General features: G+C 39.1%; 1 protein-coding gene across 1 annotated transcript; it reads right to left on the reverse strand.

The window, feature by feature from the left end:
* Positions 1 to 18,504: 18,504 nt before the first annotated feature.
* MTPN (myotrophin) lies at positions 18,505 to 49,584 on the reverse strand. Its single transcript, XM_066549844.1, has 4 exons — positions 49,441 to 49,584; positions 27,288 to 27,401; positions 26,261 to 26,344; positions 18,505 to 21,748 (listed from the first exon to the last, which is right to left on the reverse strand). The coding sequence occupies exons 1-4, from the start codon at positions 49,510 to 49,512 to the stop codon at positions 21,662 to 21,664; spliced, it is 357 nt and encodes a 118-aa protein (XP_066405941.1). The 5' UTR covers positions 49,513 to 49,584; the 3' UTR covers positions 18,505 to 21,661.
* Positions 49,585 to 72,089: the final 22,505 nt, after the last annotated feature.

Raw genomic sequence — 72,089 nt, forward strand, 5'->3', positions numbered from 1 at the left:
CCGCCGGGGAGCCGCTCAATCCATTTTGTAGGAAAACAAAGGGAGAGGTAGTTGCACAATATGCAAAGGCTTTTGTAATTTTCATTAAAGGCTGGAGAGAATCCCCAGGGTTTTATTTAAGCAGAGAAGCAGTGGGCAAAGTTATTTCAAATGCACACCAGTACCAGTGCAGAATGGGAAATGAACTAACAGTAGCTATAGGTCAGTGAAGGTTGCAAGGTAAAAATAAATAAAATTAAAAAAAAAAAGGAAGACCAGATAATTATCCTTTCTTTCCTAATTGACCCTTGTTTTCAGTTTCTGCCTAGCTTTCCAGCCCTGAGGGAGAATGTGTTTGCAAGACAGGTGCCAGGTGATCCAGTTCAAGGTGTCCCATCACTTCTGAAGCAGAAGCAAATTACCTGAACTTGAGAATAAGCTGGCAGCTACAACAAAACCTGCTGTCACTTGTTATTTTTAGATCAAGAAAACGAGATATGTGGCCACAAAGGAAACCCCACCTGCATGCTTCGAGTGTAAGGCTGAGGACACTTTTTTTTCCTCTTAAAGGGCACCACTCCCCTATGTGAGGCAATTTTGACAGGCTTTCAGAAAGTCAGACTGCCCTCTGCAAACCTCTGCAAACTCTAGTGAGTAATACTGAAACAAATTTAGAAGCAGCTCTCTCTGGTCCTTATAAAAGAACCTGTAGAACTGTGCTTTTCTATGCTTTCTAATGGCTCTGGATTTTTCCTCTTTCCTATAAGAAAATAGGTCATATCTAGCAAGGTCATGTTTGTTTGGTTTGTTTTTTTTTTAATTACATGGAAAAGAAATTCCTGCTTGGCATTCTCTAGAAAAAAAAAAAATTCTGGAGGAAAAGTAACAAGCTAATGTGACTCATAATCTTCCAAATCTATATTAGGGAGAAACCACCTATCCTGCAGGAAGAGGGGTAGTCATAGGTTGATCGAATCCCCACTAATTCCAGACAGGGCATAAAATCTTCCAGCACCACCAGAGGTAGATTCAGAATCAGGAGAAAGAGGGGTTTACATGTTGCACCCAGCCCCTGACTTCAAAGCATGGAAATAATTCTTCCATGTCACAGAAGATCATAAAGAATAGCTTGAACAGGACATGAAGCAATTACTGCTACGAGCTCTTCACAGCTCTCTGCTTCTCAATCACTCCCCCCAGCCACAGCCTCCTGGAAAAATTTACATTTCTTTCCCATAGCTCAGGCACATATTCTACAGAGCAGGAAGAATGATGGGAAAATTAAATCCACACATTAGACTAAAGTGCTTCCCTGCTCGAGTAAGATGTGCTACATCCACAGGAGAAGAAGAACAAGCAATTGATCACTGTGTCACAGGACAGGATGGAGCTGCTGAATTAGTATTGAGCTGGAGTGTTCCTTCTCTTAGGAAGCCAAGCTGCATTTCACAGATGTCATTTATAATGAAAGATAAGGTTTATATTCATCTGCAGGTTAGGTCTATAAGGAGATTCACTTCCCTGGCCTCTGAGTCACAGCACTGGAGTGACTCCAGCTCTCCAGCAGGCAGTGTCTTAGCCCCAGCCATGGACCTGCCAAACATCAAACACAAAATGCTCAGCAAAGCACCCTCTTGGTGTCCCTTATCATCACATATTCACCTGGGGTATGGCACCTCCTGTCACCACAGAGCCATGGATAGTGTGACACTGGAGCGTGACCAAAAGGAGCTGCTGCCTCAGGGTCTGTGTCCTTGAAAAGTGCCTAATTCACCTGAAACCTCCCCTAGAGAAATAAATGGTGCTGCTAAAAGTACTGCCCAAGGGAAGGACTTTTATAAGAGAGGCCTTTCTTTGCAAATAAGAGTTTGTTACAAAATAAAACGAGTTAAAAAAAAAAGGGGCAAAACCCCCAACCCTGAACTAAAACATGTGTCTGTCATTTGTGACCTAATCTAGGACTGTGTGTTAGAGAGATGTTAGTTTTTCTAGTGCTCCAGATGCAGAATTTTAGGCAGCACTTCAAATTAATGCAATAGGAAGCTTAATCCAAGGTGCACTTTCTCTTTCCTATTTTTTAGCAATTTGACAGTGTTCCTGAACGCTGTGTTTAGGGCCTCTGATTGAGTGTCTGGATGTGGTGCCTGTTTGATGAATCCAAGCACTGTTTCTAACCCACACTTAGCTTGCCACCACTTTAATAGCAGCACTTGAATAATTCATTGTGCACCTGCACAGAGGCTTCACACGATCTGCTTTGGAGGTGTCACCAGAGCCACACAGCACAGCCCTCTCCTTTGCAACAACCCTGGTGCTGGCCATCAGGAGCCAGCAGAGCTGCTTGGCATCACCCTCAAAAGGTCAGAAGTTTTCACAGGCTGAGATGCTCAGCAGCTTTACAGTCTTCTCCTCAATCTGTCATACAAGCACCAAAGAAGGGAGCAGGGCCAGACAGCATGGGGCAGGAGAAGAAGGAGAATTATTGGAAGCCCTAAAGAAGACTATTTTGAGGCTGGTCCTTATAAAAGAACCTGTAGAACTTTGCTTTTCTATGCTTTCTAATGGCTCTGTATTTTTCCTCTTTCCTATAATAAAATAGGTCATATCTAGCAAGATCATGTTCAAAATCTCTGTCTCTTTCAGTCTTTTGTGATGCATCCCAAAGCTCCTAGGTGTGACTTACAGATAAGGACAGGCAGGTTACCCAGAATGGTTTGAAGCTGGCTTTAAGTCATTCTCAAATATTTCATATTGCAGCTGATGACAATGGCTGCCCTCCAAGGGAATTTGATCCCCTAATCCAAAATGCAAAGGAAGGAGACAGCAAAATGAAACTGGCCACTTTTTAATTTTTTTTTCCATAGCTCTTTGCGTCACTGCTGCTTATTGCTAGAATTGGCTGAAATAGGGAGTGCTGAAATATATACAAAATAAACTACACTATTTCTAGCCACGCCAAAAATACTTGGAAACCAAAGCTTAGCATGCAACACTGTTCTCACTAAATTCAGATGAAGATTAAAGTCAGATTCAGCTTTTGGGAACACTTACTAGTTCCCAAATGAAATTTCTAAACTTAATAAGGTTTGCTCATTGTCAGATATTCTACTCCAGCCATGGCAGTGGTGAAACTTCATGAAAAGGGAACCCAGGATTCACCTGGCATGGAATACATGGCTCTGCAAATAATACAAAAATAATACAAAATCCAGATCTAAACATGAGTTGCTTTAAATGTGAGATCACATTGTGAGATACTTGTGGCTGTCCCATGCAGGGCCAGAGTTGGACTTTGATGGTCCTTGTGTGTCCCTTCCAACTCAGAGTATTCTGAGTTATAATTCTGAAAGTTATTAACAGAGCCCACATGTTTTTTCACCAGTCTGTTATGTAACAGACTTGTAGAAATAAAGTAAGCTCTTGAAGCCAGCTTTTGTTATACTTATTTTGCTGATGTTGGGTATGAGAACACTCAGGCATTTTGGAAAGAAACCAAGAATTCTTTCATATACAGAAATAAAAAAAATAAAATAATAAATTAATTCCCTAATAGTTAGGAAAAAAATAACAAAACCATCATCTTTTCTCAATATTGCACCTTTCTCAAAGCAAGTAATCCTAAAGCTGTGAGGTTTCCTAAGGTTTCCTCTAGTCTTCCCCTCCTCCCCACTTGCTTCTTTTTATCTTACTTTTATCAAAAATGTCCATTTTAGCATGCAGGAAAGTTTACCTTTCCCTAAACCCTATTAACCAAGTGAACTTTTTATCCTTGAGATATAGGAGGTCCCTTCTTCAGTTTCAGTGTATCTGATGTCTTCTAGTGCCCCCTCAAAGGCCTTCTGCAAAGGCAAACTAAATGTGTCCAAGTCAACAGGAAGCAAAAAACCTGGGATAAAAAGGTGCCTGTAGCACCTTTGAACTTTTCTCTGTGTATTTTTAAAAGAGCTCTCTAAAAATGAAAAGGGCAGATCTCATAATAGCTGAAACAAGGCTTCAGAGCTTGAAGACATTTAATATCTCAGCATTAACTATTCATTATGAGGCCATATGGATCGGTTCAATAAATGATGAAATAAGTTATTGAGAAGCCAAACCTGGAAAGAAACATTCTCTTACCCAGCTCAGCCACAGACTTACACATTTGTTGTTGAAGACCAAAATGCTCTTAACTCACTGAAGACTCTATGTGTATATCTGGAGTCTCATAACCATTTTTCCCAGCTTGTGGGAAACAGGTTTCCCATTTTTCTCTTTTTCATTCATTTTTTTGGCCCTTGCTCTGATGATTGATCCTCCTCTCCTTTCTCATCTTCAGCATGACAAAATCTATACTAAAAATGACACTGAGAGCTGGATGATTGAGATTGTTCACTGATGATTCAGACCAAACCATGTGTGGCATGGAACTTGTACACGAAAAACCTGCATTTTGTCACATCAAGAAATTATAGCTGTCCCAGGTGAGTATAGCACAGCAGATCATTTTTCCAGGAAGGAATATGTTATAGCAGCCATGCTGTTAGGTGCTGAAACAAGTGTTTTATGTGTTATCAGCTGACAAGCAAGGTGAGAACATCCTTAAAATTAGGTACAGTTAAAGGGCCTGCAGAGTCAAAGCTTTATCCCACTTCCAGATATTCTTAGAGCTGTAATTATTTCTATTTGTCTCTTGTAACTTAATAAAAACCTAGTAACTAGAGAAGAAAAAGTGTGGATTTGCTTGCAGCACAATAAAATTTAGAATTAGATGATATTTCATTGCAAGTACAGTTGAAATCACCCTCCTGATTATTTACAGCTCCTCGTTTTCTCCCTAATAATGTAGGTCTGGCTCAGAGGCCACTTTTATGATTGAAATGCTTTTGTGTCTTGGAGTCCTTTGAGGTTATGATATTTCTTTGTAAGCAGGGTTGCTTTTCAGGTTTTTATACTGCCTCAAATGTGTTTGCTGCAGACACTGGTGTTGTTGAAGGACAATGGTTTATTCAGTTATTATTTTGCACTGAGTGATTGAAATTTTGCACTGAGTAGTTTTCCTATTGCACTAAGTGGTTTGTTTGTATCACATGGTTTGTTCAGTTCTCCCCTGTCACCATAATATTTTCTGAAAAATCCTCTTTGCCCAGGATTCTTCTCCTGGGAAGCTGAGAAGCCTGAGGGAGAAATGAAGACAATAATTATGTGATTGCTTCTCCCTGTTTTGCTGCTTTGGAATGTGGTTCCAAAAAGATTGTTTACCAACTGGTCATTGTTTGATTGTTTTCATGTGAATTGTTTTGACTTAACGACCAGTCATGGACAGCTGTGTCAAGGCCATGACAGGACAAGGTGGGAGATGAGAATTGACTCCACGTTCTCAGAAGGTTGATTTATCATATTATATTATATTATATTATATTATATTATATTATATTATATTATATTATATTATATTATATTATATTATATTATATTATATGTTATTATATTATATGTTATTATATTATATGTTATTATATTATATGTTATTATATTATATGTTATTATATTATATTATACTATACTATACTATATTATATTATATGTTATTATATTATATACTAAAACTGTACTAAAGAAAGAGAAAGGAGACATCAGAAGGCTAAACAAGAATAAATAATAAAAACTCATGACTGACCAGAGTCCCGACACAGCTGGACTGGGATTGGTCATTAAGTTAAAACAATTCACATGGAACCAATCAAAGATGTTGGTAAGCAACCTCCAAACCACATTCCAAGCAATCAGATAATTATGGTTTACATTTCTTTTCTGAGGCTTCTCAGCTTATCAGGAGAAAAATCCTGAGAAAAGGGATTTTTCAGAAAATATCATGGTGTTATACTATAGGTCATATTTGCCTCAACCCTCACCATTGGATAATTTCCAAAACCCCTGTACCCTATAAAAATCCCTACTTCTGCCCAGTTTGGGAGAAGAAGCTGTCACTGGGAATCTTTGCAGAAGCTGCCAAAAAACGACATCTCTGTGGAACCTCACACAGCCTTCTCCTCTCTCTCCCTGCATCTGCCAAAGGCACTTAGCAAGCAAAGAGCTGAAATCACAAGTGAGCTGATAACCCCTAAAGAGCTGATATCACCTAAAAGCTGAGCTTGCTAAGGTTGCCTGTGTCTCTGGAGCCTGCCTGAGGGGCCCAGACAGGTCGTGCTTATCTGGACTTCTCTGTTTGGGACACCCACTGCAGCCATTTTCAGGGAGACCCCAAAACACCAGAGCCACCTCACCAGACGTTCCTGGACTGGTTCCACAATGTTATAAACGAATGCTCTGATTTAATAATCAAAGAACTTTATGAAATGATCAAAAGTATAAATTTGGAAAAGGCCACAAGCAATTTGACCCTGAGGCAGGCGGTCAGTGCCAGGGAGACTCAGGACTTGGTCTCTCTCTCACCAGAGTCCCCGTGGGTCTTCAAGGGTCAGTTCTAAGGGGTCCATTTTTATACAGTCTCTCAGGCTTTGGAAGGGGGTCTTCTTTAGCATATCATCACGTTTCCCAGAATGGGTGAAAAATTGCTGGAATCCTATCAGGTGAAAAATTTCTGGGAATATCTCCTGCTGGGGTTTAGTCAGATGAGTGAAATCCCCAGAAATGAGTATACATTTCTGGAGACAGCATCTTCTTGGTGTTTGAATCTTTGTCACTTAGTCTGTTGCTGTTGCTAAAGCCTATCAAAAATGCCTCCTGCTGGGGTCTTGTCAGATGAGACATCCTTGGGAATATGCATCTCTGGTGGCAGTATCTTCCTGGTGGTTTGAATTTCTATCACTTAGCTTGCTTGTTGCCCGACTTTCATTTGCACATCATATGCTACTAATAAAAAGACAATAATAACACCAGATTTGTACCTTAAGCACAAATGAATAATAGAAAATAAATTATCCTGAAATATTTTTCAAAACTCAGGGAATAGTAGCATCATAGCAGAAAAGAAAAAGGCTTTTACAATCCCAAATGTTTCTATTAAAGGGTAAAACAATACCCCAGGCCATTTCAAATTAATGGAGCCTTTTAACACACATTTCTTGATATATCTTATTTGTATCTGTTGAAGTAATATAGAGCAGTGAAGCATGACCAGAAGTGGTACTCTGCAGAGAAATCTCTGCTGGAGAAGCTGCAGAATTTTTATAATTTCAATTGACTAAAATGAATGGGGGAAATCTCCAAAGCAAGTTGGCAAAAGGTTTGTTTTTTATAAATCCCATTTTCCTGGAAATAAAGATCCATTAATCAGCAATGATGATTAGTTTCATGAAGGAAACTAAAACCTATTAAAAACAAACAAAGAAACAAACAAACAAAACTAAACTAGAGAAGCATGACCTTAGCACTGTAGATGCAGCTAAGCATGGCATGAGTGAAGAGAGGCCAGTGATGGCAGAAATCATATCTGAGTGGGAATGGAAATAGACTTTACTGCTAGAAGCTGTTTTCACACTAGAGTACAGACACACAGCCAGTGTGTAAGATAAAGTATTACACTTTGAAATTAATTAATTATACCAGCACATAGCCTGTGCCTGAGTAAGGCATCAGAACTGAATCCAATGAACAGCTTTGTGTTTTTAACACTGTTCAACATCCAATATGGCTCTCAGAGCCATTTTTGAAATATTTTTCAGGTGGTTTGCAATCTGTTTTTCACAGACAGAGCTGTCACAGTGACTCAGTGGGATTCTGCAGAGTAGTCAGTGTTAGAATCAATACAAACAGCTGCAGCAGGTGCATCCTTGGAAGAAAGAAGAAAAAAAACAACCCCATCTTCAAGATTTATAATTTTCTTTTAAAAATTCCAAGACTTTGTCACTTTTCTTTTTCCATAAGGTCTACACAGAGATTGCCTTCAACAAGCACAGTATCCGAAAACATCTGAAAATATCTGTAAAGTACACTGAATTACTCAGTTTCAGAGGGTACCAAATCCAAAGCCAACCTTTAAAAAGCCCAGAAAGGCAGCTGAGCTTCTGATTCTCAGTATGACTTTAAAATATGATAATCCATATAAATTGCATAAATATGCCTCCCCTGTTTACATTTTTTGTCAGGCATGTATTTTAATGCCTTTTTAAAAAGTATGTTTAGCTCTATTTAATATATATACACCCCCCAAACAGATGAAACTTCACAAAATTGCTGGCCTAGGAGGAGTTTGGAAAAAGCACATTGTTGAAAAGGTTTACATGATTAACTCCTTAAAAAAAAAAAAAAAAGAAAAGAAAAAAAGAAAAAAAAATGTTTTTAAGAGCATTTAGTGATGGAGACTCCTTAGGCTTTCTCAGAAATGCTTCAGAAATTCCCTATTTCTTGATACCAGTTTCCTCATTGTAGTTTATACCCATTTTTACCTCATCCTCCACAGCCATGGAGAAATACAGCTTCCCTTCCTCTTTGCAGGAGTGTTTTACATATCAGAAGGGCTGTTATTGCCTGTTTTCAGGACCTTTGATCATTCTTGCTGCTTTCCTCTGTGTTCAGAGCATTCAGAGTTTATCCTACTGGAACTGAGGACTTTTGATCTCTCAGAACTATTTGAAGTGGCAGCTGATGTCAAACATTAGCCTGCTATAAGCTGTTTACCTGTGTGCATTGTATCACAGAACAGAGACACCAGTGTTTGGCCAGCACCTCTGGACACCACTATAAGGCCCTAAATACATTTGGTACCAGCAAGCCCCAGAGGAACTTGACTGAGAATTTGGAGACTGTGAATTTTCCTTCTATTTCTGTCCTTGACCATGGTGCTTTTATCTCCAAGTATCTGCTTCCTCTCTCAAACCTCCCACATGCAAATGGTGCAAAAAAACCAGGCATTACTAATTTTATTTTTCAGCTCTTTGCCCATGTTATCATTGTGTTGGGGAACTCTAGCAAAGTTGATACATTTCCATTCAAAGCATTTCTTCAAATTCCAAAGGACTGTCTACTGTATTCACAGACTGAAAAGTAATTGAAACACAAGACACTCTGATGGCTTGTCACAGGCTGTTTGAGATGTCAGCCTGCTGGAAACCTTGGATTTTCAGTTGCAATGCATTTCTGGAACATATTGCAGAGATACAAGCTCACTCCATTCCAGGGCCTGCCAAAGTTAATGATCTGTCCCAACTTAGTTTAGATGGAGATGAAGTCGTGCATTGAAGCTGCCTGAACAGCCACTGGTAATTTGTTGTTTGCTACAAGAGGCAGGGGCAGGGAATCAATTCATTCATTCAGGAAAGGAATCGATTGCTCCCCTAAGCATATGTTTACCCTTGTAAAGAGCAGTTTATAGAGTAGGATGCTTCACAAGGACTTTGGGGAAAACGAGAACTTTTAATTGCCTGACCATTTACACGTTTGGGACGCTTGCATTCTCTTAATTCCTTTCAAGTCAGAGTCCAGAGCCCCCAAGGATTGTAAAGTTACAGGGTAATTACTGATTGTTAAGGAATTATGCTTTGTAAAATAATTGCCCCTATAGTTTCTTCTCTATTGCCCCTCACACCTGGTAGCCAATTGATTTTAAAGAAAAGAAACTTCAAGATAGAAAGTGTTTAAGTTTTCCAAAGACTTTTGACAAAAAAAAAAAAAAATCCCTTCAGAAGAAGCTATTAAAGAAATCTGGCAATCAGCACGGATAAAAGTTGTGGCACAGTTTAAAACTGGAGACAGAAAGAATTGGACATCAGGAGCCATTTCTCACTGCTGACAGAGGTTAATACTGGAGTGACCTAGGGACCAGCCTCAGGACTGGGCTGAGCACATTCAACCCATGAATTAATGAATTGAAAGGGAAGGTGAGCACCAAGGTGACTATGTCCCCTTGATTATTCTGGATTCTTGTGGCCACTAGCATTTACAATAAACTTTGGAAAGACCGAGCAAAGACCTGGGGAATGTGCCAGATGTGATGAACCCACAGACAGCTACAATTTTTGTCAGTACTGTCAATTAAGAAAGAAAATTTTGCTTCTTCTCCCTAACAGAAGTTAAAATATTGTCTCAGGGTTATCATAGCTTTGCTGTTGTTGTTAGGCTGCATTTTCTGCTACTTCAGCTCTCTTTAGGACCAGGTGAGAAGTAGTGCTAACGCAGGAAAAGAGGCTGGGGCTCAAACCACAATGAGGAGAGGAGGGGAATTCTGCTTTTTCAGCAGCATTTGTTATTTTAACTGTTTCACCAAACCACAGCACAAATGATTTGTCTGAAGATCAAACAAAATAACAAGGAAATCAGCTCTCCTGAATCCAGAGATGGCCACACCATTCTTCTCAGCAGAGGAAAGCACTGAACAGCAATATTCTCCTGGCTCTGTCTCCACAGTGCCTTTTTGTGGGTATCTGTAACTTTCCCACCACTGCTGCAATTTGTAGAAGCCAGGACAGCTCATGTCCCACCAGTGGCATAAGGATCCTTCACACCAGACCCCAATATGCCACCCTTTGAATGGATTTTCCTCTCCCTCCAGAATGGCTCGTGGAAGCTCATCAAGCAAGGCGTGCAAGACCATACAGTAAAAAAGGTGTTCAGCAGAGCTTAAAGCAGTCCTGGAGGTGACAGCTGTGAAAAATGAAGTCATTTGCAGCCACCCTCCACAGGCACTCCTGCCACTGAGAGGCAGGAAGGCAGGGAGCTGCCTCAAGGACAGGAGAACCCAGATAGATTCAGCCAGATAGATTTGTACTTCCCAGCCTCCGCTGGGATCGCTGGCTCCAGAGTGGAGAGAGCTTAGTGCTTGTTTATTGCATTGAAATAGGCATTTATCTTTGTTATTTCTGTATTCAGGATTACTGCCTTGGGTGAGTGGCTCTCAAAGTTTTCTGTGTTATTTCTGTATTCAGGATTACTGCCTTGGGTGAGTGGCTCTCAAAGTTTTCTCTGTAATCGAACCAGAAGGAAGTTTCACAACCTCAAGCCAGCTGTATGTAAATTAAGAGAATGTGGTCATTCTCAAAAAAGGACAGAGTCTGAAAGTGTAGAAAGCCTGTGGAAAGTAGCTCTTGGTAATTATTGTTCATGTATATACTGCTAATTTTAAATAGGCTTTTGCATTTTAGAAGGCCTGCTGTGCTTGCCTGTTTCAGGAAGAAACATTACAACTGCTTTCCTGTGCATTTTGTAATACTATATTTCACAATGCTCTTTCAACTCAGCAGAATATAGTGGTTTTACAGTTCAAGGTTAAATAATAGCACCATTTGGAAAGCAAATATTGAGCCAAAGAACTTCAAAGCTGCAACATCCACTAATTCAGCTTCCATGTATTTAAAACTATTTAAAACTACAATAAAATAAAAAAGCTAAATGAAAAAGCAAAACTAATTAATTTGAAAATATTATAATTAATATCTCAAGTTTGGACTCATTTCTTTTGGTCTCTCCCAAATTACAGCACAAAAAGTCCCCTGAACTTTATCAACTTTTGCCTTACTATACTGAGTCAAAGCTGTCTGCAGCAGAAACTACTGGACTGTGTAAACGTGAAATTTATTAGCAAATGCATTGCACTGCTTTCCCTTCCTGTAGGGTTAAAACTCTTTCTCTTGCCCCAGCCACAAAGAAGGCTTTGCTGCAAGAATAATTTTGCCATTTGCATTTTTTTACCAAGCTTTTTTGCAATGCACACTGTGCATTATTTTCCTTTTATTGTGTTACCTGGTAATTTTCTGGTTTCCCTAATAACACTGAAAATATCCTGTTTTCCCCTTCTTATGTATTACCTCTAGAGATGTTTTCTGTAGCATCACCTTCCAATGCAATTTCCTCCAAAACTCATCAATTCAAAATCAAAAAGAGAGCAATGGTTTGGACCCAGCTGCTTTGACAGTACAGCCACATGAATTGCACATGACCCTGCAGACTTCAGCTTTTTGTGTTTATTAAAAAGTCCTCTCCACCACTGGCTCCACTTTTTAACCACATTTTATTTTCCAGGCAAGTGTTATTTCTTGACATGCAAGCAGGACAAATTCAGAGTTGTTCAACTTGGCAGTAATACCCTGGGCAATTGCATTGTACAGGTTATCAGAGCTTAAACTCACGAGCATTTCCTCCTTCTGATCATACCTTCCCAGAGGGAAATCATAACTGGCAAGGTCAAACCAAATCTTGTCAAGGAGGGACTTGCTAAATAACTCTGAAACTGAGGGAGGCACAGATTTTCTGGGGCCTGAGTTTATTTATATGTTGGAGAACCAGAAATCAACAAAATTCTCTTTTTTCCTCTCCCTACATACTTCTTGTATGAGTCTGAATTCCTTTGCTGCAAAAATAACTTCTTGTAGGAACAATGCTCAAAGTTCAGCTTTATCTTTGCAAGAGCTAAACGCCACAGATTAAAACAGTGAAACTATTTAACACCCTCCCTAGTATTTTCTCCTGGTATTTCTCAAGTGAGGGAAGCACTACATCTCACAGGAGTAGAAAAGACGAAAGTTTTTGAGAAGAGCTGGCCTCCTGTAGACACTTGGCCTGGATATCGATGAAAACAACACCCCACAGAACATTTGCCTCCTGACATGGTGGCAAACAGAGCAGATACATTTTGCTTATACACAAGCCTTTGAGGCTGAGTATCTCCTATTTCTCTGATGTAGTCACACAGCCTTGGGGAAACCAGTTATAAGATGCTACCAGTACTGGCACAGGTATCAAAACACCAATAAGAACTTAAGTAAGTGGCAATTTCTCAGGCAGAAACACAAAGTCATTTTTCTGTTTGTTTTTGTTCATTGGTTGGTTTTCTTTCTTTTTTTTTTTCTTTCTTTTTCTCTTTTTTGTAGTTAGTTGTTTTTTCGGGGTTTTTTTTTGAGAGGGGAGGGTAGGAGGTTGTTTATTTGTTTTGCATTTGGAAAGGAAGTGGCAGAATACCAAGGTTATTTTCAAACCAGCTTTTCATGTTTCTTACCAGCTGCCTCTCAAACCCAAGAACAACCATTAAATTCCTCATCACAAAGAAAGTGGATTAAACAGCCCTAAATTCTTCAGTTCTCAAGAGGAAATTCTTACATGTTAGGTACCAATTGTGATAACAATGATGTCTGATGTGATCCATTTATGTAGCATTCAGATTTTACAAAAACTTCATCAGTTCTTATTCTTATCTAACCCTGCCAAAGATATAAAGTATCAATTTTTAACCACAAAATTTTATCGAAGTCCAGGAAAATCAGGGAATTTCCTGCCTCTTATTACCTCCTAATCAATGGTCCATGAGTAAGATGAATTACCCTCTCTCTTTCTTCCTAAAATGAAAGAACAGTAATTAAAGCGAAAAAAAATCTAGTTCTGTGCTAGGTATTTCTCTGACTGTTTACACATACAGAAGTTTCCCTCAGGCAACAAGGGATTATTCTATTTTAATCAAAGAACATACACAACATGACTCCTAGCTTTAAAAGACCCAAAAGACACAGACTAATGAATTAATCTACCATTACAGATAGATGAATTTTTGAACACAAAGGAAAAACCTGACTGAATTCCTCATTATGACAAAAGAAACCCTGAAAAATAACCCCAACTGCTGATAATATATTATAAAGTGACATTTCTTACTATTAATCTGTCAAAAAATAGATCTAGTATAATTTCAAAGCCTCTGCAAGACAAGCTTTGTATTTGTTCTTAGTCAAATACTTTACAAAGTTGAATCCCTGACTAGATATCTGCCTTCATCACTGCTGAACTTACACCACATAAAACTTAAAAAGAAACTTGCTACCCTCTCAGTGTGCATCCACAGTGATTCTTTAATGAGACTGCTGGCAAGAGTTACAAAATTTCACACTGGGGTTTTGGCCACAGGCTTTTTAACAGTGGGACACAGAACCTTTGAAGAAACATTCCAAAACCTCAGAAAATCACTGAGGCCTGACCCATCCATGGGTATGCCCTAGCACATGTACCTACTACCTGGAAAAGATTTGAGCATTTCCTTGGGAGAGATTCCATTAGGATGTGGTTTTTTATCTGCAGGAAGTTTTTCCCCAGGCAGGTCAAACTCACGTAAGCTCTTTCAAATCAGCGTTTCCTCACTTTGGTATTTTATCACTAGATAAAAAGAACAACAATCTGGTTGAAACCTTTTTTTAAAAGGTAACAGCTTTCTGCCTAGATAGCCATGAGACCATACTATTGATGGGTATTCCCAGTCACCAGTGCATTTGGAGGCCCAAAGAGTGTCACAGCTCCTCTCCAGAGTGGAAAAGCTTGTGTGTGCAGCAGGCAGCTCTGCACTGACATGGGCCTCTGCTTCACAGCCAAACTGCAGTGCAATAAAACCAGCATTTTCCAGCCCAAATGGCTGAGGAGCAAGAGACACCTAAAATCTTCTAAAAAAAAAAAAAAAACAACCTAAAAATTAATAAAACCCAATTCACAGAGAACATGTTTCATCTCTCATTTTGAAGCAGGAAGGCAATAAAAAAATATGTTCAGCATGAACACACACAAGTATTACCAAACACTTAAACTCAAAATATAACAAAAGCCAACAATTTTAATCAGATTATATCTCACAGATGCACAAAAAAAAAAATCTTATTCATTAAATTTCCAGGTGCTCAGATTTGTCAAACACAAAACTTGAATGCAATACACTTTCATTGCCTTACCTCAACATGTACTGCCCTCCCCCTAGTCTACAGCTCAGATTTTTATAAACTTGGCTTATAATTGTTACTGAAAAGCATTTAGTCTCCAATAGAAACTGAAGAAATCAGCCTAAAATAGAAACTGGTCTGTGAAAAACTACTCAGTCGCTATGGGATCTTACTTTTTATCCTTCACTTGCCTGCCTCGTTCATTGGTGCAATATTTTAAAATCCTGCAAAGCCCAACTCCAGCTCCTCTTGGGCTCCAATTTTTTTAAAGAAAGGATGGCCAATATATATTCAGCTTTTTATAGTGAGCACACAGCCTCAGAAGCACCTCCTTATTAAGTGTACAGGTTATGCAGCCTCATTGCTGTAGGCTGGATCTATTTTCTTTCAAGTTACTGTTTAATATGGCTCTGTAAATATTTAAATGTATAGCTACCTTCAGCAATTTCATTAATTTATAATTTTAGGTCTTGTTCTTATGTTTGCAGCCTCTGACACTAGAAACTTGTGTGTGCTTCCTCCATCTGTCTCATCTCTAAACGTGCTCTTCTGTGCTTCTGAGAACATTATTGATATTGACTGCAAATTGCACTAAAAAACCCTTTTAGGTGTATCAAGACCTGAGAGATAATCCTCCCATCAGCTTACATCTTAAGTGACCAAAAGAGAAGGAAAGAAGTTGGTAACTGAAATACAGAGAAGTTTGTGTGATGCCTAGAGAGGCTACCTAGAACAGAAGTTGGACAGTGTTAAAGGAATAAATAAATAATAGGTAATTATTAAAAGGCCTTCGAAGGATACACCTTGGGTGGACAAGATCCCCAAGATGGACTCGTGGTCACAAGTTTTGACACTTTTATAAGTTTTGGTCCCTTTACATATTGGGGTTAAGTATCCAATTACAGCTTCAGGTTGTGCAGTCCCATCCTCCCAGATTGCTCTCCTCAGTTTGCTGCTGTTCACACTCTTTGGGCCCAAAGCTGCAATGGTGTCCTTGGTTCTCAGGCTGGAAAAGGATTGTTTGGTCTGACTAAACTGTGAAGAGAACTGGCTAACACTTGATATGAAGTTCAGAGTTACACACTAATGCAATACAGAACCTGGAAAATATGAAAGCTAAAACTTCTTTAAGTTTTATCTGACTATGCATCATGTGCATAGTCACAAAAAAAAAAAAAAGAAAAATCTGCCGCTGTTTTATTGATCCCAGTTCTAGTGGAGGCTCACCAGTATCTCAAAAACTGTTCCAGATTTATCTAAGGTAGGAGGTGCAGCACTAACTTCTAATAGCAATCTATCAAAAGCATAGATGTGAGGTATCCTTCAGCACAAATGTTTTTGTGTAACAGATAGACACAAATACAGGCTAATTTTTTTTTTTTGGCCAAAATATTGTAAGATAAATTTTTGCTGTAGAAAGTGAAATTATTGCTTCAAAAAGAGCGATGAAAAAAACTCTTCAAAATAGTGTTGCAACAAAAAGCCCACCAAAATATTTTTAAGTAACGAGAATAAACTTTGAGAAAGACTTCAGGAATGTAAAACCCAAATTTATTTGCCATAGATCTGGTTTGGTGGCTGCACTGAGATGTTGGCAATAACCAACCAACCAACAAGATATTTTGTGTCAATCAAACAGATCTGTTGGTTTTCCACTGAAAATAATACAATAAATAAAAAGAACAATAAAAGAAAAGAAAAAAGGTAGCTGGACATGGTCACAAGATGCTGCTACTCAAATAAAAGGCTACATATCTTAATTAAAAGTGTAAAAGGAAAGAGGAAGCATAATTTAACTTCCATGAAGAGTTGCATACTTTTCAAGACTTCCCACCTACAAATATTTTTCAGACAAAAGAGTTAAAACATTAATCCAAACTAGATCTTGTTTATTTTACTTTGAGACAAAAGCTTTAGTTGAACAAACTGAATGTTCTTTCAAATGCAATGAGGAATTACTTTCACTTAGAGGAAAAATAATATGAAACACACAAAAAGAAATGTTTCAGAGGTGAATTATTTAATATATGCACCAAAATTGAGCTCGCCAGCCAAGAACCTATTTTTGAGACTGAGTTTTGGACCCTCCAAATTTATGTTCAGTTTGAGACAATTGAAATAAATTTTCGTTTAATTAATTTCGATAACTGGATTGAGACATGCAGTCTGTTGTGGTTTTGGCACACTGTCCTGCCTCTTAACTTGAATGGCCACGAGATGAACCTCAGTGCATGAAAGCCTCTGTTCTTAATTTTAAAATGTTGCAAAATTGTGTAGTAAAGAAGAAGTGACTGAAAAGCACAAAAGAATCCTGTGTTCTGTGGCAGCCTGCAGTGCACCCATCCCAGAGACATTTAGGATGTGGGAGAATGGAGAGGTGCACTCAGGTGCTCTCCAAACACAACCTCAAGAGTGAAGACATAAGAGACTCCGGGATTTCTATTTAAAAGAAGGCTCTCCAAAACAACATTGGGTCACAATAGCAAGCAATGGTATTTAAATGCAACACTTCCAAGTTTAAAATTAGAAAACACTGTTTTGACTGCTAAGGTGGGAAGAGCGGAGCCCTGATCCTAGGAAAAAAATGTTCACTTACTTCCCAAGCAGACAAAATCTGCATGGGTGTGAAGACTCTGAAGGCACTGCATGAAACCAAGTGCTTCTCAAACACTCATCTAGGAAGTTTATGGCCTAGCTTAGAGTTGAAAGCTGTTTCCAGATGTCAGATCACGAGTAAAACATAAATATTTTGAGGAGAGCTCTGAGAGTATAAAGTTCTCCAAACTGAGAGAAACAATCAAGTGGTGCAATTGAAAAAATTCTTTTCTTGGGCCAACATCCTTTTGGATAGGAAACCATTCTCTTTCAAAAGATCAGCCATAGATAGATAAATATTAGAGATTCTTTACCTGCAAAGATGAATTTGGTTTGCCAGTCACTGAGGAATGGCAGCGAAAGAAATCTGCATTTTGAACCAAGAATATTTCCTCCTGTAGAAAAACTGCCCATTAAAAAAAGCCCAAAGTCACACCAAAAACACTCACAGAACAAAGAATCAGTAATATGAACACAAGAACTGAAGCCCACACACATCAGTTGCCACTGGCCATTACACCATTTGAAATGCTTTGGTATTCATAGTGAACACACTCTTGTTCTCTCCAATATTTGACTGAAAGGTTGTGCATGCAGCAAGAGAAGTTCTGTAAACTTTTCAAAGTTTAGCAGAGAAAACCAGGAAAATTTTATTTATTTTGAAATATTTTTTTGATATTTATAGTTCTTCTACTTTGACACATATTCCTGTACTTTTCTTTATAAGTGTCTATTTTAAAATAAATCATATCAAACACTTCAGGCAATTAGAGTCAAATCTCTACTGACAAGCAAAGTTAAAAAAGGAAGTCCTGACAAAGTCACTGTAAAGATGTCACAAGAATAATGAATAAACATTTCTATACAATTTTATTCATACTTCAGCTGCGATTTCTGTTAATAACTGTTTTCAATTTCTCTGATGAAGGAGAAAGCAATTTGCTTCAGTCTTCACAGGTAATAGAATTCCTTTCTTTACAGATTTCAGTCTCAGAATTTAAAATTAATAGAAGATCTTCAACCTTAACCATTTAAGCAGGAAAAGGAGATTACAAGGCCACCAAAATTATCAAAACCCCCTTTAAATGGATATACTTGAAAACCCCTCAAAACAGCCACAAAGAACATTATATGTTTAATTTTCAAAGCAGCTTTCATTCCATGTTTCTTATAAGCAGCAGCTAAACAGTTTAATCACTGTACATGTGAGCTGGAAGTTAGATGCCTTCCAGGCAAACAAAATGTTGTAGCCTGAGGTTAATAAAACACAGGAGCAGAAACAGAAATGAAACTCCAAATTCTCATATCGCACAATTCAAGTTTATTCCATTCATTCTTGCAACACAAACTTAAAAATACAGTATCATTTAGCATTCTGATGTCTATGAACCATGATAATGATGAACCCAACTGTGTCAAAACAGTTAACAATGGTGAAAAGAGAAAGTCAAATATCAAAATGCACAGAGCACTAATTTTTCTTCTGTCACTGCGTAGAAAGATGATTGTTTATCCATTTACAAAATATAATTAAGACAAGTTTGTTTTGAAATTTTGCATGCAACACTGCAATTGCTTGACCTAGGACACTCTATTCTTGCCAGCCTCTTCTACAAATAATCAATGTTATGTTCAGTTCCATTTAACTATTGTACTCCTTTTCTCATTTGCCCCCCGTAAGAAAAAGGGAGCAGAGGGTACAAAATTGAAAATATACTTAAGTTTATAACTTATTCAGCACAAATTTCAAAGGAAAAGGTTTAAGAACAGAGTGGATTTCCAAGTATATGCAATTCCAGTCTGACAAAGTATTTAAATTCTGTTTATAGAATGAAAAATAATTTACAGTTTGGTATTTTTATCTAGTTAGGACCTACTCAAAGATAGAGGAAGCCACCCATTATTTTTTCCACAAAATAGCTAACAAGAAAGAAACAAATGAACAAGCCCAGTCTTGAGACAATTACAAATGTATAAGCTTTTATTTTTACCTTTTTTTTTTAAATCCTGGGCAAAATGATTAAACACCTGTTATGTAGTGCAAAAAGCAGAAAAGTATTTCTTCTTTATAAGCCAAACATTAAATGCCATCTTTTTAACTATCTCAAAAGGCAGCTTGGGTATATATTACAGCCAAATTAACACTTGACTCACTGAAGTCTGTTTACTTCTTTTTCCCCCCACCAGGGTGAAGTAAGAAAAAATAAGGTGTCCCCATAATCGTAGAAAAAGGGAGGCAAAATTGCCTCAGTGAATCTCCAGAAGAGTTAGTACAAAGATGATGTTTCTTTGCTCACTTAAATGAGAGTTAAAGGGAAGGGCAGGAAAGAATACTGAAGAAAAAAAAAAAAACCCAACAAAAATACAAAACCACTATGGCCAGACAACTTGATACTAATCAACACAAAAAACTTGAATAATCAAGTTCTGCACGTAAAAAAGAGATTGCAGTTTTCTAGACTAGTATTTGAATAGCTAAGTATTTAATAGCATAATATGGAGGCAAATTGATGCCAAAGATTGTTACTTTCATAGCTGAATAAAGAGTTAAACCTATAGTCTGTGTTCACACTATTACAATGACATGACAATCCAGCACTGATCAGAGATAAGATTAAAGAGTCCTCTTATAAATAGTTATTAAAAGCACTGTTCACCAAATATTCTTGTTCTTTTATCAGCAGTTCATCAATTGATTTATCACTGATTTCCAACCCTTCTGTTCTTCCTTGCCACCCAGCTCCAAGAAATAGAGTAATTGCACTGTACAGTTTATGGCCAGAGTTGATTGTTTTCTCCATTGCTTTTCTTTTGCTATGTGTAGATGTAAATCAGTTCCCGCTCTCATTTTACCTCTCAGTGCAATGCATTTATATCTGAGACATTCAATCCTAATAGGCAACATTATTCAAGTAAAACTAAATCTCCATTAAATACGAGTGGTAGTCACCAGTCTACTTCTATATATCCTCTCAATTTCAACAGTGATACCAAAATAGTATCAGCTACTTTTGTTTAAGAATTCAGCATGAGATGTTATATACATTTGTTTTTCTGTATTCTGTTTGTTACCAGAAAGTTTGAAATCTGTATTTCAAAAGAGAGGAAGATGTATAGTTGGTGGAATAGAGCCTGTTACTCAGTTTTAAATGAACCAGGAGTCTAATGAAAATTTTCAGGATGAAAGCCAGCAGCTCAGATATTCCTGAGGACCACAAGGTGTGACAGGAGTGCCTACAACATCATTAAATACCTTCCCATCAATGTTCAAGACTGTCATACTAGTACAGTAAATCTTATCTAAAAGTCAATGGTTAATGTGGTATGGTCACACTGGGAACTTCCAGAACAAGCCTCGTGCCTTAATGGAATTTAAGAGGTTCATCCATTTGACAATGAAACACTCATTTGAAGATATGCACAGTTAAAAAAAATTCTGTAGTAGTTAGAGCAAGTTAAGACTTCTGCTTGTACATCTTCCTGCTTCTACATCTGAACATAGAAAGGTTCTATCTTTACCAGAAAAGTTTAGCAACAATATTCAGCTGATCTGAATGGCTAAATAACTACTGTTCATTTTCCACATTTGCCTTGATTATCCTTGTGTGCCGAACAGCCTGGAGCTTTCACACATGTCTAGGAATTTTATGCTGATGTGGTGAGTAAAGAAATTTCATCTTACATTCCTTTTGGAAAAAAAAACTACAGTGCAATTTTGACCTCTCTCTCAAAAGCAGTTATTTAAAATGTCTGTCCTGTACTGAAACAAATATATGGGATAGAAAGACTTCAAATTCAAGCATCCAAAAGTACCTTGGCAGATATTATGGAGTGTAACACCACCATGCCTCAACTGGTCTTTCTTGGTTTGCTCAAGAGTCAGAAAACATTAGTGTGACATCCAATTAGTCAATATAAAGAACAGCTCCGATAACTAGTATCAAAAGTTCTCAAAACTGCAACAGAAGCTTTAGGCAGAAGAAGAATAAAGCTACCCAGTGAGAGAGAAGAGAGAAGAGCAACCCAGCCACCTACATTACTACACTTCAGATTATGGCAGACACTAAGAGCATAAGACTATTGTCTCCTTCACAATTAGTTTCAGGTACATAGCACAGTACTTCCATCTAAAGGAAGTACTTCCATCCATCTAAAAAATCTTAGTGCTAATCTAGGAGGCTTACAAGCCAAGTATTCAGCATGGTCTGTCTTCCTTCTTCCATTTTCACTAGAAATGGGAAGAGATTGTGCACTGGAAAGAAGTCCTAGAGGGACACTGTTCATAATACTTTTCAACCTTCTCCAACCAGATTATCTTTGATACAAGCCCCTAACTAGTCTGACTCATAAAGAATTTCCCTCCCCCCAAAGTATTTAGCTGAAGAAGCTGGAAGATGCAAAGAGTGACAGACAGGCAGCAGTGTGAGGCCACAGGAGAGACATTTAAGATATCAGTCCATCTGTCACTGAAGAAGAGTCTTGATTGCCTGGTTGTCAGTGGCTTCAAAGGCAGTTAGTCCATCTGGGCCTTTCACAGTCTTATCAGCACCCTGGAAAAACAATGGGAAGGACTGTCAGTTCATAATGCCGGGCTAAATCAGTACAAAGTGTGTCAAAAGATACATAACTTGAATAATTATATTGATTACATACAGCTTTTCACTGCAGTGCCTTGTTTTCATTCAGAAACCAACCAGACAAGATTTATGCACAGAACTTTTCAGCATGCAGCTAATCTGAGTTTCCAACTTTGTCATTCAAAAATAAGGAAAAAAGCCACAAGTTTTGTTACACAGTAAGTTGCAAATCCAACAAATTATCAGTTTATCTTAGATGTATTTCTTGTTTCCAGCAACTGCTACTCTTACAAAATTAAAAATTCAGTGTTACACACTTCTACAAAATCTATGGTGCACAAAGCTCTCACATGCTAAATTACACAGGTAATACCTGGAAGAGCTGATTTACTAACAAATCATAGTATATTAGTTTTATATCATAAAATGGCCACACTCATCAAGGATTGTGCTTCTCTTCCATTCTGAAAAAAAAGTCCCTATTGATACATCAGAAAAACAACACCACAAAATCATTCTGAGTCCAAAATTGCTCAGGTTTGTTTTGGAAGAGTTAGGTCACCTAAAAGGCAACCAAACAGAACAGGGAGGCAACAGGAAAATGAAGGGTAATGCACCAACTGGGTAAATTGGAGGATAATGCACCAACTGGATAAATCAAAGAATTAGAATGAACTGCTGCAAGTTAGCACAAGCACTGTGCCAGATTTATGGGAGGAGAACAAAAGAAGGGAAACAGAGTGATTAACTAGTCATGTTTGCTTTGAGCACTGTGTAATTCATGAAAGGGAAAACACAGACTAAACTGTAAATAGGGTAGCTAAATAAGGGGACAAAAGTTATTAGAGATCACAGGACTGATTTCAGAACAACTCTGCAAGATGATATGCAAATCTCACTTGAAAATGACAGGAAAAATACTTTGGGTACAAACACATTTTGTCAAAAGTGTGTACAGCAGAGGCTTGTCTTCAGTTTATGTATAAGCTCTCCACAGAGTAGGTACCAATCCCTTCTCAATTACAAGGAAGATTGTTAGTTACTATTAAGGACACTGAATAGTTTAAGGACATAATGTACCTAGAATTTCCATAGCTTCTTCACTAATTAAACACACAAATCCCCACTGAACTTCCATACATAATACCATGTCTGTTCCCAAGACAACTCTCACTTCCCTAAACTTCTCTAACAGTCTAATAAACTGGATCTGATACCACTGTGATGTGCTACCAATGCTACTTTTCACAATGCAGCATATTTCCCTCTCTGAAACTTGTACACTCTTTACTTGCATGTACGCAACCTGTCATTTGAAAAAGATGGTTTTGCAGTGGTTTTTATGGCAGCACTGCCAGTCTTGTGGTCCACTGGCCAAACTGATCCTCTTGGAGCTGCTCATCTTCCTTGTGGCCTCTAGAGACTTCCAGTGCAAGAGATGCATTGAGTTCACTCCAGTGACAGGAGCAATTTTTAGTATTTCCTCTCTCCTATCACTGTGTAACATCCTTGGCCCAAACAGTACAAGGATGCTGCAGTTCTTTGGCATATGAACATGAGCTGAATTAGCCTGTTCCCAACAAATGACAATTTGGTTACTGCAAACACACACTTGGGCTGAAACCATGGGAACACGGCTTGTAAAACATTTATTTTTCCCCTAAGAAAAGCCCCAAGAGATTTAGTACGTATTCAACACTTGTAATCTTAGTTGTCCAGGGAAAAGAAAGGCAAATAAGAGTACAAATAGCTTCTATGGCAGGTGTTGATTGTTTCTACTGCTTAGATAGCACTCAGATTAGAATCTATGTGGAAATCAAGAAGGCTTCAAAAGCTGTTCATTGATGGAAAATCTTGATTTGAAGAAAAATGGAACTATGCAGTAATTGACCTGACAGAATTTAAAGAACTTTAATTCATAAAACTCTCCACCAATGTACCAGCACTTAGGGCACCAAAGATAACAGTTAACTGGGCTAACTTGGAAGTATAAAGAGAGGTTTTAATCTTAACATGGGACTGCTCTCCCCCCTCAGAAAAATACTTCAGAAAAATTACTGACATTCAAGACCTGGGTTTCTAAAACAGCTTTATTGAATGTAGGATAAGAGGGTCATGACTACCTAAGGAGGACACCGTTTATTAAACTCAGTACTAATAAATTTAGAAAATTGGCCATTAGCTAGATGGAAAGACTCCTGCCTACATTCAATAAAAAGAGAAGGAAACAATAAAGGTCAGGTCAAGAGGACTTTAATTTGTAGAAGTACAACACTGCCTGGAAGCAACTTTATTAAAAAACTCATGGAAGTACAATGATTTCATAGTATTCTCTACTTTCCCCAAGTAAAAAGTTCCTAATATTTGTGTTATGTTCTACTCTGAAAATACACATACGCAAATAAATATAAACGCTCTCTCCTGGGCAGGGTAATAACAAACAAGGATGTTTGCCCACTTAAGTCACCAGGCAAAGCACAAATGTTAAACAGGCTCTGAGAGCCACACATGAGCTACTTGGCTCCAGCTGCAGTTCTGGAAAAAACCCAAAGCAACAAGCACAGAACCCATGATGAGAGCTGAGCTCCCACCAAACTGTGAAACCAGAACTGGGGGCACTTAACGAAGCTGGGAGAAGATTGGTTTACACAGCAAGCAGCAAACTGCTAAGAAGAGTTGCCAGATGACACAACAGAGGCAGATGTCTTCTTGTTCAAAAAGTACATGGATGAAGTCATGGCCAACAGATCTGCCAACACTTCTGAACAGGGGACAGATGTATGCACCTCTGAAATCCCCAGTACAGCAACCATGAATGAGGGAAATGAGTGAGCAGATGTGGTCATACTCACAGCTCTTCCTTTTGCCACTGTCAGAGAAGAAAAAAGGGGCTTAACTGCCCAACTTGACAGGATACTTCTTGTAAACAAAAGCAGAACTATTTTGGGAGTTGAACAAATGGATGAAGTTTGTTACATCCTATGCAATAGCCCTCATTCTCTAAGCTTTCAAAACTCTTGTCTATTTTAACATTCTGGCTTCTCTGACATTAAAATCCACAACTTTTTACATTACAAATCAAACACCAGATTATTAAAGAAAAACACGGATCAATGTCTGAAACATTTCTTGAACTACTCCTCCTTCTCCTCCCTTCAATAGCTTGAGTCTCATGTAAAAGGTTTCCAACACCTCCACAGTCCATCCAGCACAAAAAGCAATGGAGAATGTTGGCTTAGTAAGTGGGAAGAACATTAAACAGTCAGGAATTTTTACATCTTTCAGTAAGGGTTGACTTCTGATTCCCAGGTATCTGCTACCAAAGAACATATGACTATGGTACAAGCAAGGCATGATTAGTTTAAACTAATGTTTAAACAAGGTTAATAAAATAACTGTGTTAAGAGACAGAACAATCTCTACATATAAGCCCTGCCTCAAACAGATAGAGCTGATAAGCCAACTTCCAGCTTATAAATACTTCATCAGCTAGCCCATGTAAATGGAAGCAATCAGCATTTAACTCAGCATGAAGAAATCTGAATGTAATTTGAAATAATCTGAAAGTAATCTGAAATTATTTGAAGTAATCTATTTGGGAAAACCCTCCAAACCAGAAATGGAAATAAATCAACATGGGATAAAGGATACCTTATTTTATGATGATCCTAAATGAAGGATCAATCCTCACAATAAATTTAAGCAAGTCGGACACACCATCTGAATAGCAAATTAACAGTCACTGCATTTGTTTACAAAAAAAGCATAAGTAGTATCAGACCAGATCAAAGTGAAATTCATGAAGCATTGAGGAAGTTAAGGAAAACTTTACCCTGTAAGTGGCACATGAAAGTATTACATGGCAAGAATTCCTTTGGCCAAATGACTTAAGTGTAATCAAGAAGGAGTGTATGTGAATGGAGAAAAAAGACTGCCTGAATTAACTACTGGCTTTGTAAAATTGATCACTTTTGTAATAAAAATCGAAGTGCAAACAGAGACAGATTAAGGTTATTCTTCTCAGGACAAAATTTACAAGCTGTAGGAAAGAGAAAGCTTGGCTCCCTACTTTTATTTCCCCTCCCTCTGCCAACCCAGATGGGTTCTCAGTCATCTGGCAAAAGTTGAGGGAAACCACACCTCTGAGCAACTTCACAGCAGAGATTGCATCACATGAAGCACTTAAACAGCTGCCAAAGCCAAATCCACTGAAGGAATGCATTTTTTTTCCCCTTACTGATTTGCAGCTCTGCTCTCTAGCTGGAGCCCACAATACTCTTACGGTCACTGTTACTTTTGCTACACAACAGAAGTCCTTCAACTTTGTCTTTCAGCTATCTTTCACCATGATCAGAGTACTCTGTTTTAGCATCTGTTTGATGTTCTGAACATATCATCTGGAGCATCATAATGTTATTGCAAAAAAAAAAATCCCAGTAATATGCTTTGCTAATGGGTAACTTGTTCAAAACATTCCTATCTCACCTTTGACAGAAGCAATTTCACACAGGAAACGTGGCCCTCATAGACTGCTGATAGGAGTGGTGTGATATTGTGTTTGTCTGGAGCCTGCAAATTGAGATACAATTACTTGAAGGACAATTTCACACAGCATTGTAATGTTTCACAGAACTTCTTAATTTTCTTTAATCAGTAAGGAAGTAAAAAACAGTAAGGAAGTAAAAATTTAAGAATATTAGCCAGAAATGCATTCCACAGGATTTTTTATCTCTTTTTTAATACAGGAAAGTTATAATTTAAAAAAGAGGTAATAGCAAGATCTATCTTCCACAAGACTTCAAGGTATCCCAAAGCTTGTCCATAATTTTAGGCCAATTGAGCGGTTTAGCTCAAAAATTTTGCCCAATTTAAAAACACTACTCCTAATTCTCCCATTTCACAGGCAGCATCACTTCAGAAAATAGTTTTGGCTGAAATATTCTTTTGGCTGTCTTCTCTCTAAACTACAGTCCTGGAAAGAATAAGAAATGGAGCAACTGAAATGCTATTTTTAACTCTTCCCCAGCTAGGAAAATTCCCAAGGAAGAGATAATCTTTCCAGACAACCAGGAGTGAAATCCTAGCATTTTTGTTAGAGCTAAAGCTAAGATGTCTTACATGTTAACTTTTGGACGAGCATTCTAAGGCACATTTGGGGTGTATGGTTAAAGTATTTGGGAATTTAACTTCTGCAGGGCTGATACAGCTTAGTCAAATTTTTTCAAAACAAGAAGCCATGCATGTCAAGCTACAGGAAAATGTCTTAAACAAGAAAGAATGTCTCCAAAGAAGAGACACACTTTTTTCCAATGTGTCCAAAGAGAATTAAAACATTTAATAAGCATAATTGTGAACTTCTAACCTCTAGAATCCCACCTCTCAAATATTTTGAAATGCATTGAATTGTTTAGTTTGATTTATACTTTTCAGTGACTGTTTAAGCACTTACACCAATCTCTCTGGTGTGTGTGGGAAGACTTTAAGACCCATTTGCAAATACAATAATACATACATTAATGTCAGCTCCTTTCAAGAGCAAAAATTCCAGAATCTCAAGCTGGCCACAGTCTGCTGCATAGTGAAGAGGCTTCCTCCCACCTTCAAGTGTCCGGTTGACATCTTCACCCTTTAAAATAAACATAATCTCATCAGTAAAATTTTGGAGTTAACACAAGAGGAAGAGCTTGAAAGAAATCCAACACCCTTAAACATGTGTGACAGTGTTCACAGGGGTTCTTGGATGAGGCAAGAGATGAGAATGTTGACTCCATGTTCAGAAGGCTGATTTATTATTTTATGATATATATATTACATTATAACTATACTAAAAAGAAATAGAAGTAAAGGTTTCGTCTCTCAGCAGGCTAGCTAAGAATAGAATAGAAAAGAAAAGAAAATGATAACAAAAGGCAGCTCTCTCGGACTCTGTGCGAGATAGCTCCATCTTGATTGGCCATTAATGATAAACATTCAAGATGGCCCAACCAAAAATCTACCTGTTGCATTCCACAGCAGCAGATAACCATTGTTTACATTCTTTTTCTGAGGCCTCAGCCTCTCAGAAGGGAAAATCTTAAAGAAAAGATTTTTAGTGAAAAAGATGTCTGCGACAAATATGCTAAAGAATGTTCCACCCAAATATTTCAGTCACAGCCCAAGAAAAATGAAAATTAAGTTGCTCAATTTTTATTCCCTCACATCTGCACTTATGACTTTAAGTCAACCTTGATCCCTTGTTCTGTACTGCATCTCAGGTGTCCCTGTACACAAGGTACAAGTGCACTAGGTAACTACTCATGATTTAAAAAAACACCCAAACCAAACCAATAAAAAAAAATCATGAGAGCTTGTACAAAATGGCTCATTTTGCTTCTCTTGCCCCATAACTAGAATCATAGTTATCTGGCCAAGTTCCTTTATCTGCTTCTATGAATACTGAAGCTTTGCATAATGACAAACCAGCTGCATAGAAGCAGGTCAGCATCATAACTACCAGCAAGTGAGTCCAGACGATCCATAATTTAAAACCCAATTATGAAACTGTCCACCCTGTTTTATAAATAGCATTTGCCAATTCTACATGATACAAACAAGTCTGAAGAGTCAAGCAAATCAGGCCACAGGAAGCTGTACTCTAATGCCTCTCATACGAGTGGATTGAGACATCTCTTAAGGCGTAAACAAAATTTAATTTACTGAGTACCTAATCAGCTTTGTTTCCTCACCTTGGGTTGTGCAACTAAGGATAAACTGATTTACTGCCCTTCCTTAGTGACAAGAAGTTACTGGAAACCAACTAGAGACAAGCTGTGTGGTAAGTGGCTTCTTGTTCTTATGTGCAAGGAATCTTAGTGTTTTAGGAAGTGGCTAAATTTTGCATCATACCTCAAGCCCTGTAACTCCACAGGAAAACAATCAGGAGAATTTCAGCTGCAGCACCAATTGATAGTTCTCTATAGAGCCCCTGCAGCTCCTCCACTCCTGTCCCAAAGTTTTAGAAAGTGCACAGAATAGAGGGATTGACATACATCTTCCAGACATTACTTCCCTTCTAAGAATGGAAGAGAAGATTGCCAGAAGGAAATCTTATTCTGCTTTTGATGTTCTATATAATCAGTTTTACACTACTAGTCAAATAACATGACCTCATTATTCTCCTCTCTTCTCAATAGAATATTCAATTATTCATCATATACCCTTGTAGCAGATAGTATTGTGATGTAGCTTCTCATTTGCTGAATTTCATTGACAATTATGTTCCAATTAAAAAAACCCACCCAGATCAAAGTAGGCTAAGAGCACATAAATAGTCTGGGAAAGCACATAAAGAAGCAGCATGTACTTATGTTGAACATTAAACTCTACCCATACTTTTACTTGCACAGGGACTCTTCCCACAATTTTAAAACAACTGGCATTTACAAAACCCATCATGTTTGCTGATACATTAGGGATTGGGTGCACAGGTTTGAGAAGCCAACCACACAATAACCAACCCAAACCAAAACGATCTCCAAAAACCCTTGTAAAGCCTGACACATGCCAAGTAAAGGAGCATGGGAGAAGGGCAGGCAAGCTAACTCCTGGGACAGCATACAGTCAAGCCATAAAATTCACAGTCCAAAGGAAAGTTAGAGTCATCACTTCTCAAGATTGGGACAGTCCAGCAAAGCTCTCACTTCCTTAAGCTTATAAATATTATTTGGCTCACTGGCTTATAAACTATAGTAATTTTTCTTTTGTTTTTAAAGAATAAAACAAAGGTCCTCTCCTAGGCTGGCTGTGGAATAAATTCCTGCTGGATGATGAACTTTCAGAGGAAAAAAAAAAAATACCCAAACTCCTAGTTTTTTAAGATCCCTGTAAAGATGATAAAAATGTGTTTATAGGGGAGTACCTAGCAAAAGGTTTGCAAAGAAGGATGTCCCAAACACAGATTACATGGTATTGAATACTGGCACTGAGAACATGTATCATTAACATTCAAAGTTAAACATCAGAACATTTTAGTCTGAATTAACAGAACACAGACATAAGTTAGAAAAATAAAAAAAAATCAAGTACTCCTATATTCTGCAATAAACCAAGTCAAACATCCAGGTGTTTCATAGGTTTGAAAAGCCACTGTAAAACAGACCACTGAATGTCATAAAGCTTTACCTGGCCTTTCCTACTTCCAGTCCAAGAAATACAGAAGTAGGAAGGGAAGATAAACCAATGCATTTAATATACAGGGATCAAACTGGCAAAACCACTTATTTCAAATGCAGTCACCAACATATATACATTAAAAAACTTACAGGACTCTTCACAGGTAATTTCTCTCAGGTCTTTAGATCTCCTATTTACCTAGGACATCTCTCTATAGGACAAGCAGTGGTTTCCAAAGTGAGGTGTGAAAACTCAGAAAAGGGTGCAAGAAAATCCAGTGGGTTGCAAAAAGAAACTATATATTGTACTATTATTAAAATGTAAAAATAGCATTCATTTCATCTTTAGTTCATCTTTAATTTCCATTTTTGGGGTATATTTTATAATGTGCACATTACACAGTACAGGAGTACATATTGAAGCTGATATAATAATACCTTAAATATCAAGTCCCAATCCACCTGCTCAGGGTCAGGCTGGATGGGGCTTTAAGCAACCTGGTCTTGTGGAAGGTGCTCCTGCCATGCAGGGGGGTTGGAATTAAATCTTTAGGCATAAAATGAAGACTTAAGCCCCTGCCTCATAAATGAGACAGCTCTGGTGAAGGGGTGGCTAATTATACCAACACGATGAGATGAAGTGGTCTCTCAAGCCCTGTCAGAGGTTGGTGCAGGAAACAGCACACAAGTAAAGATTCAAAGAGAAACATTATCTCTGCATCAAGTTTTCCAAATTTACTGTGGTTTTGAGTAATACTGGCCAAACATGCCATAAAGAATGTTATGAACTTGGGTATCAGCAATCTTATGAAGTGATGATTCTCAATACAGAACTCTGAGACAGCAAAGTAACCAATATATTGGTGGGCTGAAACAAAGCTGCTGAAGGTTTACACGAAAAATCACCATCCCCTGCAGAGGCACATGGTCAGAATCCACATGAGCTGACAAAATTAAGCTTAATTTTTCCTTTACACCCACAGGAGCAAAATCTTCTGTGCACTAGACCAAAAGTGACAGAACGATTCTTCAAGGAGGTTTTATGGGACTTCTGCCATTTTCTAGAGTCTAACAGAGCAGCAAGGAGGTTAAGCTGTGTATTTGGAGGAGATACAATTAAGACAGAATCAAGGAATCATATCACCCTCAAAATAAAATGTAGCTTCAAAGGTCAGACTTCTCCTGAAAGAAGATTATTTATTTTCACTTTCTAGAGTACACCCACACATTCACTAACAATGGTGTAAATATTTGTGCACAGCTTCAGAAAGTAATTTGCCCAGGCAAAAGAAAAGACATGATCACCTCTATAATGGCCTTCCAGAATACACTGAATTTACTCAGTCAGCCATTTAAGGCTAAGTCTGGCACAAACCACATTAGTCACATTTTTCTTTTCAGATCAAAGACCCAGGGCACCAGCTATGTATTATCATTAAAAACACCTGGGAACTGATGTTTCATGGGTGTAACGTATCTGCTTTAATCCCCTCTATTAAAATCTGATTGGGAGTAAAGAAAAGCCTCTGTGAATCTCCAATTACTAAACAAGATGACATAAAAGAAGACTTTTATACCCTATTTCAAAAAGTCACATAAAATGGCTAACAGAAGAACTTTAAATTAGGAGATCTTAAGGTATCAATTTCAGTTGAAATGTGACTTTCAATTTTTCACTGCAGGACAGGAAAAATAAAAACTGGAAACTCACTTCCAAATACTTTTAAGAACTTTGCTTTTTAAGTAACTAAGAGTAGGATTCATTATAGCAGCCTGTGAATGCAACTATCACCCACTTTCTGTAATAGAGCAATTTAATCCATAAAAACATCTGTTCTAACTAATTTCTTAAGTGACTACTGTCAAAAATACTTACTCTTGAACTTAATTCTTTCATTACCCTCTCTCACTCACATTTTCCTTGCTTTACCTTCTCTTGCCAATATATCTACACAAAATCCCTTGTTATATCTCATGTCCTTTTCCAGTTTAGCTCTAGTCAAGGCTTTGGCTTTTTTAGTTCCATCTCTGCACACCCTGGGGAAGTGACTATGTTCTTCTTGGGTACCCACCCCCAAATCCCATTTTTATGCTCCCCTCTTTCTTCCTGAGCTCAGAGAGGAGATCCTGACAGCCAAGCTGCCCTCTACCCTCCTGCATACCTGGTGGATGTCCCAGAGTAATCTGGAAGGATCTGCACCTTAACAGCTGCCCGAATAAGTCGTGCCAAATTTAATTCCTTTTTCTTTTGCAGCCCTCGTTAAAAGAATGAACCAGAGTTTGCTGACTTTGTCCCTAATGCACATTATGACCTCAGCTCCATGAAAATGAACATGTTTAGTCATAAAGTACACGTTCTGAAGCTCATTATTTTCCAGGGAGATTATTTAACCACACCTAACTGATTCCATCCTTCAACTGCCCCTGCCTTTCTGCAGCCTTTATTACACAAGGCTGTATTCAATGCCTGCCTTGGTCTCCCTTTATCTGCTAACTCCCTCTTTTCCCACCTTCTGCCAGTTTCAGAAGCATCAACACTTAAAGCCAAATGAGCTAAACTCAAGTTTAACCTAATCTAGGTTAAACTTCACCATTAACCTAATCTAGGTTAAACCTAATCACCATTCTAGCACCCTACAGCACACTCCAGGTGCTTCAAGCACAGGCTTATTTTGCAGTGGCACAGGAACTGAAACCAAACCTGAGCCAGGTGTTCATGTGAGCACTGTGGTTTGGCAGAAGTGTTGTTCTAGAACATTACTGCCAGGCTACGAATGCCACAGCTCACCCTTCACTTGAGTACCAGCTTTTCTCCTGTGGGGCAGCAACAGCTTTGCTACTTCCAGCCAAAGTTTGACCCTTCCCACCACTGCACCAGAATCAGTGGCTGAATGATGAATTCAATAAGGGAACTAATCAGTGTGAGAATTTATTTGATCATTTCCTTCATCTGTTCCATGACTTGGCATCTGATCACACCGGCAATTAGTAGCTGGGATTTACACTGCAGTCCTACCACAGGAATAGAAACTGTGGCCTCATTAAATCCTATTGCATAGGTTAACTGTATTAGTAGAGCAGTGCCTGCAATACTTATGGCATTAAAATGCTCTTTCAGATTTAGAAACAACTCCATATCTCCATCTGTACTTATCATGCAAAAATAACTGCATGTCCCCTTTTCATGCATTACTTTCATTTCAGTTTTAATGAAGGAAATCAGATTCCATGCAGTCAGATGTCCTTAGAGGGCAGGGAAGCCTCTTGCAGGAGCTGCTGTGTAATTCCTGTCTTTATTATAGTAGGAAAGAAAATAACTCACTGTACAGTCTGTTGCATTACTTCCATCTCTTTGCACACAAGGGATGGCCACCCTTACAGTGTATTAGATAACTCTGACATTTTAAGCATAGCAACAACTTTGCTGTCTCAATGGACAAGAGGAAGAGTAAAAAATCCTCTTTCTATAGAGAAAAGTTCAAGCCCTATGGATGAGATACTTTGACTTTTTGCTGCATATTGAAAATGCTACTTACAAAATCTTTATATTTACTATTTTCTCCATAGGCTTTGTTTATGCTGGTTGTATTATTTATTTTTTAAAATTCAAAGAGATTAAATGAGATGGCAGAAGTAAATTAACGATATTGGGTATAATCTCAAGACATTTCTGCTATAACAGAAATTATATTGGTATCTACTGAATGAAATCTTTCCCTCCAATATAACTAAGTTTTAGTTTTTAAATCAAGCTAAGTGCCTGAAATGTTAAGTTCTATGTTTTGTAGTGGAACATATATAAACTGAGCTCTGAAATCACTTAAGAACAATCTATTCCTTAGTCTTCTGAAGGAAGAGCAAGCTTGGATAATTTTTTCTACAGGTGTGATTTATTAGCCATATACTCAAACAGTTTAGAAAACAATCTTGCACTTCCACAGTTGGTATGTGGGGGGCATGGATGAACTGATTATGACTTAATCTTCCCCAAACACTCTATTTCATTTTCTCAGAGCTTGAGTCTGCTCACACCCCTTCAATCATTTTCCACTATAACTTCTCCAGATTCATTCATCACTGGAAAGACTTTTAAAAAAATCCACAAACCCACTCTCCCACCCCTCAAAAATCCACAAACACCAGGTAAATACTCTGAAATTGAAAACACATTAAGTTATTTTTGTCATTCTATTTCAATTCTCAAAATGGTTGTATTTTAAGTACATAAGCCAAAGTACTTTACTGTTTAACCTGTGTTTGTTTCAGTTGTATGTTCATAGAGCTTTCAAGTGTTTACTGCTGTCACATGGCAGCTCTGGGGCTCATCTAACCAAACGTTACCTCTCTAGCAAGGAAAATGTAAACACCTTGACTGAGAATCCCTAAAAACAATGCCGTAGAAACAACTGAAAAAAACACCCATTTTCTACACACAAGTCAATCATTCTACCATTTCTAAAATAACTGTGAGCTCAGAAATATTGTAAGGCAAGCACAAACTTCAGTCCACACTCAAACAGCAAAAACAACATGATGTTTTTTATACAGCTAATCCACGGGTCATAAACACTGGTGGAAATGAGGGAAAACTTAAATACCACACTTCCTGAAATCTGACTAATAACCTAAAAATATAAGGAGAGTTTAATTCTACAAGCTTGTCAGTCTAGTGACTCATGCCATTACAGACTATTTAAGGCTGAAAGGGAACTTTGGAGGTTATGCAGTCTAACATTTGCTCTTAAGCAGGTCCAATCAGATCAGGCTGCTCAGCTGAGTTCCAAAGACCTCCAAGGACTGAGGATTCCAAAAGTTCTCCAGGCATAAGCCCTTTCATTTTGATCATCCTCACAGGGAGTATTTTTTCTCTTACACCTAATCAGAATTTCTTGCATTTTAACTACAACTGTTGTCTCTTTCACTGTGCACAGCTAAGCAAACTTCTCTATATCCTGCCCTTTGTACAGAAAGATAACTATAAAACCTTCCCAAAAGGAAAAAACCCAAAAATGAACAACAAAACCCAAAAAAAACCAAGCTACCACAATTCTAATAACATTAACTTGTACATCCTTCACCTACCAATAAAACCAGAGGTAAAAAAGCTTTTATAATTTTTTCAGTAGGTCCTATACTTCATAAAACAGCTGGTACAGATCTTCCTATGCCTTCCAGATTCCTAACTAATTTCAACTGCACTTCAGCTGTCATACCTCCTCCATCTCTGCATATTTGTACAATATTTCTAGATTCCTTCCAGTGGATCATTTTGCTTTCCCCTTCTCAGTAACTCTGAGTATTTGTCATAAATTCCTCAAAGTATGTGACACGGAATGCAAGCTGCAGTATTGAAAAACACTCAGCATTTCTCCTGCTCTCATGGAAGAGAGCTCCAAGTTCTAAAGAAAGGCCCCTGCAGGATCTTCTTCACTTTAGAGAGGCTGCAGTGCCATCTTACTTGTATTCAAACAGCACAAGTACAGGCTGGGCAGAGAATGGATCAAGAGCTGCCCCGGGGAGAAGGACCTGGCGGTGAATGGCCAAATGTACCATGGACTGCACCCAAAGCCATGGGGCCAGCAGGGCAATTCTACCCCTCTTCACTCACCTGGACTGCTGTGTTCAGCTCTGGGAAACATTTAGGTGAGATATTAGGAGGAAATTCTTTACTGAGAGGGTGGTGAGGCACTGGAACAGGTGGCTGTGGAAGTTTTCAGGGCCAGGGAAGATGGAGCTCTGAGCAACCTGGTCTAGTGGAAGGTGTCTGTGTTCATGTCAGGGAGGCTGGTGCTAGATATGTTTTAAGTTCTTTCCAATCCAACCATTCTATGATTCCATGAAATAACACAAAAAAAGGTAATCTGACCTTTCATCATAGCAACAGAACTTTATATATCCTTCCTCTTCCACAAATCAGTTGTTCAAGCACAGAACTGGAACCTCAAATACTCCATTTTTCAATTAACTTTGAAGATTTGAGAAGAACTAAAATTGATTATGAGTTCAAACACGAAAAGTCAACACAGTAGACTGAATTTTACCAATGAAGACTCAACTGCTACTACCCCAATTTTCTTACTATTGGAATTTTATTGAAATAATCCTTGGGCTTATGTGCAGAAGTACTAGATTTCCCATATGACCTGAACAAGAGTGCTTTCCTGCTCCTCAGTCTGCCTCTGGAATGATTCTGTATAGATTCCATCCTGCAACCTCGTTCTCACCTAAAGCACCAATCCACACACTGCCAACCTTAACTGCAAACTGGAATGAAATACACCTACACACCCCAAGAGATGCATTTTTATAAAATATGCTGAAGAAATCTGACAGCCTTGTAGAATAGCAGCTTGCTACACAAAAATAGTCACCTGGTCTGCCTTTTAGGCCTTCACTTCAGTGATCCCAGAACACTCAAACAGTCCAGAACAGCCTCAGAGTCTAAAAAGCAGCACTGACTTTGATGAAGTAGTTTTCATTCTTGCCAAGACAAACTGATTTAGCCAACCAAAATCAATGCTAGCACATTCACAGGTCCCTGGAGATTACCAATAGGAAAAGACTTTAGGTATGAATTACTGAATCCATTTTATGGTGTATCTAAAAAAAGATATTTATTGTTTTCAAGCATCAAATTAACATTACTCTAAACACCTTTGACTAGCAGAGAAAATAAATTAATTTCTTCTTCCAAGCTGGTTATAAAATTTCCTTTAAATACTTTGTTATGGTAACTGAAATGAGCACCAGCCTGAAGCAGTTTTTGCTGGGTAGAGAGGTTAAATTTTGAACTGACACAGCTTTTCATTGATACAGCAAAAAGACCCTCACATCATCTTCTTTAACACAAATCTGAAGGTAACTGAATCACCAGTCCAATACTTTAGACAAGGAAATAATTTATGTAAGCTTTTGTGTGTTTCATCATAACACTAGTCCAGTGTGCTGATTTCACATTCCCATCTGCTTTAACTAAGAGCAAGAATAATTCAAATGACCAGTTCAAAACAAGTCAGTGCAACACATTATTTAAACTTCTGTACATTTTTTTCCCTATAAATGTAAAAAACTCTTGACATATGATGCCTCAAGGGTTGCAGACCTAAGAACTGGGCAGAGCAGATGGAAAAGACAAATTTCACATTTCCACTCAATCTGTTTTATTGAAAAAAAACTTCTAAAACAATGCAGGAGGCCTAAGAAGAAGCAACAGTATTTTATCATTTCTGCCCAGCAATTTATTGAGTCTCAAGTTTTCTTATCTCTAGCTTCTGATTCACAAGAAAAATGACCATGTTTCACTAACAGTCACTAAATATTCCAACCAAGAGCAAGAGTGGAACCTGCTGAATAACTAGTAACTCAAAGTCTAGATTAAGCCAAAGAGCAGAAAAGGGAAGTAAAAAGATTAATGTTGTAAGCTGTGAATTGTTTATAATTTTGAAGCTAGTTTCTTCAGTTAAAAACTTGCAATAAGATCCTGCCAGAGCTGAGGAAATCAACTCACTGCAACTGAAAGTAGGCAGTTTCCAACGGCAACTGCAAAAATTTTGTGCCAAATCCAAATTTTCACGTGAATCCCCTATAATTTCAAAAATTACTTACTTTCAGTCCACCCAAAAAAATCAGTGTAACCCAGCCTCACTCAGGCCGCACAGAGACAACTGCTACTGCTGCTCAGCGGTTCAGCATGTTCCAACCATTCCAGAGTTCTCCAAGTGCAGCCTGAGTGGACTACAGCAGTCTGCAGACAACTGAACTGGAGCAAATGACCTAGATTTGTTGTGTGAGATAATCACTTTGCACTTGGATAATTTCACCCAGAAGTTTGTTGGTTTTTGTTTAAGTTGAGTGTGACTGCACTAGTTAAGCCTTCCTACTGATGATTTCTGTGTTTACCCTCAGACAGATTTAATAACGTCTTTTTAATTCCTCTGGGTGTTTTATTCCCCATCCTCTAAATTTTATAACTTGAAGCAAAAAGGAATTTTCTTCCAGATGTCTCCTTTCTACCCTGTATGCTTTGGGAAATATATGGGACAAGTTGTTTTTACACCTCCCCCTTTATCACATCTTACTGAAACAAACAGAAATAGCAAAAACATCCACAAGAAATCCTGTAGAGATAGTGATCAAAAACCAAATCCAAGATAACAGATGTTGAGAAGGGAACTTGAATAACAGAAAGTTAAATCCCTGTGGAAGAGGCTGAAGACATGAGTATCAAATTTTCATTATTTTTCTGGACTCGTTTCTAGTATTTGCTATTAGTTTATCCTGCAATATCCAACTGAGCTTCTGTTTTAAAAAATATGAAAAAAAGGCTACTCAAAGAATTTCAGAACAGCATTCCCTCTAAAAGACCCTTATCAGTTTATCAAAAAGGGGTTTCTGTTCTGAGGATAGTGTGTGTCTCCAGCTGGCATTTTGTAAGAAGTTGTACAACCAGAGCACACAGATGTAGATGCCCATGTAAAAAATGCATATCTACTTTGCAGTTCTCTACTTTAGGAGAAGCCTTAATTGCTAATAATAACACCAATACCTGGTCTATAAAAGTTAAGAAAATGAATTATGAACCTGATGATGAATTTTGCCTGCCTTGATATCATATCTAAAGTACTCTGAAAAGCTTTTAAGGCACTGATACACTTATTCTGGCTTGAGCCAACAAAAAGGTGCTTAACAAGCATACTTTTCAGGTTTTTTTGGTGGTAAACAATATCTAGCTTATCCACCATAATCAATGCAATCTGAAGTCCTTTGTCTCAGTCAAACAAATACAATTCCAGAAACAACTGCTAAATAAACTGAACTACTGAGCCATCTGTGCTTCAGTTGTATCAGCATTTTGGGAGACAAACAAACCTGAAACATGAGTTGTTCTGTAGAACAGCAATGAACCAACTGTTTCCTAGCTACAGCTTCTAGAAGCCCATGCTACAATCCCAGCTTCAAAGATGTGCAAAACACTGTTATTGAAAACAGTTGTTTTCCCCCCACAAAAATGCTTCACCTGTGTAAGATTTGAGTGAGAAATAATGTAACCCACTCACTACTTGCACTAGCAAGGGATGAAACAGGAATGAAGGGCCCAGTTGTGCAGCTTTTCTTAGCTCCTAGGAATTCCCATTTATAAGTCTGGTCCAAAACTTCCATTTATAAGTTTGTTTCTTAGTTAGGCAACAGCTCAGAGTAATGGCAGCAAATAGTTCTGACAGAATAGGCTGCTGCAGACAAATGTATCATTGCTCTCTTTTCAGATTAGCCCTTTAACTCATGAATGTTAGTGCATGAAATATTCTGGATGACAAACTGAAACAGCCAATGATTAGACACTTCCCAAACTGTCCCTGCTTAGAAAAATTGTCAGAATTCAGAATTAAAGTTAAAATGCTTTAGTTACAGCATCAGGACTCACCTGTCAGCCCTGATATGGAGGGGACAAACATAAATGAAAGCCTTTAACCATTAATTCTAAAGATTTGCAGATCAATCTGATGACTTTATACCTTAAGTGGACATAAGCCTTATGTTCCCCCGAAGAGTTAAGCACTGCATCTATTGCAGACAGTGCAGTGTCCATTTTCATAGGCCTAAAAGGATTGGATTTTTGATTGCAGAAATGATTGGCCAGACTTCATGTTTTACCAGTGTATTTTAGATGATGTGATTTGCATGATACCTATTCTAAGAATATACTAAGCAGAAGATATTCCAGCTCACATGGGTGCCAGACAATTGCTAAACAGGAGCCATCAACCATACATAAACCAGGAATCGGAGCATTAATTCTGTCTCAGTAATCGACCATCAGCAAACTGACAACAGATGACACAATGAAAACAGAAAAATCTACAAAACTATACCTGTTCCTGCAAAAAGGAATTTTTTTCCTCAAACTTAACATGTCAGAAACTGCTCCAAAAGTTAAGCAGCTGAGCAAAGGATCCCAGCCATTGCCGTACATTCTGCATTGAGTTCTTTACTGCCAATTAAAACACTTTCAGTTTCTGGAAGAGCCCCACATCAAGTTCTGCATTAAACTGCTCAGGACATGTTGTCCAAGGAATGAACAGGAAGTGGATGTTTTCCTTTGAGGCAAACACACGGCGCCAGCTACTGGGTTTCAGTTTCAATAGATGCCAGCTTGATAGTTTGAATTCTCTGCATGATCTAAAGAAACAGTAAGTAAAAACCCCTGCAACAATAATAAATGTGAATTCTCAAAGCTCAGGTTGTACTGTACCAGGAAGAGATGAGAGAATAAACAGGAAGATGAGTGTATCTCCCAAAGATTATTGCTATGGTTAAAAGTTCCCTGAATTTAAGTGCTTTAATTGGGGCTTAGCACCATAAGCAGGAATTACCTCTCCAGAAACTGAACAAAAGATATGTCCAAGGCAATATCAAGTGTTCTATCAAATCCAAAGCAATGAAGCTTAGCTTCTAAACAGGTCTTCCTATAAGATTAACAGCCGTTATTTTCCTGTGCACAGCAAATTTACATTTTCTTCATTCAGTAATGTATAAAAAAATATGAAATGTCAAAAGCAGCATTAATGAGTTCTAGAAGTTTTGTGCCTTCATGCAGAGTTTTGTTGACATGATGAAGCAGTTGGTGATTGGAGTCATGCAAAAACAAAACATGGAAGCAAAAAACTAGATCAGAAAAGCTTTTTTACATCCATAAAATAAATGCTGCTTTCTAAGCAGTATATACTTAAAAATATATGCATTATCAACTACTGAATGGCTTCTAAACCAATTATACACACTTGGCATATTCAACTTCACTGTAATACTTTCCTTAAAACTTATAAATATTGGTATTGCACTTTTAAATTTGAAATAATCCTCCTACAAAAATTAAGCTATTTTCTCCAGGAATTACTGTTGAAAATGCTTTAGTAAATAGAGTCTATTGACTTGTCACAGAAATGGAACTAAACTGTGTCTCATGTTACACTCTAATTAGAGGACCCTATTTTGAAAGTAATTATATTTACTGTCATTATGCCCAAGATAAATTTAAATAACAGACAATTACTGCTTTAATCACGAGCCAAATTAAAGTTTTTTAAACTATGCTAAATATCCATGACTTTAACCAAGAAACAGTTAACACCATTACTGAAGTTATTGAGAAGTCAGCAATCCAAGAAATAAAGATTCTCACAAATGCCTCACTTGAGTACAAAGGATTCTGTGGGGTTTTTTGTGACTTTGTTTGATTTTTCTTAATACAGGGCACAAACAGAAAAGCAGATCTCACCTCACAGGAACTCTCCTGGCCTCTTTTTTATTGGACTCGAAATCTTCTACTTTCAATTGCATTACATGAATCAAGCACTGGAAGTATTTTTGACCAAACAGAAAAATACTTTTTAAACATTTATTGCCTATGGTATTTGCTTTCATAGTGTCATTAACAAATCAGTTTAAATGAGAGATGCTGATGGTAACTGTTCTATGGACAGCTCTCTGTCTATTGTCTCAAATGGCCTAACAGCTCATCTTTCCTGCTTGAAGCTAATCACTAATTTATAGGTCACAAGTGTGTTAAAAAGCAAGTTCATAAATGACCAGAGTTTGGGAAAAGAAAGAATCAGTCATCCAACAATAATTATCAAGACTTGATCTTAGCTCATCAGAAACTCCGAGCACACAATTTTGTTGTATAAAGTGACTCAGAACATTCTCTGAACTTTGGCTGGAAGTGTGACAGGGCAATCTCCAGAACACCTATCTAGTGATGTTTTGGTCTGCTCAGCTCATTAGCCACAGCATGCAATTACTCTCTTTGATTTCCAAAGCATAGCTGAAGGCTAAGGAAAAGGATTTCACCATTTCCCTTCTGGCCTGTAACCACTGAGGAAGGCAGCAATGTCTGTAAGCAAAGACAAAACTGCAGACCATATTCTAATTCTTGGTGCAGCAAGAAAGACACAAAAATTCTTTCTTTGAAGAAATGCAATGCCCTTGGCAAATCTATCTGAACTGAGCTATGGAATTACACTGCATAAGAAATACTAATAAAGAATGTAAAAATGGGCAAAGTGCTAAGAGCACCAAATCCCAACTCCCTCAAGCTACTTCAAAACCATATTCATGTGCATTATGAGTTTTCAAAACCATATTTTTCTTTCCCTTCCTACTGTCCCTCATCAGAATTTCAGTTGCTTTTGGGAAAACAAATTATTTGCTACCCTAGTCTTTATTAAAAAGAGAAAAAAACAAAACCGACACCCCCCCAAAAAAAACAAAACCAAAAAAACACACAAAACACACATAAGTACATTCCAATCAAACAGAGAATTAAGACAAACACTGTAGCTTGTTCAATAGGACTTATTAGTACTGACTGCATTCCAAGTCAAAAGAGCAACACTACATAATAGCAGTTCCTTAACCATTTAAATGAAGGTATTGTTTCCTTCCCCATCTGTGCCCTGTGACTGTAGAATTTGCCATCACTGGTCACAATCAACATAGGCTTTAACACCAGTACACTACAAAAAGAAGTCAATCCCCTACCCAGCACCCAATAAAAGTTTAAAATTCACTTTAATACAAGCTGTACTGATTTGTACCTAACCCTCCTCATAATGAGCTAAAGCAGAAGAACATCTAATTGTTCAAAACTGCTGAAACTGCAACTTGTAAGAAAAACAACTGTTGTATAACCAACTGGTCAGTTATTGGCACTTATTAATTCCAGCTCATGCTTTTGTCCTAGCAATAGATCTATGGAAATGACAACTGCTTCTTTCCACAGAATTGTACTGCGAAATCCAACATTCATTTTACTATGGAGGGGGATGAAAAATTAGGGATAATTTAACACAAACCTTCAACTAGAAGTGGGAAAGTTAGGTAGAAAGAAGTAACTTTGCTCACACTTTTGTGTGGACACATATTCAGAAGTTCAAACAAGCATTAACATGAAACCATAAAAAACATTCAACTGATGCTTTACATAAAACTGGATCCCCATGACTTCAGCAATACAATTATATACATCCCCTGGTTTTCTGCATCTTTCCTCAATTTTCTCTTCTGACCTTTAATCAGGCATAAAAATTCTTGGACATGAGAACTCTCAGTTCACACTGTTCTCCTTGAACTTAAGTAGAATATTTGATCTTCAAATCCTGATATATTACCAGCTGAGCCTGTGGTCCTTCAGAAAAACCACAGAGAAGTTGTTTGGTCTATTGAGAACTATCCAAAGGAATCCTTATTTATGCATTTTGACACTGCTGTGAGATCCACTCATTCAGGATTTTTTACTTATCTGGCCTGCATGAGTCACCAGTGCCATGGTACCCAAGTCAACATTCACTGCACGATCTTCACATCTAAGTCAACTTTCCACATATTATTCCAAATGGATACAGATCCATACCACTGCAGAACTGTTCTCTTGGAGTTTTAGAAAGCTTAGCTCATCTCCTGTTAGCCTTCTGTTGAAGTCAAAATTAGCTAACTGAGCTAGGCTTGAAAAACAAGGATTTAATAAAGATAAAACTGACACAAGAGGGAAAACTGTGGTTAGAATAAAGGAGGGCAGAAAGAAGAAGAGCAGTAGTAGAATTAAGTATTTTCCTCACACCACCAAATTCTCTGCTTGTTATTCATAACCTATTCCCAACTTTGACTGTCATACTTAGGAATGCATATGCTGTATACCACAAACTTGGACAAAACAGGATATATTTCAGAGATAAAATTTGCTTTCAATTTAGGGAACGGAATACATTAGTACATCAGCAAAAAGAAAAAAGATTAAATTCAATGTTTTATTATCTGGTCTTAATAACTACTTTTTGCAGCAAACACCCATGAGGCACAGGACAAATCAGCACAGTAAGAACAGCCCAGACAGAATCAAGTAAGTAAGTACTTAACTTGGGTTTTAAGCAGAGAAAGGTCAATTATGAATCACTTAGGCAGTATGTTAAAGCCACCAAGATTTTCAGAGCACAGACACAAACTCAATGAATAAAATCACCATAGCCTGACATCAACATCCCAAAGAAAATATTACATTTAGCAGTTCCAGATTCATGATCATTCAAATGATCACAGCTGGAATGAGCTCTATTTACATTTCAAATTGAAATGGCTGAAGAATCAGTTCTATCTGTACCTTCACCAAAAAAAAAGGGAGAGATTTGAGAATCCTGGGATGTTCATTCAGTCAGTGAGTCACACATTCCATCACAATGCCAGGTTTGCAGGCAAGTTTGGTACTCCATGCTGCTCCTGTGAACTACTTAAGAACTGATGCACAAACTATTAATATCTTTGAATAATTCTTTGCCACATATCCTCAGACTCTCTTGGATCAGACTGGGGAAATTAATTAGCCATCCTGAAGAAGTGGTTTTCAACAACCTCATGCATTTTATTCTGCACACTACCAAGAAGTGGCAGCTGTGCTGTGTTTTTCTGAAAGTTTTCCTAGTACATTCCTGGGATTTTGGTTAAGAGCAACTCCACCATGAAAATGGAACCTGCTAATGGCAGGTTACAGTAGCAAACAATTATCTTGTCCCATAAAAGAAGGATGTAGGTCATCATGTTAAAATTTGCAAAATGTAAATTGAACACCAAGTTTAATTAGAACTATGGAGTAAAACAAAATTATCTTTACCAATCACACTTCAGCAGACTCAACAGTAATCAAGTGGAAAATAACACAACTCCTAGAATCTGCAGATGAAGACAAACCCTCATAGTAAAAGTGCTGGCGAAACACTGGGGAGTTACAGAGATTCCAAGGGAGTTATAGAGATATCCAAGAGGCCCCAGAAGGAATAAGCTCAGTCCAGCAGCTCCCAGATCAGGGCTAGCTCTGATATGCTCCTGGACAAGCTAGGGAGGTAGAGCTGCCCTGCACTGTAATCCAGACAGGCTTCCAGGCTGTCACTCAAGAGCAGGAAACCTGTTACCTGACCAGAGGCAATTCAGGTATCAATGTAGCCATAATAAGAATGTGCGCTTCAGCATTCAGCGTGATGAGATAAGGGGAATTTCAATGTATCCATTATATGCCTTATCTGTAAATCAAGTAATCCTCTCATATATAGCAACCATTTAAGCACACACATTTCATTTAGTTTGTAACTGAAGGTGTAATAGTCATTGGAATGGACACTGAAGAGAACAGAGGTTATCCCCAAGAATTAAAAGCTATTTATTACTCCATGTTAATCTCTCTTCTTTCAGATATGTTTAAGTCTCTTCTCTTTTTCACAACACTTAACTATACCCCTGACTACTGCTTCTTGTTCAAAAAGGTACTTCTAGACAATTTTTTTTAATTTTAGCCTCCATAGTTAGTTTAGCAATAGTCAAGTTTTATGCATTTCTCAAGACATGTATTCAAACTTCACTATATCCCAAAGAACTGCAGATTGCAGCATCACAGTTTTGTCAGGAACACACAGGTGGTCACTGTTGTCTAGATGAATAATTGGAGGTCCTCCAGGAATCTGGTTTTGTTATTTAAAAAAACAAGACTCCACACCAGAAATGCCTATGAGGCCACTTTCTACAGACATCCATTTCACATCCTACCATAACTTCAACCTCCCAGTCCTCTGAGCAGCAAAAATCTGGTGCTTCCAGCTTTTTTGCCTGTCCTATCTTCTTATGGTATTAGGTTAGTTGATTTACCAAACTTAAATGTAAGCAGCAGTAGGTTTAGGAAACGATGTAAGCGATTAAATCAGCTCATGGAAGTGGGAAATTTTCAGTTAAGCTATGGGAGATGAAATTACTTCAGAACAAACATTTACTGAAGCCTCTCCTACAAATCTAAGTTTATCTTTCCAAAAACTTTATGCCTAGTGAATAAAAGAAATTGTACTTCACCTCAGAAATCTACTGCTGATTGGAAATGCTATGTGCACATGCTGATAGAGAAGTCCTTTCTAAGCAAATGCACAGTTTATCTAATTCCACTGGGGAAGAAGGGTAAAGAAAAAGAAAAAGAGCAAACACTGTTCATATTAAGAAATTCTGTAGGTTTAATGCAACTTACTCTTCTTCTAACTAGTACTTTTAACCCACTCCCTACCTTGAGGGAGGTAAATTTCTTTCAGCTGCGTGGGTCCTCCTCACCCATTAAACTGCACATTTGATTCAGTTGTTCCCATGGAAGTTCCTGCTTTCTTGAGGAATTTTAAAAATTTGAGTGGATGTACGTGGGAAGAGTGCAGAATTCCTTCAATCCCTTAGATTCCTGTAGGCATCTCTGAAGCTAACATATGCTGGCTATATTAAAAAGGAAGACATCAAAGAAAGCAAACAGTAAAAACTACTTTTTAATCTAGTCATCATAAAAATAGCTGACACTGTACTTGCTGGCATAACACACTAGATACACTATTCCAGGAGAAATTTACATTTACCAGGAGAAATTTACATTTACCATAAAGAAAAAGTTGACACTGTTGTAAGTTGAGAAATGTAGACACTAATATCACGTATCTTACAAAAACAGAAATAAGACTTACATGGCTATTTAAACTATAAAAAAAATCTTTCATATTTTAATCAAATAGAAGTCACCAGTATCTTTCAAATACAGACTGGCAACACTGAGATCTCTTTTGCTAAGCAACAAAGCAGTATCACTTGGCATTGTCTGTCTCATTGGCACCCCACAGAACTACTCTTTCTGTGAAAAGTTTTTTTCTTGAAGACAGTACCTTCAGGAGAATGCAAAATCCCTATGTAGAAAAACATGTAATGCAAATGGAGACCCTTGCTTCTGTTCCTGTATCCTTTCTTTGTCCAGGAATTGTTGAAGTGGCAGAAACATTCACATTCTTCTTGGTACTTACTAGCCAAACCTCAGATTAAAAAAAAAAACAACTTATGACTCCACAGACAGAACCTCCACAGCTTATTACACACAAGTGAAGAAAAGTCCAGTCTGATTAGGGGGGGGTTAATTCCTACAGTCCCACTGATAACATCCATTTATATTATTATTTTTGGAGCACCCAGGGTCACCTAGTTTGCATTTCAAGCCCTGCCATTCAGATATGAAACAAAATCAGAGGTCAAACCCTTCATGTGGTAATTGGTGGCAAAACTGCAAGAGCATAGTTAAAGGCTGTGTTGTTTCCAAACAAATAATGAGGAAACAAGACTAGAACAAGAAACAAAACAAATGAGAAGCTGGGAAACAAAAGTTTCAGGAAGAGGGACAAGGAAGAATTTTATGAAGATGCAGACTGTAAGATATATGACTGCCTCCCCCATTCCAGGGAGAGGAAATTTATGCCACTGCAAAGTTTATATAAGTAAAATTCCTGAACATTAAATCATACTTAGAGCAGGAAAGCAGCAGGGAGCAGAAGCCATGTAACTGATAAGGAAGAAAGTCAGAAAGAACATAGAGCACAGAACAGATACTTTCTTGAGAACTCTAACTACCAAAGCATGATTTGCCTTCACATATTTCATTAATCTCAGAACTGAGAATGTGAAGTTCCAGCTGAGGCTTCTCCTACATTCAGATGTTTACAGAGTTCTGTTGCCCCTCCTTAACGTGCATTTCCTGTGATACAGTAAAACTAAACTCATTCTTGTACTCTTCCCTTCCCTGAAGGCACCCCCTCTATTTCATTTACCTTACCAAAACTGACCGACCTGCACCTCTGTGAAACTTACAAAAAATCAGACAGAAAAAAAAATGCACAAACCACTAGGAAGGATAAGGATCAGTCAAGACTTGCTTATATAAGCTTTGTTTCCACAGGAAGCCAGCCTAGGAGTTTACTAGCCCACTAGTCTGTCAAGGAAAGAAAAAGGACTGAAAACATTTGACTTCTTGTAGGTTGTTTAACAACTGAAGTCACAATACATACTTGGAAGTGTGAGAAAAGTATGAATAAGATTAGATCACAAACCAACAGAAAACACTCAGAGTTGATTCAACTTCTACATCAGAAGCAGTTCTACAATGTGAGAGTACTCAAGGATTGCAGGTTCCTTTTACAATAATCATCTAACTCCAGTAAGTATCTCTCTTTTGAGGATGTCTGCCTCATTAGTGCAGTTAGATCACAGACTTCAGCCTCTTTACTGCAGCAGCATCAAACCTCTTTGAGTAGCAGATGGAACCAAGTATTTGACTGGGCACTGAAGCAGATGAGGAGTGATCACATAAATCCATTTGCTACACGAGTTGCAGTGACACTCAGGAACAGTGGGAATACAGAAAAAACTTTCTAATTAGCACTGCAGTGAACTTGTAGATAGAAAACTGAACCAAGACAATGCCACAGCCTTAAAGCTTTTGCCTCAGCAAAAGATACACAAGGAACCAATAATTATTAGCATGCAGTGAATTTTCTAGACATAGAAACCATTTAAAAGCAGGAGGAAAATCCAAATATGCTGCTGACACACACTGCAAGTCCCCAAATCTGCGAAGATATTAGACATACCAATGTATTACCCAACTTTATTACACATACACAGGTACACAACCCTTAGCAAACAGCTGAAGTGGGATAATTACATTGCTCCCAGTTATTTCCTCTAGAACTTTATAGGCAGAGCATGTGAGTGCATAGCCACTTTGATGCAAAGTCCAGAAGCTTAGCTGGAACTGTCAGAGGAGACTATTCAGGCTAAGCTGTTGGACTTTGTACTAAAGCAGCTGGAAGTACTTGCACACTTTTCTTTCTGCCAGGAGCACTACGAGTTTGAAAGTTGACAACTGGAGTAGAAAGAACCTAAATCATCACGGCAAGTTGTGTCAGCATGTGTCAAGCTCCCAAAGACAATCATTAACTTGTTTGGAGATCAAAATAATTACAGGTAAATTAGATGTACACCTCTGCTCTGATGTAACAGCTCCCAGACAATCTTCCTGAACAGTAAGGATTCACTGAAGCAGGATGTTGCCTTTGTGTACTTTTTCCCACAAACCTCAGTGACAAGAGAAGGCGAATGAGGACAGAACGCAGGTTTCCAACCCTGCCGTGTACCTGAGGAGCGCTCAGCCATCACACAGGTGTCCGCTGTTCCCGAGCACTCGCCCTGACTAGTTATCAACACACTTCCCAGAAGGTTAATGAATTAAGCCTCAGCACACCCGGTGGCTTAGCATCACCCTATTAAGGATGAGCCCTGAGGCACAGAGGGGAAGGATAACCAAACCCAGGCCACAAATCCACACAAGATCAGGGACCGGGATCCTGCCTGTCAATCCTTTAAGTTTCCGTGGTGACACGGAATGACTCCACCGGCATACGCGAGGGGCTGCCGGGGCAGGAGGGAAGGAGGAAGCCGAGGAACCGAGAGGCCCCGAGGAGGGGGAGGGGGCCCTGGGCTCCTCGCGGAGCTCAGCCCACGGCCGCGGAGCTCAGCCCGTACCCGCCCAGGCCGCGGCTCCCGCCGCCCCGGGCCCATCCCGAGGGCTACGCGCACATCCATCCCTCCCCTCCCTCCTCCGCCCGCGCCGCCGCCGCCGCCTCCGCCTCCTACCTTGGCCACGTAGTCCTTCACCTCATCCAAGTCTCCGTTTTTGAGGGCCCACATGAACTCCTTGTCGGACATCGCGGCCGCCGGGCGGGGGGACGCGGGCGGGCGAGGCGGCGAGGGGCCGGCGGCAGCTGCCGGGAGCGCGGGCGGCGGCGCGGGCGGCGGGAGCCCCTCCCCGGCTGCCGGGCGGGGCGGGGCCGGGCTCGGCGCAGCGCGGGAAGGCGCGCGGGCAGCGCGGGGCGGAGCCGGGCCGGGCACGAGGCAGCGCGGGCGGTCCCGCCGGGCCGAGGAGCGGCTTCACTCGCGCGCGGCCGCGCTTCCGCTTCCGGTGCCCGGCCCCCGCTCCGCCGCGACGCCCACGCGGGACGGCGGCACGCGGGGCGCAGGACGCATGCGCGCGCTGCCGGCATCTCCGAGTTCCCCGGGATACCGCGGGGGGAAAGGGAGGGCGAGCAGGGAGGGCTGCGCATGCGCCCTGAGCCCCGCCCGGGCCCCGCGGTTACCATGGAAACGCGGCCTAGGCCGGGCCCGCCGGGACCGAGCCGTGCCGAGCTGGGCCGGGACTCGAGATCTGCCCTCACAGCCTGTTCCCGCTGCGGGAACCACGTGTCTGAATAGCTGTTCTGCAAACCCCGAGGCGCTGAGCTGCGGATAATTATCATAATGCTTCCAAAGCAGCAGCGGGGAGACATGAAAGGAAGGATGTGGTGGTTAATTAATATGTTGGCACTCGGCGGTTGCATCTGTTTAACGAAGCCACATGTTTTGCGTATGGAACATGCAGCCTGCTGTGTGACTCAGGCTTGTCTGCCAACAGGCAGCCGCTCTCCCTAATCCCCCCTGGCAAACAGCATCCCAAACATCCTCGGAGCTGGAGCTGCTCTGCAGTGCCTGTAGCCGGTCTGAATCACAGAGCAGTTCGGTTGAAGAGACCTCTGGGATCATCCAGTCTGACCTGTGACCCAGCACCACCACCATGCCTGCCAGACCATGGCACTGAGTGCCACATCCAGGCTTTCCTTGAACTCCTCCTGGTGACTGGAGGCAGTACGAAAACACACACGTTAGGAAGAATTTCCTCATTGTGAGGGTTGTGAGGCACTGGGATGGTTACCCAAGTGTGAGAGGTAACTGCTCACTTTGAAAATTTAAAAAGGTTTGTTAAACCGTAACAAAAACATAACAAAGGTCTACATAAAGAAAAAACAACAGCACCAGGAACTGCCCTCTTGCACACCATGCAGCCAGTTCCTCTTTAAGATGGATGCTCAGGCTTTTATACCCCTGGGGGGTTGCATCAGCCAGCCCTGGCCCCTCCCAAAGTCTGTCAGTCAGCTCCTCTTTGCCATTGATCAGTGGAGATAACTGGATTGTAGGTCAGGTAACTGACCTACTTGCTTGTAACTGGGTTGGAGCTCAGGTCTTGCCATGCTGCCCCCCTAAGCACCCCCAAGCTTTTCCATTCCCCACTGCCCCATGCCAGGGACACCTGTGCAGCCTCTTTGTACCTGTCCTGGACAGCCCAGGCTGTCTGATGGCAACAGTACAGGGGGGAAAGGAACTGTGGGGAGAACAGAGGACATCTAAACTGCAATAACATAACTGTACATCACTAAAGCTTTTCTTAATATTCACACAATAGTGATCTTTTAATTGTGAGAGCCAATCATCTCATTGTCCATCTATAACACCAAGGAAGTTAACAGATGCCCCATCCCTGGAAATGTCAGGACCAAACTGGATAGGGCTTGAAGCAATGTGGTCTAATTTAAGTTGTCCCCGTTCATGGCACAGGGCTTGGAGCTAAACATATCTTTCAGCTCCTTCCAACCCAAACTATTCTATGATAATGAGTTCAAGTGTAGGGAGAACTGTGCCTTTTCTGTGCCCAGTTACACCCATTGAGATAAAATGCAACTTTCTCCTTACTGATTAAGCTCTGTTTTGAAGTCCTACCTTACTGCTAAAGTGTCCCAATCTGTTTTAATAAATAAATTGGAATTCATTGTTGCAGTCCATTATACACTGTTGGTATTCTATAGTGTATCCACTTGTATAAATCATAAATACAGTACACAAACAGTCTAGAATAAAAGATAATCTAATTAATTCAGCTATCCACCTAAAAAAACCAAACCAAGCCAACAAAACCCAAAGAACAAGCAACATAAAAATCCAAGAAGGAGACTTGAATACATATTGGTCCCATTGCAGGTTTGATTTAAAATCACGAGTTTGATCTCATACTTGCTATATTCCCTTTGTGTAATCCTGAACAATTCATACACAACAGCTGTTAGTTCAGCAACAACAGCCAAACAGTAATATAAAATACCCTCATATAGAACTCAGTCTGTTGAGGAGAAAATAATAAAGGTGACAGATAGTAGCCTAGATATAGTTATGGAACTGACACAAGAGTGACAAGTGAAAATTGAACAATTGATTTTCTTTCTGTTTATTAGCTTGTATTTATACTGAAGGAAGAGGGAGTGGAAAGGAAAAGGAAAGAAGAGTTATTTTTTTCCTTCCCAAGGTCAAGTGAAGCTTGCAGACAAGGATACCCAACAATTATTGACTGTATTCATTGTGGGACTTGAAGCAGGAGGGGAAGCAGACAAAGTCAGACACACACCATCAGTTCTTTGGTGCTTGTTCATGGATCCCAGTGAGTCTGGGCCTCAGAAAGTCACTTGGGGCTAGCCGTGGTGGTGGGGAAGGGTGTCAGTCTATGGAAATGTGTCTTCCCACAGAATGGAAATGCCTTTTCCTTGGACACTGTAAACACAATTAGCAATTGCTAAGCAAGGGACTGGCTCTGAAAACTAAACCAGGGGATGATTCAATGTTGACAAATACTCTCAGCCAAATCAGAAGGTGAATAATGGTTTGGAAGTTTCACCCTTAATACATAACCAGGCTGGACTTATTTATTAACACAGAGTAATAACCTTTTGGCTATAGGTTTCCTTTCTTTCATTATTATAATTTTCATTGTTTATTTCCCATTGAAGTGCTGCTGTAGGCACACAGTTTGTGGTGATTGGTAGTGGGGCTGTGGCTGAGCCTCATCCCCAGTGTGCTACAGCTGTGCAGGACAGGTGAACAGCATTGAGGGTAATGAGCCATGGAGTGCCCAGGGGCACTGCCCAATCACCAGAGGGAACAGAGGGCACACAGGTGCAATGCATGAGTGTGAGGGGTATAAAAGTTGGGCTAAAGAACAAGAAGAGTGGATGCTTGTAGCCTTCTGAAGTGGTATGGGGTTACTCTGTTTGGGTAAGTCCTTAAAGCCTGAAATTGTATGGTGATACTCTTTGTATTGTGCCCGTCTCAACTGTGATATGCTCCACCTTTTACTTACAAGAGTGTGCCTGTAAGTTACTGTTACGTTATTTTATTCTCCGTGATTAAAGCAAGCTGAAATCTTGTCTTCACTCAAGACAAGTTTCCTTTTATTTCTATAATCTTATCTATCTTTTCAAGAGCAGGCCATAGGAAAAAGAAGTTCAAGAAATTATCTTTTGATAATCTGTTATTTCTTTAAATCAAAGTCATAAAATTCTAGACACACAAGACTAATTTAGGTTGGAAGGAACCCTTGGAGGTTATACCTGATCTAATCCCTGCTCAAAGCAGGGCTAATTTGGATGTGGCTGCTCAGGGCAACCAGTCAAGTTCTGAATATCTCCAAGTGTGATGAACCCACAATTTTTTCTGGGAGTTTATTCTGGTGTTTGACTGTTTTCACAAAGCAAACAAAAAGCCCTTCATTCTAGTCCCGATTTCACTGCTGTAACTTTTTGTTTGTTACTTCTTGTCCTAGCTCTACCTCTTGAAGAGTGTTTGTCTCTATCTTCTCTCTGTATTCTCATGAGATAGGTGAAGATAGCAGTAAGATCCCTCTACTTTTACCTTGTCATCTTAGGGCTGAACAAGCCAATTCCTTGGAGCTTTTTGTCACATGTCAATTGTTTAAGTCAGGTGGTCATCTTCCAAAGGACTCACTCCAATATGTCCCTGTCTCTTTTACTCTGGAAGTGCAAACCTGGAAGCAGTACTCCATCTGCAGCATCACAAGGGATGGCTAAAAAGAGTCAGTCCTTAATTTTCCCTTGGAGGCTGGAATTGCCTCAATCAAATCTTTGAAATTAAGGGTTAAGCATCAGGGTATCCAACCCTACTGTGTTGGCTGTGAGTGTCAACACATCTCTGTTCCAAAGCAGGGGCTGTTTAGGGCAGCTGAGCATCACAATCAGGAGAACTTAGCCTGAAGCTTTGCTGATGGGGCCAGAGCCTGAATAGGTTGCAGTTTGGGATTTTTTTCCACAACAGCTTGGGCTTTGCAGTGCTGACAAAGGTGGAATCTTCTGCTAGTAAGCAAATGAGAGTTGGTTGTATTAGGGACTGATACTGACAAAAAGGAAATGTAACTACATTGTTTCCCTCACAGCACTCATTGTTAAAGCAATAAGCAACAGACTACTAAAAGTGACACTGATGTGATTTTTTTTTTAACAAAATAAAAATAAATTATTATTATTGCATTTTCTCAGCTGCCTAGAGTAAAACTCTAAGTGACATTCTAGAGTTTTATGAGCACTTAGAAAACTGGAAATTCCCAGCTCTTTATGGAAGAATTGGATAGCAAAATTCTACCTTTTGTGGAAATGGTAGCCATTGAGGAAAAAAGAAATTACACCTAGCATGTATTTTTAGCCTAATTCAGAAAAGGTGTTTGTGTGAAAGTTGTGTTTGGAAAGTGAACATAAATGTCTAACTTCTATGTTGGGTGAAAGAAGGACTGGAGAGATTGAGTAATACCAGAAGTAGGACAAAAACCGAGAAAATGTCTAAAATTTTCAAGGAAGCTGCCTCATGATCTTTTGCTTGCTAGATCTGCAATTTTCCAGTCATGATCTATGTACTTCATCATGTGTTATGGTTTCCTACCCTTAATAGGAGTTTTCTGAGACCCTTTTTACCATGGTGGAAAGATTTTACATGTGGGAGAGACATTAACTGCTGGCTTCTAGATCTTGCTGTTTTTGAAAGAGTTTCATATTTTAAGTGTATTAAGCACTGTCTGAAACTCTACAGTGTGTATAGTCGGCATGTGTACTGTAAGCTGTCAGTGTTCTAGAAAACAGAAGTTTTGATACAAGATACAAGATAAATCTGCTTTTATCAAACCAATGGTTTTCAAGTTCAGAATGTCCAAATGAATCATACAGGTTATACACAGGGGATGTAATATTTGAGCATTTGACAACAGTGAGAAATTTATGCTCATAGTCCACTCGGTATCATATTTAAATTGGGACCACTGAGATACTGCTCAAGGTTCCACCTTGAGATCTACATTTTCAGAGTGGCGTGGTCCTGGATTTGTGTAGGCTCATCACAGCTATACTGGTTGTTCTATAAGCATCAGAAGATAAAAAAACCAAACTAAAATCTGAAAACCCTCCAACCAATAAAAAAATTTTTAAAAACCCCCAAAACTACAAAACCCCCCTCATTCAGTTATGTGTGTTTGTGCTAATTGGTATAGTCTAATACTTTGAGGAATATTTTGAATATTCCAATGTGTTTGATAAGCCAAGTATCTCCTTATAACTATAAGGGCAAGGACAGTAAATTCCCGATTTTCTTGGGTTTTGCCTTATTCACTAGTGTTGTTTAACAAACAATAAGCAATAACAGTCACACTTGCTGTGCCACAGGGAGACTCCATTGTCCCAGCCATCATTTTTTATGCCTTCATTTTCCTATCCATAATCCAATACTTTTCTACAGTTGTGGAGAGCCTTGAGTATCTCAGATGAAGAATGTTGTATCAGTGAAAAATAGTGCAAATATTGATGTGGTTTTTCCTGACAATCATATGCTGAAATGCAGAATAGACAAGTCTAAGGAATCAGTTCTAGTTATTACTTGCCTTTGGAGAAGAATTGGGAAAAAATAGTTAGGATACTTTGTTGATATGTAGATTTCTTCACAAATTGGAACATACCCTGTTTTTTGAGACTCTTTGTTTCAGAAATTAAATATGCTTGGAAACACGCAAGAAAGACCACAGCCATGCTACAAATTCTTTTTTGTGGTGCAGCACTGAAAAAGTTTAGTTTTCTACATTCATGATAATGTTCTTGTTTCACAGTAACTGAACATGTTCTTATGTCACTTGTATTTCAGTTGTGTCTTCAGTTGGGTTTTTCCTGAAAAAATCTGACAGGTTATATAAATTGAAAATGTTGTGCTTGAGAACTCTCCAGTGTTTTTCAGCTAACCATAATGACTTAATGTCCAATTTGAATCAGCCTTTTCCTTACTTTGAAGCAGCAGTGGGGGTTTTTATCTTTTTTCCTTCCTTCCTCTTTTTCCATATTTTTCTCTTGTCCATTTCCTATTTAATACACGGGCTATCCCTTTATATTAACAGAGGCAGAACTGTGGAAATGCTCTTACCATAATCTATGTAAGAGTTTGTGCCTCCTTTTGCAGAGGGGAATAGCTTTGAGTGGGTGTGTATTCATCTTGCTGCATTGGTGGTATGGATTATGAAACATTTTGCTCTCAGTTTGGGGTGCATCTCTGGTGCAGTACAGTCTGGAGCACTGTTGTGTTGCAGTGCTGCCCCTTCTATCTTCCCAGGGAATGTTTTTGCTGCATTCTCCATGGTCCTAGCAGGCAGTGGAAGGACTAAATGCCATCCTAAATTGAAATGGCTTAAAGTTTTATCTTTCATCTTAATAGTGCTGTTACTGAAGGCCCCAGCAAACCTGTAACATTCATTATTGTGGCATAGTAGTGGAAATACTGCAGGAGTATCTCAAGAGAACAGCTAAATCTTGCCAGTGTGCTCTGTCAGGTTGCTCCTGTTGTGTGTGTGCCACACTCCAGAAGCACAGCTGCTGATGTTTGTAGTGACAGGGTACAGCCATCACCACTGTTAACAGACTGCAGCTCTCCATCACTGTGTGCCCTTTGCACAAAACCATCTACACAGCTCTTTCTTGTCCTAGGAGAGATGCCTGCTGGAGCAGTGGAGCCACCTCAGTAGCCTCTGCTCTGTGCTCTCCCATGACTCCCGCAGTGCCTGCAGTACCCCCCAGTAATGAAGAAGATGGGCTGTGGTAGCCCCTCCTTATTCTCATGGCTTATTTGTACTTTCAGTTGACCCATCTTCTGCTAATAGGGTACTTCTGTTTATTTCCTTAGCAGATTAATGAAGTTATAAAGTCTCAACCTGGAAAAGGAGAGGGAGAGTCCTATGCCTGGAATATTTCTGCAGCTATAGATCATCTTAAAGCTTTGTGCTCATCCCTCATGAGCTGGCAGAGCCACTTTTTATCCATGCTTTTCTCCATCCAGCCAATATGCTCAGGGGCTCTGTCGCTTTTCTTGTGGTGGTGCCTACTGTCTCTGCCAGAGGGGATGGAGTACTGGAGCAGTGTGTTAATATAGCCTCTCTGGATAAAGCAACACATGCTGTGTATGCCTTATCCCATATCTGTTCCCTCTTTTCTGGAATGGTCTTCCTTATCTTGCAGAACCACTAATGGCACCCGATTAAGTATTTAGAGTGTTTTCTCACAGTTCCCATTTGAAGGGCAATTGCAGATTACATTATGTACATGCTAATAATAAAGCCTGTGCATAGGCATGTGACATTTTTCTCTATCCATCCACCAGGTGTTACTCTCTAATTTCCAGCTGCTATTCAATGTGAAATTCAGGATGTAGCAGTGGAGCTAAAATACAACTAAGAGAAAAAGAATGACTTTTCCTATGTCTGTGTGTCCTTGTTCCTCTTCATGGAAACTGATGAGCAGTTGGCCCTCTGTTTTGTTTAGTTGATGTGTTTTGGTTTGTTTCTGGGTTTTTTGAGGGGTGCTTTCTTTTTGAATCTAAGGAAACTGAATTATACATGGATTTTGGCTATGCATATGGTTTAGAAGTATTAAGACAGCAATGCCACATATATATAATGTATGGGGACACAGGATCCAGAGCAGACTTCAGTGGCACTTTTCAATTTGCCTCTGTAGACCCTGTTCATAGTGGTAAGAGGCAAATAATCAAGTCACTATTAGCCACAGTTTCAGAAACAACTTTAGATTGTTACAGGCGGTAATTAGGCATTAATTTTTGTGTGTCTATTCAGACATAAATCAGAGGAGTTCTCAGCTTTTTCTGCTTTGTGTAAGTTTGGTTCTGACATTGAAGCAGCTAAATAGAAGATTTAGGACTTACTTTTTAAAATCTATTAGAGGTGACATGAGCTGTCAGAAATCAGTAAGTATTAAAAGGTTAGCAGATTCTTTTAATGAGTAAAATATGTTTGAGTGTCTTCTCTTTATTTCCCATCATATTGTGGCCAGCACATGTAAACTTTGTTTCTGTTTTTTGCCTAATACCATTAAGGAGTTACTTCAGACAGCTATCTCAGGGTCTAGTAGATGGCAAGTGCCTGTACAGATTTTGGCTAATTTGAATTAAGTGATATTTCTCCTGGATGTGCTGTTTTCCACAGAATCAAAGACAGGCATCACTACATATAGATTTACAGATCTATGCTGAATTAGGAATGTAGGAGATACAGTTTGATGTGAAGCTTAGTAAATGTTACTGAGTTTGCAATCATTTCTTCTGTTTACTGGGGACATGGTAGCTGATAAGAAACATGGTGATTTGCAAGTGAGTAAACAAAACAAAGCTATTGTGGCCTTCTTGTTGATAACTAAGGCTACCTTAATGTCAGTGTTGGTGGAATTATTTTGGCTGCTTCCTGGGAAATAAGCTTCCAGGAAATATAGAAGTGCTGTTAGAGCACATAGCTGCAAATCAGGCAGGATGATGAGTGCACCAGGTAGTGAAGTGGCACAAGGGAAAAAGAAACATGATTGTTTGAGGAAATTCTCTGAATCATTCTCTGAAGTACAAGATGCCATCTAGTCTTTGAGCTTACAGCTCTGTAGAGGATGCAGGGGAATATGAGTATCCATATCAGAGGAGAGGGATATTTTTGACAGAAGTAGCACTTTTCCTGTGGCCAGGAAAACCTATGAGGCTAAGGGAGGCTGTGGCAGCTGCAGGTCAGCTCTCCCACTGAGTGGTGCCACCAGTTTTGTGACATGGAGTGGTCACCCGTGAGCCTGTGAGCTTGATGTCCCTGAGGAGATCACCAGAACAGGGACAACTGACTGGGAGATTCAGGGAAGCAGCTGCTAAGCAGTTGTGCTTGTTTCAGTAGGATATTCTATGTGTCTTCTAAGACTGGGACTGCAGTTCTCATGCAGTCTCCTTCTCATTCAGAGGAGAAAAAAAGTGTTACAATGTTTTTCTGTATATTGTCCTGTCCAGTCACCTTAGTATAACAAAAGCAACGTGGAAAACCTGTTTCAGGTGGTAGCTGAAGATACAGTAAATAAGTAAACTTTGGGTAGATTTGAGCACTTTCTGAGCGTTTGTTCAGCAACTGTGTTTACTAGAATGCCTGTATTTACCTGCACACACACCTGTTTTCTATCTAATAAAACCATTTCTTCTCTGATCATTTCATACCAGTGCATGTGGTCTGTCTTGAATATATCAGTTTAAGTGTATATATATCAGTTTTGCTTCCTGACATGAAAAGTAGCCAATATTTTTTTCATGTGTCGCTCTGGTCCCTCATTTCTCTTGCTAATGGCACTCAGAGCAATCTCCCTTCTCATTATGGCCATGATTATATCCCGCCTGACCTCTAGTGGTTTTTTCCCGAAGTGAATCTCCTGCGTGCAGAGAGTGCAACACTAAGAGAAGCTAAATGGGATTTCAGGAGCATGCCAGTGGCATCCCGGCATGTATCAGTCAGGATGTGGCCAGCAGGAGCAGGGGACTGATAGTCCCCCTGTGCTGGGCACTGGTGAGGCCACACCTCGAGTGCTGTGTCTGGTTTTGGACCCTTCACTACAAGACAAGACATGGACATACCTGCTGGAGTGTGTCCAGAGGAAGGGCAGTGGAGCTGGGAAAGGGTCTGGAGCACAAATCCTATGAGGAGCAGCTGAGGGAGCTGGGGGTGGAGAAAAGGAGACCTTATCACTCTTACAACTCCCTGAAAGGAGGTTGTGGCCAGGTGAGTTTTGGCCTTTTCTCCCAAGGAAATAAGCAATAGGAGGAGAAGAAATGGGCTCAAGTTGTGCAGCAGGGTTTAGGTTGGATATTAGAAAAAATTTCCTTACTAAAAGGGTTGAGAGCATTGGAACAGGCTGTCCAGGGAAATGGTGGAATCACCATCCCTGGAGGTATGTAAAAGGCATGTAAATGTGGCACTTAAGAACATGGTTAAGTAATAGGACTTTACATCATTAAGTTAACCATTGGACTAGATGGTTTTAGGGGTATTTTCCAACTGAAATGATTTTATGATTCTTTCTCAGGGATGTTGCATGGAGGGTTGCATGATTAATTGTGTGTGATTAAAGGCTTGAAACCCCCTGCATGAGTTTAGTCCTATCTTCTACTTGTCTCTTGAGTTGAAATAACACCTATCCATCTTTATAAAGTCCTTTAAGATCTATTGATAAGTTTTTCATGGGTTTAGGTTGACTTGATGTAGCAGAGCTAGAGGTTGGACACCAAATAGAAGCTATCCTGACCTAATGTTATAAAGCAGGAATGACCTGGAGCTGTGTAACGTGTGAGTACTCTCAGTGTGTTATGTCCATACTTATCACACACCAGTGCCTGGATACTCAAATGTTGTCTCTATTGCTAATAAAATCAAATGAAGCCATCATTGTAATTATAGGTCTTATCTCTTTGCAGGTCTGTTTGCATGCATGTATGTGTAGATTATGCAGAGAAATGTTAGAACGTATTTCTGCAGGTTGAGTCTTCATGCAGATTTCTGCTTGCTTTAATCCTCTTTAAGTGGGTGCACAATCAGTCTGACGTCCTCAAACCTGGTTTTCCTATGAGGATTAGTCATGTTCCTTTTCTGGGAATTTAAACCTTTCATAACTGTCTGCTTACTTAACAACTGCTATAATGAACTATGGATGAAGCATAAGTAATTCATATTCACCAGAACAGACATGTTCATAACCAAGTCACCTGAGAAAGGAATGGGCAGGTATTCACACTGCTCTTCCAGTCACTTGTATCTCAGCAGCTCAGCTCTGCATATTCCCAGATGCTACTGCACTTTTCCATCCAGAATCTTGCTGGTTACATTTGCCTTGCTAATAAAAAAAGTTTTACTTTCCAGTATGTACCTAATTATAAAAATGATCCCTATGTATAGGTTTTTCTCCCAGAAGAATGAATGTAGCTTTAAAATGGTTAATGTTGATGCCTACACCAACTTCTCTTGGTAATGATTTTAACATAAGCAGTTCAGCTTAGAAATGTTGACATTACTGATTTCTTTTAGCCTGGTATTAATGTTTGCTGTCTGTATTGCAGATACCAAAGTTGGTAGGATAAGCCTTCCTGCATTTAGAAGGGGTTTCTGGTTGATAGATCCACCAGACTGGGCATTGGTGTAAAATCTGAGAGGGAATAAGTTTTCCTATGCAAGTAGGGAGAGAAAGTAGGAGAAAATGTGGGAGTGTACTCTGAGAAACAGTAAACAGATTTTTTTTTCACTTTTCTCTGGAGCCTGTCCCTGTTGTACCTAACTAGTTCTTTAATATATTAAATTTTAAATTTAATTTTCTGTTATTGAATCTTGCATGGTTGATGAACCAGCCACAGTATTTGAAGCATTACCTTAGTAAACTGCAGATTTGGAGCTGAGCTGAATGTTCTCTGTAATATTCCACACTACCATCAATGGGTAGCTGTTGTATTTGCCTGCAGTTAGGGGAGTTTTACTCCGTAACTATCTGACATCAAAAGGGTAACTAATGCTTGAAGTCAGCATCACAAGAATAGAATCTGAATTAAAACTCTATTTAATAAAAAAAATTAGTGGATGAATCATGATGTTGGAGGCATAAAACATCTGCAATCTATTGGCAATTCTGATATTAGTGACTTTTATAGCCTTGGGCTAGAAATATTAAACATACTCTGTCAAGACTTTCTGAATCTGGCAGATTGTGTAATTGAAGTAGCTGTGCAGAGTTTTGACCATCATAAATTGGCTTTACCTGCTCAAGATCATTATTGAGAGTAGATTAAAAATGCAAGGTCAAGCACTTCTAAATTAGGGTGTACCAGACTTATTATTGTCCTCTTTATGATTATTAACCAGTGTCTAAAATTTAGCAAAATTAAGAAGAATCGGGATAATGAACAGTCAGCCTTAATTAAAATCACCATTTGCAGCTTCTGTAAGAAAAAAATTATATACAGGAGAAGGGTAAACCCAGCTTTAGCCTGGCTAGCTAGCAGTGATTCCAGCTGTTTGGTTTGGTAGTACTGAAGTTCACTTTCTAAGAAGCTAAGAACTGGATTTAATGTGCACTGATGTCTTGAAATGATTGCTTGTTTTACTAGTGAACATCATTTAAGGCATAGTATTCCCTGTCCATGATTCATTATGTATCTAAAATGATACAATGCCCTTTATTTGAGAGTCATATATATTTTACTGCTGTCCTTAAAACAGCAATTCCAATTGGAGGAAGCAGAAAGGGTTAATTATAGATGTCAGTGCAGCACCTGTAATGGGATGCAGATGGAAGCTTTGTTCTGTTATCCTGTCAGTAAACTGCCTGTGCCTTCTGCAAAAAGACAGATTCTGCATTACCTTCCTGTCAGAGTGGATGGAGGTGGCAGTTAGCTCAAGCTCCCATCCTTAATGCAATGTTAGGGTGTTAATTTTGGAGGAGTTGTCACTGTGAGAAATGCTTGGAGATATTTTTGGGGAGTGGCATAATGATTTTGTGCCCTTTTAAATGAGATGATACCAGACCATGTTCATCTGGAAGCTGTTCTGCATGGGGGTGGAGAGGTGAGAGAAGAGAGGGAGGGTGCAGGATCCTCTCTGAACCTCAACAGGAAAAACAAACGTCTCAAGAGAACTGCTTTAATAGGAGAAAATAATAAGAAGAATTTAGAAGGCCAGTAAATCTCATTTCCCTTCACATTTTTGTCACACTATATGTGTGGGGCATCTGATGGAGCCTGGGTAGATTTTCCCACAGCACTGCACAGAGCAGAAGAGAGAAAAATTCTCCCTTTTTGTCATTCAAGCTAGTATACAAGAAAAAAACACTCTGTTCCTTCAGGGTGCTCTCATGAGAACTTCTTGCTGCACTTTTAGTTAAAGGCAAGGTGTGGAAGGCAGAGGACACCAAGGCAGACACCACATGGGATCTGCCTACAGGTTCCAATGAAAGGAGGGCATGGAGATGCTCAGAGAACTGGAGCAGCTCTGCTCTGAAGACAGTCTGAGAGAGCTGGGATTGTTCAGCCTAGAGAAGAGAAGGCTCTGGGGAGACCTTAGTGCACCTTCCAGTATCTAAAGGGAGCCTAAGAGAGGGATGGAGAGGCCCTTTTTACAAGGGCATGTGCTGGCTTTGAACTGAAAGAAGGCAGGTGTAGATTAGATATTAAAAGAGAGGAAAAGGTATGTTTAAATTCTCATTGCCATAGCTTCTCCTCAAACCTGCAAACCTCAGCAGAGACCACAGATAAATTAACATTGTTGTGTGCAGTGTTTTGCCAGCACAGGGACTGAGTAACTAACCCCAAAGGACTGTCATTTCTTTCCCCGTTTTTCTCATGGCAGTACAGGAAGCAAATTGTGATTTTTCTCACCAATACATGCACATTTTCTCCTGTTTCCTGGCATTGCTTTATTAGTATTTTCTATGTCTAAACCATGTTTTTCTGACTAAGCCTTTCAGATGAAGGAGAATCTGTAGAAATGCTGGTTTTGTATAAAGCACTTCTGACAAGCTATAGAATTTTCATGCAGTGTTCTACAGAGTTTCAATATTTTTTTTCCAGATCAGAAGCTAGGTTTTCACTCCATGCATTGCAAACTAACAAAACTTTATGCCTAAACTTTGGAATGGATGGAACATTTAAAATTTTCTCTGTAATATGTCCAAGGAGTGAATTATAATGAAAAATAAAGTGAAAAAGTGACACTTGCCGTTTAAAAAAATTCTGTTAAAATACTGATAGTTTTCAAACAAACTGTGTACAAATTTTACAGTCAAGCTTCCCTAAGATACTAGGGGATGCAAAATCCCTCCTTCAGCTTCTGCAATTTCAAGGTAACTTTTCAGTTCTTACTATAAGAATGGAAGGAATTAGGTAGCCAAAAATGACAAGGTAAATCATAAAATCTGCAATGATGGCCAAATTTTAGACTCCAGCTCTCTAGAAAATCCATATTTGCTGTCAGGTTCAAAAAGAAAACCATTGTGCATGAGGGAGCCAGGTTGGCTAGAACCAGCTGGAGAAGGTGAAAATAACACCCTGTGTTGTCACTGTCACATCTGGTGGATTACAGAGGGCTGACAAGCAGGCTGTGTGTGAAGGTCATCAGCACCACTGTTTTTGTCCCAAAAGCAGCAGTGGTGACTGCATCCATACATCTGTCAAGTCTTGGCCACTCTGTCTGAGCTTGGTCCATCTGACTGCTCCTTCACTGCTCCCTGCACAAAGGGCTTTTGTCTGTCTTTGACAGGGCTTGTCTCTGACATTTTCTCCTGATAAACCTACTGAGGGGAGCTGTGAAGGAGATTACCTGCGGGGTCATGGGCTGAGATCACGAAATGGAGAAGAAACAGGGACCTCCTGTTGCTGCCAAGGAGCTGGTTACCCACCAGTAAAACACTGAGTAAAACATTGTCCTGCCAAGTGGCACAATCTGCACCCAAAGCCCAGGGCTGGGGCTTTTCCCAGCTACATGATCTGAAGCACCAGGAATGCCTCTTGTCTGATGGGGAGATGCATTGCTGTCTTGCACCTCAGAAAAAGAAATCGAAAATGTCAGCGTGTGCTCAGCAGGATGGCTGAAGATGTTTACTGCATCTGGTTTCTAGCATGAATTTTCTTAACTAAAGCATTTGCTTGTGTTTCTCAACTGAAATCTTATTTTAGATGTCCTTGGAATCTAAAAGGATTCACATCCTGCTTCTGGACTGGTTGGAACCATCTCTAGTCACTACAGGTTTTTAATCTGGGATTTTTTTCCCCAAGCTTTATAGCTATATGATATGATAGCTGTTAAGGTTCAATGTAGAAAACAAACCTGTTTTTAAATAGGAGCTTTGAAGAGGCTATAAAATATATAATGCTATTTTGTGAATCAATTTTTTTCATTTAATAAGACTTTTTATGTATGGACAGGCTTCCTTTGATCTATATTATCTGTCACTTGCCTTGAAATGAGAAATGTAACTACTTTAATAAATGGATTTGAAAGGTTATCTAGTTTCATGGTAGCTTCTCTAAGTTACCATTACATGATTTGCTGAAGTGCTATTTGCAACTTTCTGAAGGGATATCTGCATGCTCTGGGGTAGTTATAACTTTCTTTTTTTCATTGTGTGGATATATGTGAGAGGACATGTGAGAGGCAGACACTGTTTCACTTTCCTCTGTGCAGACAACTTTAAAATAGTCCAGCACTCTTTTCATTTGCATGTGAGGTCACTCATTCAACCTCTTCTTCAGACCTTTAGAAACCACCCTAAGTTACTTCTTTCTTTAACTTAATATGATCCATGACATTTAGTTTTTTCTGGGGCTGAATTTCTCAGACAGAAGATAAACTTACATTGCTTGGTGCTTTGCTTATTACATGGTATATACCTTAGGGCTTCTGAAAATGTCTGTATGACCCAACCCAAAAGTTCGTGTACCAATGGGAGTCTTTCCTGCAGCTTGGGATGAAAGAGCCTGAGAAGATTCCATATGCAGATTATGACCCTTTGTACTTTGTGCTACATCCAGAGACTTGCACCTGACAGTTTAGGAGAGGACTTGCTAAGTGATTTTATTCCTTCAGCCTCCCTGTCAGGAGGCAGAGGATTGGGAAAAGTAAATAAGGTACTTATCTGGGGAAACAGTCCAAAAAGTAATGCTTTCAGGTACTTTCTGTACTTTGTTTCAGCCAAAGGCACTGCTGTCTTGCTCCCTGGTAGGAAAGGACAGTTTTTCACTATGGCAAATAACATTCTCTGCTGTTGACCCACCATTTATCTTATGCAGATAGTTAACATTTTTTATATATATATTGCAACTTTTGTCAAGACAATATATTCTTCATATGGTTTCTTGGACCTCTTTTTCTTCCTCTTCACCAACATCCCTCGTAGAATCACTGGCTGAACACCTATCTCTATTAATCACAGCTAGGTGTGCAGATTTATAGTGCATCAGCTGTACTTTTATGCTACCTCCTTTATTTTTGAGTCATCCATCTTAAGACAACTGACTGAAGCAGGACAAAACAAAAATATAAGTACTATTAGAAACACTCCGCAACTGAAATAATCCCTTTTCAAAAATGCTGAAGGAGATTGGCAAGGATATGGCAATGAAATATAAGTTCATTATTGATCATGATAGAGAGAGCTGGGAGGGGAAAAATACTGCCTTGTGTGGGTGTATTCATATATGAACAGGCAGGAGGGGAAGCCAGGCTTCTTAAAGTGAAAACAATAAGCTATTTGTTTCTGGATGGCTCAAGTGGGAAATAATGGGAAGGAAGATTCAAATTGTAGGCATAAGTTTTTTGAGTGAATATATTGTAGTAATATCTTTTTTCTGGTAACCAATTCTCTGTAATTACTTTGCAGTAGCAAAGTTATTTTCTATAGTTTTTTGTTTTGCTTGCCTATGATATTTTTTTGAGAGCTCCTTACTCAACCATTTCTTTCTGCAGTGCCCAGTGGTTTTTCTGTGAGGAGAAAGGACTGTGCTCTGGTGGGCTCTTAAGCTGCTGCAGCTTAAAGGGCAGCAACAACAGGGCCTTTGTCTGACCTCAGCTGTGCTTGGGTTAACTGACAAAAATATTTGCCTTTGGAATGTAAAGTTTAGATCAGCTGAAACATGTTAATGTGCTAATTCAGCAGGGAAGAGAAGCATGCCCTTTACCATACATTCTTTCTCCAGGTTTTAAGATCTTTCTTCAGCCTTGCTTAAATGCAGGCAAGGAAGTTGAAATCTGCTGAATCAAGATCTGTATGTGAAAGGTAGAGTTATAATATGAATATGGAGGAAGTGAGATTAAAATCCAGAGGAAAAGGCCAGAAAATCCTTTTGTTACTGTTATGCTACTGTCACACAAAGCCTGTTTTGCTAAAAACAATGAGTGTGCTGCAGCTCCCAAAGAGCAAATCCAATGACAAGGAGTCCTAGGTTTTCATTGTATTTGCTTGAATGTGTAGCAATTTGAGACCCAAGTGAATAATTTGCAGCAAACAATTTATCTCATGAGTTTTTCTTAGATCACGAAATATCTGTGAGCAAATTGTAGTTTCCCAGTATGCATTGTTCAATGAGTGCATTTTAAGAATTTTATCTTTGAAGCTTGTGATTAACAGAAGTGCTTTAAATACAGACTGTTGTAATTGATCATTTAAATTTGACAATTTGTGTTCTATGACTCTTCAAGATGCTCTTTTGCTTCCTTTGTCTCATTCTAAATGTGATGGGGACACTCAGTGGGGCTAGAACTTTGGGATTTTACCAAAAAATTCTCCTCCATCACCTGCCTTTTTACTCTAAATAGACTAAATATGAATGTTCTATGTGTATGAAGAAAACATGATAAAACCTGTAGGGAAACTATAGGAAATCTTCCAGAGAGATGACTGTCACAATTGTTGAGAGAAAACTGATTTGAGTTTCTGGGCATCCTATCTGTTTACCTGGTAGATTATATTTCTTTTTCCTGCTTTGAATATATCTTTTCTGTCATTCTCACTCTTTTTCCCCTGCTTTCCACATTCACATGCACATCCTCCCATCCATGTCAGTAATCTGTCTGGCTAAAATCCTCCTATAACACAAAACCCAGAACAGGCACAAACATTAATGAAATTCACTTCAGTAACACTTTCAATGAATATTGGTGGATGTTCTTCTTCTGCTCTTTTGTTTAGTTCTTGTGGTAATGGAAAAGTGCTGTGAGTGTGTCTTGGCTGAGCAAGGCATGGAAAGATATTGAAAGCTTCTTCTGTAAAAAGATCTTCCATCCCAAAGGAAGAAATCACCAGCTAGAGAAACAAGGAGAGAAGGAAGAGAAAGCAAGAGGATTATTTTGCCAGATGCTCCCTTGCAGCTGATTGATTATATGGAGTCATTCTAATGCAGTGTATTAGCTTTTCCAGCTGGGGTTGTGCCTGCCTAATATGACAGTATTACTGCAAGTGGGAAAGAGGTCCTGGGCTTGAGGGTTCACATAAGGATTCAGAAGTCTAGGGATCTGTCTTCAGTTGTGTCTGAGACACCTTTGCTATTTCAGACAAGTCTTTCATCATCCCATGTTTGCATTCTCCATGTGCAAGATGGTGTCTATCCTGTTTTCTTACCAGCTGTCATACCTGCACTCTCTGCAGTTCTCATGGGTAGGAACCATTTCTGACACAAACTGGTCATTTTAACAGTCAGAGTTGTGGGTAAAGTTAATTATTTAGCAACACACCTTGTATTCAAAGCCTGTCTGCCAGCTGTGCCAGCTGAGGAACACACCTTCGAGTCAGGAAGAGTGCAGCCTTCCTCATTCTACTGCTTTTAGCTTCTCACCATCATCTGTTTCTGCATGGGACCTATTTAATCTCCTACCCTCAAATGTGATCTATCCTTTACTCTCCAGGACATCCTGAGAGTTTCTCAGCAAGGAAAGATCCTGCCACTCATTGTCCACTCATTGTGGGGAAATAACAGGAGCTCATACTGTGATCAAGCTCTCTTTTAAAAGCCATCTAATATTTTCTTAGAATAAAATGTTTTCAAGAAAAGTGTATCACAAAATCAGTAAACCCAAAATGTGTGTGCCCTTTCTCCCAAGCCTTGATGTTTCCTGGGTCTAAGAAGGCTGATTATCCTTAGTTCCCTCCACAGACCCTGCCTGTCAGCTTGGCATCAGTTCTGGTAATTGACCTTCCATTCCTTCTTCTGAAGTGCTTTAAAACACATTATAGTTCTTTTGATCTACAGCCTGCTGATTTAGTTAGGAAGTTGATTGCTATCTGCTGGAGCTGGGATGCTTGAAACAAAAAGCTTGTCTGCCACATTCTCAGCAGAGTGAGTGTCTCCTGTCTCCTCTTGATAGGTTGTGTAGCTTTTCTGCATGCATTCCAAAACCCCTGAATCAGTTTTTAATCAGTCAGCTCCTGCAAGGCACAGTGATACTTCACTCTAAGTCTGCAGTAACTAACATGTGGACAATATTGCTGTTATGACTGCATGTAAGGAGTCCTTTCCAGTTCCTTTGCTGTACCTTAACAAGCAATGGAAAAGGCTGTGCAGGGAAGTGGTGGAGTCACCAACCTTGGAAGTCTATTAAATTGATTTCTGGATAGTTTTGATGGGTAACCTCTAGCTCCTGTATTGTGGTACAGTGAATAACTGTTCTTCATTCACTTTATCTACTGCTTTAATTATTTTGTAAATCTTTATCTCACTTTCCATCATCCTGTTGAAGACTTTGGTCCCTTTTAGCATTTTCTCATCAAGTAGCTTCTCCACCACCATGATCATCTTAGTTATCCTCCTCCATACCTTCTCTAACTGTGCTACATTCTTCTTGAGTTGCAGGGATCAGAACCTATTGCAGGACTCAACATATGGGCAAACAAAGTTTCTAACAGTAACAAAATAATGTCTTTTATCTTAGTCTCAGTACTTTTCCAAGTGATGTCAAACTTTTTTCTTTTATTGATTTGCTGACAGTTGTTTCATAATGAATTGATGGTCTCAACTGTTGTTGGGATCTTTTCAGTGAACTATGTGTCAGTTCAGATTTTGATATCCTACAGCCACGGTTCAGGTTATTCTTTCCCTATATTCATTGCCTTCCATTTGTAGCAAAACATGCTTGTGCTCCTGCAAAACATTTTCCTTTCACTCTAATTTGTGAAGTTTGAGTTCTGCACTATTGACCATTTGATCCCTTGCAAATCCCACCAGAAAGAATCACATCCCCAGCTTGTGTACAAAACCTTTCCGCCTGCAGAAGTGCCAGACCAGATGGGAAACCACTCCTGCCATACCTGTTCAGGACCATGCTTTTGTGCAGGGCTGAAAACACATGGCCTTAGCAGTCTGACTTAACACAGCTGCTAGAAAATTCAGCACCAAAGCAACTACACTTATCCTTACTTCCTTCCATGGAGCCAAAGAAAATCAGCTCATGTCTGTGTAATGTCCCATTAATTCTTCTAACATACTGTATCCTGAAAAATAAGCACAGCACCTTTGAGTTAAAAGTCATGTTCCAGACTTTGCTCTCAGCTCTATTATTCTCTGGAGCTTAATTTTTGCCTTCAATATTATTATTTATAAAATTTGAGCTTTTACAATTGCTTTAATTTTTAAAGCAAGCAAAGTATAGATTTGCAAATGTCCAGATGAACAGGATCCCAGCTGCCATTTTAGCTTCCACCAAGGTTTCCATGAGTACAAATACTCCAGTTCTTACAACAGGTGGGTAAAATTTCATCATTCTGTCCTGTGATTTTAGCAGAGCACATCAGATGATGCAAAGAGAGCACATTTGGGTGTAACATGCTAACCCTCACAGATGGCTCTGCAATGGTTAGCCTAAGTCAGCCCTGCTTTATGGGGGAAAAGAGATGAAGTAAGCAAGCCTGTGATCATGGAGAAAAATCTTTGCTGTGTCCTAAAATGCAACAGCCTATTGTAGAAACTCTTTTAAAAAAGATCCAGATGTCTCAGCTAGCAGCTGAAATTATGCCCCTTTATGCCTTAATGTACATGAAGTTAGTGTTTAATGTTTTTTCTCTATGGCTTTAGGGGATAAATTTCTTAATTTTTTAACAATCAGCAGAAACCACAGCTTTTCCACCACAAAGGAATTAAATATATGCACTAACTTAATGAATGCATTTCCAGTGACATTTGTCTTTGATGAGCCTGCAGCAGATTCATAGTCCAAAGATGTCTTTTGTTCAGAATGACATGCTTTCTAATTTTTTACAACATTCTACCATCCTGCACTTTAAAATTAGCAGGTGGAACTTTTCAGAGCCTCAGATGTCATTTAAATGCCTAATTTGTGCAGAAAGTAAATGGGAATGAGATATATAGTTGTCATTCATGCCCTTGAATATTTTTTTTCTGCTCTTATTGGTCCTCATAAATTGTTTGCTATATATTTAAAAAGAGGTCCCAGGAACCACTTGCAACTTCCCATGCAAATATAGGTACCTCGTTATTGACTTGACCAGAAATGCTTGGCAGGATTTTATGTTTCCACAAGCTGCACTAAACCAACAATCATGGCTTTAAATATGGATCCTGAGTGCTCTGGAAGATGCTTTTCCAGGCTGCAACAGGGAGTTGGGCTGCTGACATTTACTGTCAGCAAAGACAATGAAGCAGGTCTTAAGAGTGCCTTTGGGTGTTCTGAGAAGGCAGCAATAAGCACACCCCTTGGAGCCATTCCCTGCCTCATTTGTTATTGCTTTGTCAAAAACATTTGTCAGTGAAGACTGATTCTCAATAGAACCACATTTGGGAGTCTGGCAGTAAAGAGCTATAATACTAAACATCTTTAAAGGTAAATCAATTTTGTGGTCTAATCAACTGAACAGCATCCCTTTGGCCTCAGCATCAGAAGTGCTGCTGTATATTAATCTGCAGAATTTTTGTTTTATTTTTCTTCTTTCTCAGGGAAAAGATGTTCTTGAGCAGTATTTCTTTTGTAGGAAAGACAGATATGTATAAATAACTGTGCATGCAGCAGCAATTTCTAATAAAAATGTAACAAAGTGCAGCCAAAAACTCATTTTAACTCTTTATCATTCAGGGAAAAGCTTTAAACATAGTAATTAAAGATAGATGTGTCTACCTTGTTAAATATACTTAGAAGCAAACAGTTAAAAATTAATGAGTTAAACATTCAGTCTTATCAGCTTCAGTTTACCTGCATGTTATCTTAAAATGCACAACAAATATCCCCGAGATTGTTTTAACAATGGTTTGGGATGCTAAGTTTGGGGAATTTCATTTTGGGGCAGATATTACTTAGACTTTAGAGGCCTAGACCAGTGAAATATTACAGGTGCTCAACCTATTCTATTTTCTGTTTTGGTGCCTAAACGCCTCTCCGGTTCTGGTCTCTAGACTCTTAATCTAAGATCTATTCAATGAATAAAGGTCTTTCCTATGAAATTATAGTCTTTCTTAAACAATACATTTGGACAAAAGAAGCATATGGTTTGCTTTAAATGAATCCCATTGTATATATGGTTAATTGAAAAGATGAGTTTAACTGGAGCCTGAAACTAAAGATGTTTCTCCTGGATTAAGGCTGTAAGAAATTCTACTGGTGACATTTGTCAGCATTTCTCACTTAGAAGTGTAAAATGGATGGAAGAGATTTTGAGACCCTGCATATTCATCCTATTCAGAGCTGGTCTGCTTTACAGATTTGGGTTTTTTCCCCAGAACCCACAGTGCTGTCAAAACTATATTGTGCTGAAGGAAATGGCTCTTAAAAT

The sequence above is a fragment of the Molothrus aeneus genome, chromosome 5, assembly GCF_037042795.1.
Source record: "Molothrus aeneus isolate 106 chromosome 5, BPBGC_Maene_1.0, whole genome shotgun sequence".
Lineage (NCBI taxonomy): Eukaryota > Metazoa > Chordata > Aves > Passeriformes > Icteridae > Molothrus > Molothrus aeneus.

Excerpts from the sequence above, each read along its gene's own strand:
- MTPN (XM_066549844.1), bottom strand. The coding sequence starts at position 49,512 with ATGTCCGACAAGGAGTTCATGTGGGCCCTCAAAAACGGAGACTTGGAT. Across the intron at positions 27,402-49,440 it reads TGAAGGACTACGTGGCCAAG|GGTGAAGATGTCAACCGGAC; the intron begins GTAGGAGGCGGA and ends TTTATTTTAAAG. Across the intron at positions 21,749-26,260 it reads TGAAATTGCTTCTGTCAAAG|GGTGCTGATAAGACTGTGAA; the intron begins GTGAGATAGGAA and ends TTGTTTTTCCAG.